Source organism: Coregonus lavaretus (assembly GCF_964263955.1).
Source record: "Coregonus lavaretus genome assembly, contig: HAP1_SCAFFOLD_820, whole genome shotgun sequence".
NCBI lineage: Eukaryota > Metazoa > Chordata > Actinopteri > Salmoniformes > Salmonidae > Coregonus > Coregonus lavaretus.
This window is the reverse complement of record NW_028164333.1, coordinates 1-72,089: the sequence shown is the minus strand read 5'-3', so window position 1 is coordinate 72,089 and position 72,089 is coordinate 1. Positions and strand designations below refer to the sequence as shown.

Below are 72,089 nucleotides of genomic sequence, written 5' to 3'. Positions count from 1 at the left end.
GCGTTCTCACGCACGGAGTCCCGATAGGAAAGGTGTCCTCTCACATCCCAGTATTCACGGATGCGTCCCTGACGGGATGGGGAGGGACATGTCAGACACAAGCGATAGGAGGTGTGTGGCCTCAATCAGGTCGTCACATCAACCTCCTGGAGTTGGAAACGGTTCGACTGGTTCTGACCCACTTCGCGTCTACCCTTCGGGGTCGCGATGTGCTGGATCCCCAGATGATGCAATCTCTATTGCACTCCACACTGCCCTTTCCCGCCTGGACAAGAGGCACACCTACGTGAGAATGCTATTCATTGACTACAGCTCAGCGTTCAACATCAACGATGAGACAGCCTATAGGGAGGAGGTCAGAGACCTGGCTGTGTGGTGCCAGGATAACAACTTCTCCCTCAACGTGATCAAGACAAAGGAGATGATTGTGGACTATTATATTATTACTACAGGAAAAAAAAGAGGACTGACCACACCCCCATTCTCATCGACGGGGCTGTAGTGGAACAGGTTGAGAGCTTCAAGTTCCTTGGTGTCCACATCACCAACAAACTATCATGGTCCAAACACACCAAGACAGTCGTGAAGAGGGCACGACAAAGCCTATTCCCCCTCAGGAGACTGAAAAGATTTGGCATGGGTCCTCAGATCCTCAAAAAGTTATACAGCTGCACCATCGAGAGCATCCTGACTGGTTGCATCACCACCTGGTATGGCAACTGCTCGGCCTCCGACCGCAAGGCACTACAGAGGGTAGTGCGTATGGCCCAGTACATCACTGGGGCCAAGCTTCCTGCCATCCAGGACCTCTATACCAGGCGGTGTCAGAGGAAGGCCCTAAAATTTGTCAAAGACTCCAGCCACCCTAGTCATAGACTGTTCTCTCTGCTATCGCACGGCAAGCGGTACCGGAGAGCCAAGTCTAGGTCCAAAAGGCTTCTTAACAGCTTCTACCCCCAAGCCATAAGACTCCTGAACAGCTAATCATGCCTACCCGGACTATTTGCATTGCCATCTGATGCAGCACTCCATCACTCTCCTTCTTGGTAAAATAGCCCTTACACATCTAAAATAAGCAAAGAGAAATGACAGTCCATCATTACTTTAAGACATGAAGGTCAGTCAATACGGAACATTTCAAGAACTTTGAACGTTTCTTCAAGTGCAGTCGCATAAACCATCAAGCGCTATGATGAAACTGGCTCTCATGAGGACCGTCAAGGCAAAGGATGGCTATTTAAAGAATCTCAAATATAAAATATATTTTGATTTGTTTAACACTTTTTGGGTTACTACATGATTCCATATGTGTTATTTCACAGTGTTGATGTCTTCACTGTTATTCGACAATGTAAAAAATAGTAAAAAATAAAGAAAAACCCTTGAATGAGGAGGTGTGTCCAAACCTTTGACTGGTAGTGTGTGTATATGATGGTGCGTATAGACATTATGGACAGTATATGAATAGAAAAGGTGTGTACAGCAGTAGTTATATAGAGTACCACAGTATGAGTCATAATACCCATACAACCTAGCGGTCAAACATGGAAATGGTTCCAATCGTTTTTCCATCATTCATTTTTCCCATAGGGGATTTTAGAAACACATAAAATAAGGGCTGTGTTTCGTGTAGGCTTACCCTGGCGTGACGTTTTGATTACCGTGTAAATCTCTCTCGGACAAGATTACTTTTATCAATATATTCGCCTGTATTTCATTAATTAGCTGCTAATGTGGCTATCATAAAGAACTACAAATGCCATGATGATCTGGACGAGACTGCCAAATCGAGGCAAATGTAAGAATCTCTGGATTAACTATTGATAGATTAATTATTAATGACTAATTATTACACCCTGAAACTGTGTATAATGTGTGAGTGTAGGACCAGTAAAGGCTATGGCATTGAGCCACTATTTAGCAATGTGAGTAAGAGTCAGGCCAGACAACAAAGACAACTGAGAAACTAAGATAAAGAGGCCTCCCAATTTAGGGAGGGGAGAAACTTATGAAAACATGGTGCAGAATATTGTGAGAACGGCAATAACTGAGTAAAGCAGGGAGTAGGATATGTGTGTGTGTGTGTGTATGTATGTGTGTATGCATGTGTGTATATGTGTGTGTGTGTGAACTGAAGGTCAGTAGAGCAGTTTTAGAGTGGAAAACTACAGCCCGCCTACAGAGGGAAGGGATTTCTTTTTGTATGACGTATGAGTATAAAAGATGGACTCTGAAATTGTGATGGCAGAATTCTCAATGAATAAATATCTCTGACGATGCAGACCGGGACTCTGGGCGTTACTTAAATCCCAAAAGACTTACAACCTTTTGGGAGACGCACAGAGACACTAAAATAGTTTGTTAAATAATTCACGTAACAACTATCTAATGTTAGCTAAATGTAGTAATTAATAAATTGGCTAAACATTTTTAAATTGACAATTCTGTGAACCGTCTTGTGCAAGTTTTAAATTGACACAATACCTGTTAGCAAAGGTGTCAGCTAGAGATAATGTGCAGGAGCTTGCAGGGATTTGTAGTTTTGCATGATGTCTACTTTGATGATAATTAGCAGTTTCGAATCTGAGTGTAAATTGAGCAGTATATATTGATATTAAGATAAGGCAAATCCCCGCCTTATCTTAGCTCATTGGTCACCATTGCAGCACCCACCCGTAGTCTGCGCTCCAGCAGGTATATCTCACTGGTCATTCCCAAAGCCAACACCTCCTTTGGCCGCCATTCCTTCCAGTTCTCTGCTGCCAATGACTGGAACGAATTGCAAAAATCTCTGAAGCTGGAGACTCTTATCTCCCTCAATAACTTTAAGCATCAGTTGTCAGAGCACCTTACCGATCACTGCACCTGTACACAGCCCATCTGAAATTAGCCCACCCAACTACCTCATCCCTATATTGTTATTTATTTTGCTCTTTTGCACCCCAGTATCTCTATTTGCACATAATCTCTTGCACATCTAGCATTCCAGTGTTAATACTATTGTAATTATTCTGCACTATAGCCTATTTATTGCCTTACCTCCATAACTTGCTACATTTGCACACACTGTATATATATTTTCTGTTGTATTTCTGACTTTATGTTTTTTACCCCATATGTAACTCTGTGTTGTTTTTATTGCACTACTTTGCTTTATCTTGGCCAGGTCGCAGTTGTAAATGAGAACCTGTTCTCAACTGGCTTACCTGGTTAAATAAAGGTGAAAAAAAAATATATATATATATTAGTCACCTTGTCCGAGAGAGATTTAGATGGTTATGAACACCTCACGCCAGGGTAAGCATTCAAGAAACACAGCCCTTATTTTATGTGTTTCTAAAATCCCTTATGGGAAAAATGAATGGTGGAAAAACGATTGGAACCATTTCCCTCTTTGACCACTAGGTTTTAAGGGTATAATCAAATCATCACATGTATTTGTCACATACACGTGTTTAGCAGATGTTATTGCGGGTGTAGCGAAATGCTTGTGCTTCTAGCTCCGACAGTGCAGTAATATCTAACAATTTCACAACATATACCCAATACACACAAATCTATGTAAGGAATGGAATTTAAGAATATATACATATATGGACAAGCAATGACACCTCCACTGTGGGGATCTATCGGATGAGCCTTGAATAGGATACCGTACAGTGGGGGAAAAAAGTATTTAGTCAGCCACCAATTGTGCAAGTTCTCCCACTTAAAAAGATGAGAGAGGCCTGTAATTTTCATCATAGGTACACGTCAACTATGACAGACAAAATGAGAAAAAGAAATCCAGAAAATCACATTGTAGGATTTTTTATGAATTTATTTGCAAATTATGGTGGAAAATAAGTATTTGGTCAATAACAAAAGTTTCTCAATACTTTGTTATATACCCTTTGTTGGCAATGACACAGGTCAAACATTTTCTGTAAGTCTTCACAAGGTTTTCACACACTGTTGCTGGTATTTTGGCCCATTCCTCCATGCAGATCTCCTCTAGAGCAGTGATGTTTTGGGGCTGTCGCTGGGCAATACAGACTTTCAACTCCCTCCAAAGATTTTCTATTGGGTTGAGATCTGAAGACTGGCTAGGCCACGCCAGGACCTTGAAATGCTTCTTACGAAGCCACTCCTTCGTTGCCCGGGCGGTGTGTTTGGGATCATTGTCATGCTGAAAGACCCAGCCACATTTAATCTTCAATGCCCTTGCTGATGGAAGGAGGTTTTCACTCAAAATCTCACGATACATGGCCCCATTCATTCTTTCCTTTACACGGATCAGTCGTCCTGGTCCCTTTGCAGAAAAACAGCCCCAAAGCATGATGTTGCCACCCCCATGCTTCACAGTAGGTATGGTGTTCTTTGGATGCAACTCAGCATTCTTTGTCCTCCAAACACGACGAGTTGAGTTTTTACCAAAAAGTTATATTTTGGTTTCATCTGACCATATGACATTCTCCCAATCCTCTTCTGGATCATCCAAATGCACTCTAGCAAACTTCAGACGGGCCTGGACATGTACTGGCTTTAGCAGGGGGACACGTCTGGCACTGCAGGATTTGAGTCTCTGGCGGCGTAGTGTGTTACTGATGGTAGGCCTTGTTACTTTGGTCCCAGCTCTCTGCAGGTCATTCACTAGGTCCCCCTGTGTGGTTCTGGGATTTTTGCTCACCGTTCTTGTGATCATTTTAACCCCACGGGGTGAGATCTTGCGTGGAGCCCCAGATCGAGTGAGATTATCAGTGGTCTTGTATGTCTTCCATTTCCTAATAATTGCTCCCACAGTTGATTTCTTCAAACCAAGCTGCTTACCTATTGCAGATTCAGTCTTCCCAGCCTGGTGCAGGTCTACAATTTTGTTTCTGGTGTCCTTTGACGGCTCTTTTGTCTTGGCCATAGTGGAGTTTGGAGTGTGACTGTTTGAGGTTGTGGACAGGTGTCTTTTATACTGATAACAAGTTCAAACAGGTGCCATTAATACAGGTAACGAGTGGAGGACAGAGGAGCCTCTTAAAGAAGAAGTTACAGGTCTGTGAGAGCCAGAAATCTTGCTTGTTTGTAGGTGACCAAATACTTATTTTCCACCATAATTTGCAAATAAATTCATTAAAATTCCTACAATGTGATTTTCTGGATTTTTTTTCTCAATTTGTCTGTCATAGTTGACGTGTTCCTATGATGAAAATTGCAGGCCTCTCTCATCTTTTTAAGTGGGAGAACTTGCACAATTGGTGGCTGACTAAATACTTTTTTCCCCCACTGTATATACATATTAAGTGGGTAAAACAGTATGTGAACCTTATTAAAGTGACCAGTGTTCAATGACTATGTACATAGGGCAGATATAATTCTACATGAGTTAGTTTTCATAAACTACATGAATTATGGTAAATTTTCATTGTGCCTAAATCGTTGTTACTTCAAATAATGATATTATTGAATTGTTTTTGGTTGGTGTAAACTAACGGATATGACGTTCAGTCTGGCGAACACGCTTTGCGCATCTAAACTTGTCGCGTTCACGTTCTAGTTGGAAGTAGGAAATTCAGAAATGTCCGACTTGATGACTGATTGAAAGCGGCACGTGTATATAACTACATTTACATTTAAGTCATTTAGCAGACGCTCTTATCCAGAGCGACTTACAGTTAGTGAATACATATTTTTTTATTTTTTATTTATTTTTTTATACTGGCCCCCCGTGGGAATTGAACCCACAACCCTGGCGTTGCAAACGCCATGCTCTATCAACTGAGCTACATCCCTGCCGGCCATTCCCTCCCCTACCCTGGACGACGCTGGGCCAATTGTGCGCCGCCCATGAGTCTCCCGGTCGCGGCCGGCTGCGACAGAGCCTGGATTCGAACCAGGATCTAGTGGCACAGTTAGCACTGCGATGCAGTGCCTTAGACCACTGCGCCACTCAGGAGTGAATGACCTGCAGAGAGCTGGGACCAAAGTAACAACTACAACCAGCACTTACATATAAAGTCGGACATTTCAGAGTTTTCTAGTTCTGACTAACACGTGAACGCGGCAACTCGAGCAGAAAAATACACGTGTCGTAGCTGTTATTATTATACCTCCGTGGTCGTAGCTAGACAAACATTTATACAAACGAATTGAACCGACACAACGTTGAAGAAGAGGCGCCACCTACATCATGAATGATTTTGGAAGCTACCCTCCGCCGAACTTTGGCTCTCCTCCAGGTTCGATGGTAAGACCGCCAACGTTCCATCCACCTCCTAGCAACTCCCAGCCCAGTATGTGGAACTGGTACGAGCCGCCATCCGAGCCGTGGAGCTACAACGGCCAGGGAGAAGACTGGAACGGCGGCCCCGAACCCGGTCGACCCAGAGGCTCATATGGTGAGTACTATACTAATACTAACAAGGAGAGTTATGGTACTAGTAGCGGCCTGTCTGAGAGCCCCTGGTGGACTACTGTTACCAAATCAGGTCTGTTGAAGGAAACTCCCATGACGCAATTTAGTGGGGTAGGGCCGACTAAGCGTGGCCCAGTATAATGGAGGTCTATAATTTGGGCTAGGTTGAACCAGTATCTGGGCAGAGGAGATGCTGGTTCAGGGCTAGGTCTGACTAAACTTGACTTGAAAGCACTTCTCCTGCATCATTATCAGAACAGAAGTGTCAGATTGGTGATGACTGAACTGAACCCAGCTGTAGGCTACATGTCATAATATTGTGGTATTGACCGTTGACCCACAGGCCGGAACTTCCATCGTGGACATGGAAGCGGAAGGCAGGACTATGGTCCTCCCAACAACCAGTGGAAAAAGGTAGTAAATCCACTATCAAACTAAAAGCCAGGTCTCTGATATATCTACAGGTAACTGCCAAAGTGATGGAAACACTGAGTGTACAAAACATTAACAACTCCTTTCTAATATTGAATTGCACCCCCTCTTTGCCCTCAGAACAGCCTCAATTTGTCAGGGCATGGACTCTACAAGGTGTCGAAAGCGCTCCACAGGGATGCTGGCCCATGCTGACTCAATGCTTCCCACAGTTGTCAAGTTGGATGGATGTTCTTTGGGTGGTGGACAATTCTTGATACACACAGGAAACTGTTGAGCGTGAAAAACCCAGCAGCGTTGCAGTTCTTGACACAAGCCTGGCACCGACTACCATACCCCGTTCAACTACAGTTAAATATTTTGTCTTGCTCATTCACCCTCTGAATGGCACACATACACAATCCATGTCTCAAGGCTTAAAAATCCTTATTTAACCTGTCTCCTCCCCTTAGTCTCCTCCCCTTAGTCTCCTCCCCTTAGTCTCCTCCCCTTAGTCTCCTCCCCTTAGTCTCCTCCCCTTAGTCTCCTCCCCTTAGTCTCCTCCCCTTAGTCTCCTCCCCTTCTACACCTTCATCAAAACATGGGCAACTTTGATGGGGATGGCAGCCACAAAAAAAGGAAGTCATCATGAGGGTCAAATCAAATCAAATCAAATTTTATTGGTCACATGCGCCGAATACAACAGGTGCAGACATTACAGTGAAATGCTTACTTACAGCCCTTAACCAACAGTGCATTTATTTTAAACAAAAAAGTAAGAATAAAACAACAACAACAAAAAGTGTTGAGAAAAAAAGAGCAGAAGTAAAATAAAGTGACAGTAGGGAGGCTATATATACAGTAAAATAAAATAACAGTAGGGAGGCTATATATACAGGGGGGTACCGTTGCAGAGTCAATGTGCGGGGGCACCGGCTAGTTGAGGTAGTTGAGGTAATATGTACATGTGGGTAGAGTTAAAGTGACTATGCATAAATACTTAACAGAGTAGCAGCAGCGTAAAAAGGATGGGGTGGGGGGGCAGTGCAAATAGTCCGGGTAGCCATGATTAGCTGTTCATGAGTCTTATGGCTTGGGGGTAGAAGCTGTTGAGAAGTCTTTTGGACCTAGACTTGGCACTCCAGTACCGCTTGCCGTGCGGTAGCAGAGAGAACAGTCTATGACTAGGGTGGCTGGAGTTTTTGACAATTTTGAGGGCCTTCCTCTGACACCGCCTGGTATAGAGGTCCTGGATGGCAGGAAGCTTTGCCCCAGTGATGTACTGGGCTGTAGGCACTACCCTCTGTAGTGCCTTGCGGTCAGAGGCCAAGCAGTTGCCATACCAGGCGGTGATGCAACCAGTCAGGATGCTCTCGATGGTGCAGCTGTAGAATTTCTTGAGGATCTGAGGACCCATGCCAAATCTTTTTAGTCTCCTGAGGGGGAATAGGCTTTGTCGTGCCCTCTTCACGACTGTCTTGGTGTGTTTGGACCATGATAGTTCGTTGGTGATGTGGACACCAAGGAACTTGAAGCTCTCAACCTGTTCCACTACAGCCCCGTCGATGAGAATGGGGGCGTGCTCAGTCCTCTTTTTTTTCCTGTAGTCCACAATCATCTCCTTTGTCTTGGTCACGTTGAGGTAGAGGTTGTTGTCCTGGCACCACACGGCCAGATCTCTGACCTCCTCCCTATAGGCTGTCTCATCGTTGTCGGTGATCAGGCCTACCACTGTTGTGTCGTCGGCAAACTTAATGATGGTGTTGGAGTCGTGCCTGGCCATGCAGTCATGGGTGAACAGAGAGTACAGGAGGGGACTGAGCACGCACCCCTGAGGGGCCCCCGTGTTGAGGATCAGTGTGGCAGATGTGTTGTTACCTACCCTTACCACCTGGGGGCGGCCCGTCAGGAAGTCCAGGATCCAGTTGCAGAGGGAGGTGTTTAGTCCCAGGATCCTTAGCTTAGTGATGAGCTTAGAGGGCAGTCCCAGTGGCTCGTGGGTCTTCGTACCCACATCCATTTTGTTTTCCATCAACAAAACACCAAACTATGGAGTTTCTCATGGAACAATGGTGTCGCCTCCCTCCAACAGAGTTCCAGACACTTGTAGAATCTGTCCCAAGGTGCCTTGAAGCAGTTCTGGCCGCTGGTGGCCCAACGCCCAATTAAAGGGAATGGAAAAATGTTACTTCATATTCATCATCTCCAGCACCACCCCAACACCAACAATGAGAAAATGGTGCGTTTTCTATGTTTTTTTAGTAAAACAGATTGAGGAAGATGGGTGTTTCCAATGACGACATCGGTGTACATCGTTTTGATTTTAACCAATTATGAGGCCTTGCCTACTAATTGTCTATTAATGATGATGTCATTGGAAACACTTATCTTCCTCTGTTTTACTACAAAACATAGAAATGCTCCATTTTCACATGTTGGGGTATTGCTGCAGATGATGAATATGAAGTGGTGACATTTCCCTTTAAGACATTGTATGTTGCTGTTTCCTTTATTTGGGCAGTTACCTGTACATACAACATAATAAATAAACAGGAAGATGGGGCGGCAGGAAGATGGGGCGGCAGGTACAGTGAGGGGAAAAAAGTAATTGATCCCCTGCTGATTTTGTACATTTGCCCACTGACAAAGACATGATCAGTCTATCATTTTAAATGTATGTTTATTTGAACAGTGAGAGACTGAATAACAACAAAAATCCAGAAAAATGCATGTAAAAAATGTTATACATTGATTTGCATTTTAATGAGGGAAATAAGTATTTGACCCCTCTGCAAAACATGACTTAGTACTTGGTGGCAAAACCCTTGTTGGCAATCAGAGGTCAGATGTTTCTTGTAGTTGGCCACCAGGTTTGCACACATCTCAGGAGGGATTTTGTCCCACTCCTCTTTGCAGATCTTCTCCAAGTCATTAAGGTTTCGAGCCTGATGTTTGGCAACTCGAACCTTCAGCTCCCTCCACAGATTTTCTATGGGATTAAGGTCTGGAGACTGGCTAGGCCACTCCAGGACCTTAATGTGCTTCTTCTTGAGCCACTCCTTTGTTGCCTTGGCCGTGTGTTTTGGGTCGTTGTCAGGCTGGAATACCCATCCACGACCCATTTTCAATGCCCTGGCTGAGGGAAGGAGGTTCTCACTCAAGATTTGATGGTAGGTGTCCCCGTCCATCGTCCCATTGATGCGGTGAAGTTGTCCTGTCCCCTTAGCAGAAAAACACCCCCAAAGCATAATGTTTCCACCTCCATGTTTGACGGCGGGGATGGTGTTCTTGGGGTCATAGGCAGCATTCCTCCTCCTCCAAACACGGTGAGTTGAGTTGATGCCAAAGAGCTCGATTTTGGTCTCATCTGAACACAACACTTTCACCCAGTTCTCCTCTGAATCATTCAGATGTTCATTGGCAAACTTCAGACGGGCCTGTATATGTGCTTTCTTGAGCAGGGGGACCTTGCGGGCGCTACAGGATTTCAGTCCTTCACGGCGTAGTGGGTTACCAATTGTTTTCTTGGTGACTATGGTCCCAGCTGCCTTGAGATCATTGACAAGATCCTCCTGTGTAGTTCTGGCCTGATTCCTCACCGTTCTCATGATCATTGCAACTCCACGAGGTGAGATCTTGCATGGAGCCCCAGGCCGAGGGAGATTGACAGGTCTTTTGTGTTTCTTCCATTTGTGAATAATCGCACCAACTGTTGTCACCGTCTCACCAAGCTGCTTGGCGATGGTCTTGTAGCCCATTCCAGCCTTGTATAGGTCTACAATCTTGTCCCTGACATCTTTGCAGAGCTCTTTGGTCTTGGCCATGGAGGAGAGTTTGGAATCTGATTGATTGATTGCTTCTGTGGACAGGTGTCTTTTATACAGGTAACAAACTGAGATTAGGAGCACTCCCTTTAAGAGTGTGCTCCTAATCTCAGCTCGTTAACTGTATAAAAGACACCTGGGAGCCAGGAGTCTTTCTGATTGAGAGGGGGTCAAATACTTATTTCCCTCATTAAAATGCGAATCAATTTATAACATTTTTGACATGCGTTTTTCTGAATTTTGTTGTTGTTATTCTGTCTCTCACTGTTCAAATAAACCTACCAATAAAATTATAGACTGATCATGTCTTTGTCAGTGGGCAAACGTACAAAATCAGCAGGGGATCAAATACTTTTTATCCTCACTGTAGCCTCGAGGTTAAACCCTAATTGCCCCAAGGGCACTCTAAAATGGCGACTCCCTGCAGGTCTCTCAGGGGGCGCTGGGATATGCAGAAAGACACAGTCCATTACACACTGTGACAGGACAGATATAAGCAACCCCCAAATAATAATAATAATAATCATGAAGATGGAAGGTCTTTTCTCTTAGATCAGGGATGGAGGGGCAACTGGCGGCCTGCTTGTAAAATGAATGTGGTTGTGCAAAAGCATCAATTAGCCCATGTGCATAAGCATCACTCAATTAGGCCATGTGCATAAGCATCACTCAATTAGGCCATGTGCATAAGCATCACTCAATTAGGCCATGTGCATAAGCGTCACTCAATTAGGCCATGTGCATAAGCGTCACTCAATTAGGCCATGTGCATAAGCGTCACTCAATTAGGCCATGTGCATAAGCGTCACTCAATTAGGCCATGTGCATAAGCATCACTCAATTAGGCCATGTGCATAAGCATCACTCAATTAGGCCATGTGCATAAGCATCACTCAATTAGGCCATGTGCATAAGCGTCACTCAATTAGGCCATGTGCATAAGCGTCACTCAATTAGGCCATGTGAATAAGCGTCACTCAATTAGGCCATGTGCATAAGCATCACTCAATTAGGCCATGTGCATAAGCATCACTCAATTAGGCCATGTGCATAAGCATCACTCAATTAGGCCATGTGCATAAGCATCACTCAATTAGGCCATGTGCATAAGCGTCACTCAATTAGGCCATGTGCATAAGCGTCACTCAATTAGGCCATGTGCATAAGCGTCACTCAATTAGGCCATGTGCATAAGCATCACTCAATTAGGCCATGTGCATAAGCATCACTCAATTAGGCCATGTGCATAAGCATCACTCAATTAGGCCATGTGCATAAGCATCACTCAATTAGGCCATGTGCATAAGCATCACTCAATTAGGCCATGTGCATAAGCATCACTCAATTAGGCCATGTGCATAAGCATCACTCAATTAGGCCATGTGCATAAGCATCACTCAATTAGGCCATGTGCATAAGCATCACTCAATTAGGCCATGTGCATAAGCGTCACTCAATTAGGCCATGTGCATAAGCGTCACTCAATTAGGCCATGTGCATAAGCATCACTCAATTAGGCCATGTGCATAAGCATCACTCAATTAGGCCATGTGCATAAGCATCACTCAATTAGGCCATGTGCATAAGCATCACTCAATTAGGCCATGTCAGCTACATGGTCAGTCTAGCGGCCAGCTATTTAAACTTGTAGTAAGCATGGTTGAATTTCCGACCAGGGTGGGGCCCATTGATCATCAGTTATCATATTAAAAACTGCAAGCATTCGCCTCCACCCTGTCATGGGCCTCTCACTCCACCGGGTTACCACCTTAATTTTCTTCCACTCTGCTCACCACTCTCTCTACTCAGCCTAACTAGCTCCACCTGTCCCTGCTCTGCTCTGCTCTAATTACTCTGCCAGCTGCGCTGCCCACTACCTCTCCCAGTATTTAAGGCCCTGTCTTTCAGCTCTCCGGTGTCAGATCGTCTGCAAAGCTCACACCCGGAACCTGTTTGCTCGCGCTTCTGGCTCACCCTGGTTTTGTGACCCCGGACCTGCCTGTTTTTTGGATACTCTTCTGCCTCAGGAGATCCAGACCTGCTTCTGCCATTACGACTCCTGACTACTCTTCAATCCCGGACTTCTGGACCACCCACCACCGGCTTCATAGGACGCATCGCTGCCACTGGGGGGGGCACAGACCCAGCGCATTGGACAGGATCCCTGTTACCCCTGGAGCCTTCATTCACTCCCTACTTCCCTTTTCCCTTAAGTTTAATAAACTTTCTGGTGTGACGCAATTGTGGTCCTCTGGTCGTCTGTCTGAACCGTGACACCACCCTATCGCAAAATGAATAGAATTGCATGAAATTAGTGAAAAATTGCAGAATTCTCTCCGCCCCAGGGCAAAATGTGCAGAATTGCAGGAAATGAACTTTAAAATGTAATTTTTTTTCTCCTGTCATGAGGGGGCCGCTAAAATGTTTTGCTCGCAAGGTGTGTGGGGGTGTATGGATGTAGCTACACAGACCCTCTATAGCCCCTCATGATGAGTTGTGTTTCTTTGTGGCCCCCGCTCCCATCAGTTGTCCAGCCCTGTCTTACAGTGTAACACTCCAATTGGGAGACTGATTTGACTGTAATGGTTCAAATGTTTTTGTTTCCAGCAGAAAAATAAAAAGAGGCTTCAAAAACCAAGACAAGTACGACGAACACGTCTCTCAACATGTCAAGGTAACATTCTCATGATCCAATGATTCTGAGGTGATGAACTGAACGTGATGACATCATACTAGGTCATCAGGGTTCCAAGTTTCCATTGTTAGTCTACCGTTAGGGTTAGGGTACAGGCTACCTTTAGTAAAACAGGCAAAGCATTGTGTTGGTCTACCTTTAGTAAAACAGGCAAAGCATTGTGTTGGTCTACCTTTAGTAAAACAGGCAAAGCATTGTTTTAGTCTACCTTTAGTAAAACAGGCAAAGCATTGTGTTGGTCTACCTTTCGTAAAATAGGCAAAGCATTGTGTTAGTCTACCTTTAGTAAAACAGGCAAAGCATTGTGTTGGTCTACCTTTAGTAAAACAGGCAAAGCATTGTGTTGGTCTACCTTTAGTAAAACAGGCAAAGCATTGTGTTGGTCTACCTTTAGTAAAACAGGCAAAGCATTGTTTTAGTCTACCTTTAGTAAAACAGGCAAAGCATTGTGTTAGTCTACCTTTAGTAAAACAGGCAAAGCATTGTGTTAGTCTACCTTTAGTAAAACAGGCAAAGCATTGTGTTGGTCTACCTTTAGTAAAACAGGCAAAGCATTGTTTTAGTCTACCTTTAGTAAAACAGGCAAAGCATTGTGTTGGTCTACCTTTAGTAAAACAGGCAAAGCATTGTGTTAGTCTACCTTTAGTAAAACAGGCAAAGCATTGTTTTAGTCTACCTTTAGTAAAACAGGCAAAGCATTGTGTTAGTCTACCTTTAGTAAAACAGGCAAAGCATTGTGTTAGTCTACCTTTAGTAAAACAGGCAAAGCATTGTGTTGGTCTACCTTTAGTAAAACAGGCAAAGCATTGTTTTAGTCTACCTTTAGTAAAACAGGCAAAGCATTGTGTTAGTCTACCTTTAGTAAAACAGGCAAAGCATTGTGTTAGTCTACCTTTAGTAAAACAGGCAAAGCATTGTGTTGGTCTACCTTTAGTAAAACAGGCAAAGCATTGTGTTAGTCTACCTTTAGTAAAACAGGCAAAGCATTGTGTTAGTCTACCTTTAGTAAAACAGGCAAAGCATTGTGTTGGTCTACCTTTAGTAAAACAGGCAAAGCATTGTGTTAGTCTACCTTTAGTAAAACAGGCAAAGCATTGTGTTAGTCTACCTTTAGTAAAACAGGCAAAGCATTGTGTTGGTCTACCTTTAGTAAAACAGGCAAAGCATTGTGTTGGTCTACCTTTAGTAAAACAGGCAAAGCATTGTGTTAGTCTACCTTTAGTAAAACAGGCAAAGCATTGTGTTGGTCTACCTTTAGTAAAACAGGCAAAGCATTATGTTGGTCTACCTTTAGTAAAACAGGCAAAGCATTGTGTTAGTCTACCTTTAGTAAAACAGGCAAAGCATTGTGTTGGTCTACCTTTAGTAAAACAGGCAAAGCATTGTGTTGGTCTACCTTTAGTAAAACAGGCAAAGCATTGTGTTAGTCTACCTTTAGTAAAACAGGCAAAGCATTGTGTTAGTCTACCTTTAGTAAAACAGGCAAAGCATTGTGTTAGTCTACCTTTAGTAAAACAGGAAAAGCATTGTGTTAGTCTACCTTTAGTAAAACAGGCAAAGCATTGTGTTGGTCTACCTTTAGTAGGACAGGCAAAGCATTGTGTTGGTCTACCTTTAGTAAAACAGGCAAAGCATTGTGTTGGTCTACCTTTAGTAAAACAGGCAAATCATTGTGTTGGTCTACCTTTAGTAGGACAGGCAAAGCATTGTGTTGGTCTACCTTTAGTAAAACAGGCAAAGCATTGTGTTAGTCTACCTTTAGTAAAACAGGCAAAGCATTGTGTTAGTCTACCTTTAGTAAAACAGGCAAAGCATTGTGTTAGTCTACCTTTAGTAAAACAGGCAAAGCCTTGTGTTTGTCTACCTTTAGTAAAACAGGCAAAGCATTGTGTTAGTCTACCTTTAGTAAAACAGGCAAAGCATTGTGTTAGTCTACCTTTAGTAAAACAGGCAAAGCATTGTGTTGGTCTACCTTTAGTAAAACAGGCAAAGCATTGTGTTAGTCTACCTTTAGTAAAACAGGCAAAGCATTGTGTTAGTCTACCTTTAGTAAAACAGGCAAAGCATTGTGTTGGTCTACCTTTAGTAGGACAGAACCTTTATTTGTATTTATTTATTTATTATTTATTAAGGATTCCCATTAGTTCCTGCTAAGGCAGCAGCTACTCTTCCTGGGGGTTTATTATGGATCCCCATTAGTTCCTGCCAAGGCAGCAGCTACTCTTCCTGGGGTTTATTATGGATCCCCATTAGTTCCTGCCAAGGCAGCAGCTACTCTTCCTGGGGTTTATTATGGATCCCCATTAGTTCCTGCCAAGGCAGCAGCTACTCTTCCTGGGGTTTATTAAGGATCCCCATTAGTTCCTGCCAAGGCAGCAGCTACTCTTCCTGGGGTTTATTATGGATCCCCATTAGTTCCTGCCAAGGCAGCAGCTACTCTTCCTGGGGTTTATTATGGATCCCCATTAGTTCCTGCCAAGGCAGCAGCTACTCTTCCTGGGGTTTATTAGGATCCCCATTAGTTCCTACCAAGGCAGCAGCTACTCTTCCTGGGGTTTATTAGGATCCCCATTAGTTCCTGCCAAGGCAGCAGCTACTCTTCCTGGGGTTTATTATGGATCCCCATTAGTTCCTGCCAAGGCAGCAGCTACTCTTCCTGGGGTTTATTATGGATCCCCATTAGTTCCTGCCAAGGCAGCAGCTACTCTTCCTGGGGTTTATTATGGATCCCCATTAGTTCCTGCCAAGGCAGCAGCTACTCTTCCTGGGGTTTATTATGGATCCCCATTAGTTCCTGCCAAGGCAGCAGCTACTCTTCCTGGGGTTTATTATGGATCTCCATTAGTTCCTGCCAAGGCAGCAGCTACTCTTCCTGGGGTTTATTATGGATCCCCATTAGTTCCTGCCAAGGCAGCAGCTACTCTTCCTGGGGTTTATTATGGATCTCCATTAGTTCCTGCCAAGGCAGCAGCTACTCTTCCTGGGGTTTATTATGGATCCCCATTAGTTCCTACCAAGGCAGCAGCTACTCTTCCTGGGGTCCAGCAACATTAAGGCAGTTATAATTTCAAATATTACATGACATTACATTTCATAACACTTTACCCAATACATTTAGTGTGTTCCCTCAGGCCACTACTCCACTATCACATATTTACAATACATCATCCATGTGTACTTGTGTGTAGAGTGCGTGTCTGTCTGTGTGTCTGTGCCTCTTCACAGTCTCCGCTGTTCCATAAGGTGTATTTCTATCTGTTTTTTAAAATCTGATTCTACTGCTTGCATCAGTTACCTGATGTGGAATAGAGTTCCATGTAGTCATGGCTCTATGTAGTACTGTGCGCCTCCCATAGTCTGTTCTGTACTTGGGGACTGTGAAGAGACCTCTGGTGGCATGTCTTGTGGGGTATGCATGGGTGTCCAAGCTGTGTGCTAGTAGTTTAAACAGACAGCTCGGTGCATTCAGCTTGCCAACACTTCTTACAAATACAATTAGTGATGAAGTCAATCTCTCTTCCACAGGCAAAGCATTGTTAGCTTACCTTTAGTTAAACAGGCAAAGCCTTCTGTTAGTTAAACAGGTAAAGCCTTCTGTTAGTTAAACAGGTAAAGCCTTCTGTTAGTTAAACAGGTAAAGCCTTCTGTTAGTTAAACAGGTAAAGCCTTCTGTTAGTTAAACAGGTAAAGCCTTCTGTTAGTTAAACAGGTAAAGCCTTCTGTTAGTTAAACAGGTAAAGCCTTCTTGTTAGTTAAACAGGTAAAGCCTTCTGTTAGTTAAACAGGTAAAGCCTTCTGTTAGTTAAACAGGTAAAGCCTTCTGTTAGTTAAACAGGTAAAGCCTTCTGTTAGTTAAACAGGTAAAGCCTTCTGTTAGTTAAACAGGTAAAGCCTTCTGTTAGTTAAACAGGTAAAGCCTTCTGTTAGTTAAACAGGTAAAGCCTTCTGTTAGTTAAACAGGTAAAGCCTTCTGTTAGTTAAACAGGCAAAGCCTTCTGTTAGTTAAACAGGCAAAGCCTTCTGTTAGTTAAACAGGTAAAGCCTTCTGTTAGTTAAACAGGTAAAGCCTTCTGTTAGTTAAACAGGTAAAGCCTTCTGTTAGTTAAACAGGTAAAGCCTTCTGTTAGTTAAACAGGTAAAGCCTTCTGTTAGTTAAACAGGTAAAGCCTAACCCTAACCCTCTAGTGCTCGGTTGAAGACTGCAGCTTCACTGCTCATGAGAAGCTGGTCAACATTCACTGGAAGAATGTAAGTAGTAACCCCCATTAACCCTAACCCCCATTAACCCTAACCCCCATTAACCCTAACCTGACCCCCTCTTCATCTGTATAGAGTCATAATGAACCTAGACCATAGACCCCCTCTTCATCTGTATAGAGTCATAATGAACCTAGACCATAGACCCCCTCTTCATCTGTATAGAGTCATAATGAACCTAGACCATAGACCCCCTCTTCATCTGTGTAGAGTCATAATGAACCTAGACCATAGACCCCCTCTTCATCTGTACAGAGTCATAATGAACCTAGACCATAGACCCCCTCTTCATCTGTATAGAGTCATAATGAACCTAGACCATAGACCCCCCTCTTCCTCCTGTATAAAACATACATTAACCTAACTCCTCCTGTATAGAAACATACATTACCCTGACTCCTCCTGTATAGAAACATACATTAACCTGACTCCTCCTGTATAAAACATACATTAACCTAACTCCTCCTGTATAGAAACATACATTACCCTGACTCCTCCACCTAACTCCTCCTGTATAAAACATACATTACCCTAACTCCTCCTGCACCATCTCCTATAGAACAATGCCCCAGGAGCAAAGAGAATCCAGCTGGACACTGAAGAGGAGATCTCTAAATGGAGAGAGGAGCGGCGCAGGTCAGTACTGTAGTTGATGTTTTTAAACATGGTGAAGCTTTGCTGTAAGATCCAGTCACTCATCTGGCAATGCTTTGGTTTCCTACATTTCTCTTGAAATGACTCCTTTTGGATTAGATCTGATTCTGTTCATATGAACCATGTTCTGTTACCACCAGGATCAGGGCCTAAAATTAACACCTGCCAAATGTGAGTAGATTTAGGCAATACTAAGTTGTCTGTTTTACCAGCCATGTTGGCGGGTGCTCGGGGCTCCACAGTATGGGGCTGGGCGGTATACCGTATTTTACCATATACCGGTATTGATGCACGGACCGGTTTGGGTTTTTACTTTACCTTCTAGAACGGTATTTGAATGTTTGGTTTGTTAAATGTGATACGCTGTGGGTAACATCCATTTTTATAGTTTACTTAGCTACTTGAGTCATCTCTCTCCATGCAGCTTCCACACAGACCTCGCCCCGCCCCCTGTCACTCAAGGTGCACATTTGTTGTTCAAATCAAATCAAATTGTATTGGCCACATCCGCCGAATACAACAGGTGCAGACATTACAGTGAAATGCTTACTTACAGCCCTTAACCAACAGTGCATTTATTTTTAATAAAAAAGTAGAATAAAACAACAAGAAAAGTGTTGAGAAAAAAAGAGCAGAAGTAAAATAAAGTGACAGTAGGGAGGCTATATATACAGGGGGGTACCGGTGCAGAGTCAATGTGCGGGGTCACCGGCTAGTTGAGGTAGTTGAAGTAATATGTACATGTGGGTAGAGTTAAAGTGACTATGCATAAATAATTAACAGAGTAGCAGCATAAAAAGAAGGGGTGGGGGGGCAGTGCAAATAGTCCGGGTAGGCATGATTAGCTGTTCAGGAGTCTTATGGCTTGGGGGTAGAAGCTGTTGAGAAGTCTTTTGGACCTAGACTTGGCACTCGGGTACCGCTTGCCGTGCGGTAGCAGAGAGAACAGTCTATGACTAGGGTGGCTGGAGTCTTTGACAATTTTGAGGGCCTTCCTTTGACACCGCCTAGTATAGAGGTCCTGGATGGCAGGAAGCTTGGCCCCAGTGATGTACTGGGCCATACGCACTACCCTCTGTAGTGCCTTGCGGTTGGAGGCCAAGCAGTTGCCATACCAGGCGGTGATGCAGCCAGTCAGGATGCTCTCGATGGTGCAGCTGTAGAATTCTTTGAGGATCTGAGGACCCATGCCAAATCTTTTCAGTCTCCTGAGGGGGAATAGGCTTTGTCGTGCCCTCTTCACGACTGTCTTGGTGTGTTTGGACCATGATAGTTTGTTGGTGATGTGGACACCAAGGAACTTGAAGCTCTCAACCTGTTCCACTACAGCCCCGTCGATGAGAATGGGGGCGTGCTCAGTCCTCTTTTTTTTCCTGTAGTCCATAATCATCTCCTTTGTCTTGGTCACGTTGAGGGAGAGGTTGTTATCCTGGCACCACACGGCCAGGTCTCTGACCTCCTCCCTATAGGCTGTCTCATCGTTGTCGGTGATCAGGCCTACCACTGTTGTGTCATCGGCAAACTTAATGATGGTGTTGGAGTCGTGCCTGGCCATGCAGTCATGGGTGAACAGGGAGTACAGGAGGGGACTGAGCACGCACCCCTGAGGGGCCCCCGTGTTGAGGATCAGTGTGGCAGATGTGTTGTTACCTACCCTTACCACCTGGGGGTGGCCCGTCAGGAAGTCCAGGATCCAGTTGCAGAGGAAGGTGTTTAGTCCCAGGATCCTTAGCTTAGTGATGAGCTTTGAGGGCACTATGGTGTTGAACGCTGAGCTGAATTCAATGAATAGCATTCTCACGTAGGTGTTCCTCTTGTCCAGGTGGGAAAGGGCAGTGTGGAGTGCAATAGAGATTGCATCATCTGTGGATCTGTTGGGGCGGTATGCAAATTGGAGTGGGTCTAGGGTTTCTGGGATAATGGTGTTGATGTGAGCCATGACCAGCCTTTCAAAGCACTTCATGGCTACAGACGTCAGTGCTACGGGTCGGTAGTCATTTAGGCAGGTTATCTTAGAGTCCTTGGGCACAGGGACTATGGTGGTCTGCTTGAAACTCTCTAGCATGAGACTTTTGCGTTCAGTCTCTGCATGGTCAATGCAGCACATGTGTTGTTTCATCTACCATGAGACTCTACATGGTCAATGCAGCACATGAAATAATGTTGATGACAACAATGTTGTTTTCACTTTGCTTCTTAATATAAATCCACTAGCGTTCTATAATTGGACTTCTTGTTTGTGGTTCTTACATCTGTAAACAGCTAGTTTGTCTTTTCTTAGTAAGTTGTGCCTAAATCTTGTTAGCCGCTAATGCTAATCGCTAACTAGCCAATACATGTACTGAGTCAGAGCCAATGTAACCAGCTATACAGCCAGATAATACCAGGGATGGTGTAGAACTACATCTGCACAGTATCTTCTAAATCAAAGAGGCAAACACAAAGCAAGAATATGTTGGCTACATGAAGTAGCTAAGAGAGAACATTCAATGTAGCCAAAGATTAGAGAGTCCCCTAGGAAACACTTATCAACACTTTGGTTCCTACCCTGGCACAATAACTCCTCCCTGGCATTTTCATTGGTTGTCATGTCAACGCTGTATTCAAAGTGCCCACTATTATATTCTGACTATAGAATTAGAATAATCATTATATTTCCATGATTCCAACAGTTCACCCAAGTGTTTTGCTCTAAATCACAAGTCAAATCGCAATTTCAACATTTGGTTAAAAATAAGGCCTAGATTGTTTGGCCATATCGTGCAGCCTTACGTGGCAGTGTGGAAATGATCTCAAATGAGTGCAGGAAATGCAGACATTGATGAAAAATGATTTTGGTTTGAATTGAACAGTATAAAACATTCAGAATAGAGAAAGACCCATTTGAAATCACTTAGAATGTACAGTATGTGTTGCCACGCTAGGGTCACGCACTACTCATAAAGCAAATGTTGAACTATTATTATTTAAAAATGTCAAGTTCCGTCTAATTTACAGTGATACACTTACATTTTAGTCATTTAGCAGACGCTCTTATCCAGAGCGACTTACAGGAGCAATTAGGGTTAAGTGCCTTGCTCAAGGGCACATCGACAGATTTTTCACCTAGTCGGCTCGGGGATTAGAACCAGCGACCTTTCGGTTACTGGCACAACGCTCTTAACCAGTAAGCTACCTGCCGCCCGATGTGGCCCAGAAGTTAATTGACAGCATGCCATTGCAGAGGTCTTGAAATTGAAGGGTCAACACTGCAAATATTGACTCTTTGCATAAACTTAATGTAATTGTCAATAAAAGCCTTTGACACTTATGGAATGCTTGTAATTATACTTCAGTATACCATAGTAACAGCTGAGAAAAATATCTAAAAACACTGAAGCAGCAGACTTCGTGAAGACCAATACTTGTGTCATTCTCAAAACCCCTGACCACGACTGTACATTAAATGGTCAAAAGAGCGCCGATGTTTTGGTTTCTATGTTTGCTAGCAAGCTACCGAGGAGGCTGATGAGTCTGTGTTGTTGTTGAAAAAGCTCTTGAAAGTCTCACATCGTCATCTGCTGACTGGAGTGGGTAACGCAGTTTGGGAAAATATTCACTATACTGTGTTCATTCTGCCAAATAATATCATGTCATTTCAAAATATGGTGAGCTGGATGGTAGACGGGGTTGATCATGGTGATGCTGAGTTGGCTGGTAGATGGGGTTGATCATGGTGATGCTGAGTTGGCTGGTAGATGGGGTTGATCATGGTGATGCTGAGTTGGCTGGTAGATGGGGTTGATCATGGTGAATTGGATGGTAGACAGGGTTCATCTTGGTGAGTTGGATGGTAGACAGGGTTGATCATGGTGAATTGGATGGTAGACAGGGTTCATCTTGGTGAGTTGGATGGTAGACAGGGTTGATTATGGTGATGCTGAGTTGCCTGGTAGTCAGGGTTCATCATGGTGAGTTGCCTGGTAGTCAGGGTTGATCATGGTGATGGTGAGTTGCCTGGTAGTCAGGGTTCATCATGGTGAGTTGCCTGGTAGTCAGGGTTGATCATGGTGATGGTGAGTTGCCTGGTAGTCAGGGTTCATCATGGTGAGTTGGATGGTAGACAGGGTTGATTATGGTGATGGTTAGTTGCCTGGTAGTCAGGGTTCATCACGGTGAGTTGGATGGTAGACAGGGTTGATCATGGTGAGTTGGATGGTAGACAGGGTTGATCATGATGATGGTGAGTTGCCTGGTAGTCAGGGTTGATCATGGTGAGTTGCCTGGTAGTCAGGGTTCATCACGGTGAGTTGGATGGTAGACAGGGTTGATCATGGTGAGTTGGATGGTAGACAGGGTTGATCATGGTGAGTTGCCTGGTAGTCAGGGTTCATCACGGTGAGTTGGATGGTAGACAGGGTTGATCATGGTGATGGTGAGTTGCCTGGTAGTCAGGGTTGATCATGGTGAGTTGCCTGGTAGTCAGGGTTGATCATGGTGATGGTGAGTTGCCTGGTAGTCAGGGTTCATCATGGTGAGTTGGCTGGTAGACAGGGTTGATCATGGTGAGTTGGATGGTAGTCAGGGTTGATCATGGTGATGGTGAGTTGCCTGGTAGTCAGGGTTCATCATGGTGAGTTGGCTGGTAGACAGGGTTGATCATGGTGATGGTGAGTTGCCTGGTAGTCAGGGTTCATCATGGTGAGTTGGATGGTAGACAGGGTTCATCATGGTGAGTTGGCTGGTAGACAGGGTTCATCATGGTGAGTTGGCTGGTAGACAGGGTTGATCATGGTGATGGTGAGTTGCCTGGTAGTCAGGGTTCATCACGGTGAGTTGGATGGTAGTCAGGGTTCATCATGGTGAGTTGGCTGGTAGACAGGGTTCATCATGGTGAGTTGGCTGGTAGACAGGGTTGATCATGGTGAGTTGGATGGTAGACAGGGTTGATCATGGTGATGGTGAATTGTCCTCAGACATTGTTATCAGTCTTCAGATCCCTCTAGCTTGCTCGCTAAACAAACCAAAGATATCTACCTGCCAACATCTCTGGTTAACAGACTTAACTGGTATCGTAGCATCTGTCAACAGACTGTGGGACGGCAGCGACTTAAGGGACTTTTCTGACCACATCCCAACTAGTCAACATGTTAAACGGACCCTTGCCTTAACCCTAACGATAGACTTGCAGAGAGAGGGGGAGGAGCTACCGCACTGCTTTCTCTGAGCTGACCAATCCTGTTGTTGGGAAATACTCACACCATTCTGTTGTTGGGGTACGTACGCCCACACCATTCAAACACAGACTATTTCACTCACATTGCAATTAATAGAAATCTGGAAATAATGGATAGTTAAAGTTTTCAGAGGGTGGACCCCTTGTTGACAGTACATCAAATTACACTTAGGAAGGCCACATTATGAACGCTTGAGGTGGCAAAACTCACACTGTAGGGCTTTTCTCTCACTAGTCTACCATTAACTGGATTGAGCTACCAACAGTGGAAAGGTTACCCAACAGTGTGGTGTATTCTCTTGTGTAAAGCCAGGTGTCCTGACTGAGTGAATATCTTCCCACACTGATCACAACCAAAAGGCTTCTCTCCTGTGTGTATTCTCATGTGTCCAACCAGGCTTCCTGACTGAGTGAATATCTTCCCACACTGATCACAACCAAAAGGCTTCTCTCCTGTGTGTATTCTCATGTGTCCAACCAGGCTTCCTGACTGAGTGAATCTCTTCCCACACTGATCACAACCAAAAGGCTTCTCTCCTGTGTGTATTCTCATGTGTCCAACCAGGCTTCCTGAATGAGTGAATCTCTTCCCACACTGATCACAACCAAAAGGCTTCTCTCCTGTGTGTATTCTCATGTGTCCAACCAGGCTTCCTGAATGAGTGAATCTCTTCCCACACTGATCACAACCAAAAGGCTTCTCTCCTGTGTGTATTCTCATGTGTCCAACCAGGCTTCCTGACTGAGTGAATCTCTTCCCACACTGATCACAACCAAAAGGCTTCTCTCCAGTATGTATTCTCAGTGTTTGAGATCAATTGACACTCTTTACCATGGTACTTTGAGATTTATTTTAAACTGCAAAACCCTTACGCACCACTGAACTTTGTATACCAGGGTTGGCTGGCCTTCTCTAGTCACTCGTAGGCTCAGTCACTGGTATACTTTTATTTACAAAGCCATTTTGGGTTTACTACCTTTTTATTTGGGCATTTTTATTGTTCAGAAATGTGGTGGGTACTCTCTTCGTTCACTGGACTTTATCCTGCTAACTGTTCCAAATGTCCGAACTGAATTTGGTAAAAGGTATTTTATGTACTCTGCGCCATCGTCTTGGAACACCTTACAAAATAATTTTAAACTGGAAGAACTTGTCCCGATTGGTGTTTTTAAATCTCTGATGAAGGATTTTGAGGCTGATTCCCTGACCTGTCAATGTTTTTAATTTGCTGTTTTTGATATTGTTATACTCTTGTGAATTCATGAATGGTTTTTACTAGATTACTTGTAGTTTTTCATGTTGTCTGTCTGTAATTTTTTGTAATGACTTGGTGCTGCCTATCTTGGCCAGGACGCTCTTGAAAAATAGATTTTAAATCTCAATGAGCCCTTCCTGGTTAAATAAAGGTTAAATAAAAAAAATAAAAAAATTCTCTGGTGTACTAGAAGTCCGTTTGAAGTGGTTGAGCTCATTCCACAGTCTGAGCAGTGGTAAGAATTCTCTCCTGTGTGTTTTCTCTTGTGTAAAGCCAGGCTTCCTGACTGAGTGAATCTCTTCCCACACTGATCACAACCAAAAGGCTTCTCTCCAGTGTGTATTCTCTTGTGTCCAGCCAGGTGTCCTGACTGAGTGAATCTCTTCCCACATTGATCACAGCTGTAAGGTTTCTCTCCTGTGTGTATTCTCTTGTGTCCAGCCAGGTGTCCTGACTGAGTGAATCTCTTCCCACATTGATCACAGCTATAAGATTTATCTCCAGTGTGTATTCTCTGGTGTATTACCAGCTGGTCTGATATAGAAAAACTCTTCCCACATTGATCACAGCTGTAATGCTTCTCTCCTGTGTGTATTCTCTTGTGTCCAGCCAGGTGTCCTGACTGAGTGAATCTCTTCCCACATTGATCACAGCTATAAGGTTTCTCTCCTGTGTGTATTCTCTTGATCATGATTTTTCTGATTGGACTGTAGAAGCTGGCTCAGGGATTTGTTGTGATTGTCAACATCCATATGTGCATATGCTGTGTGTCACTGACTGCAACTGACAAAGCAAGAAGGTCGCTAAAATCAGCCTTTTTAATCAGTTTAATATGCTCAATTGTATTATTAAATTCAGCCTACTCTAGTAATCAGTTAATGTTTAATGCTAAATATCATGTCATGTTATACTGAATACCAGTGCTAAATAATTCATGCTTTTTGGGATTGGTTTAACCCTTAACAGTGAAAACTTATTAGAAAAACAGGTTTTTCTCTGGTTTCTTTGCCCTTTTGGGAACCCTTACAAATTCAATCTAGGTAGTGGTATGTGGACAGGGATACTGGAGTGATGGAGGTAGATATGTATAGGGTTAAGGGGACAAGGATACTGGAGTGATGGAGGTAGATATGTATAGGGGTAAGGGGACAGGGATACTGGAGTGATGGAGGTAGATATGTATAGGGGTAAGGGGACAGAGATACTGGAGTGATGGAGGTAGATATAACAGATAGATTAACCCTATACATATCTACCTCCATCACTCCAGTATCTCTGTCACCTTACCCCTTGTGTCCAGCCAGGTGTCCTGACTGAGTGAATCTCTTCCCACATTGATCACAGCTATAAGGTTTCTCTCCTGTGTGTATTCTCTTGTGTCCAGCCAGGTGTCCTGACTGAGTGAATCTCTTCCCACATTGATCACAGCTATAAGATTTATCTCCAGTGTGTATTCTCTTGTGTTCAGCCAGGTGTCCTGACTGAGTGAATCTCTTCCCACATTGATCACAGCTACAAGGTTTCTCTCCTGTGTGTATTCTCTTGTGTCCAGCCAGGTGTCCTGACTGAGTGAATCTCTTCCCACATTGATCACAGCTATAAGATTTATCTCCAGTGTGTATTCTCTGGTGTATTACCAGCTGGTCTGATATAGAAAAACTCTTCCCACATTGATCACAGCTGTAATGCTTCTCTCCTGTGTGTATTCTCTTGTGTCCAGCCAGGTGTCCTGACTGAGTGAATCTCTTCCCACATTGATCACAGCTGTAATGCTTCTCTCCTGTGTGTATTCTCTTGTGTCCAGCCAGGTGTCCTGACTGAGTGAATCTCTTCCCACATTGATCACAGCTATAAGGTTTCTCTCCTGTGTGTATTCTCTTGTGTCCAGCCAGGTGTCCTGACTGAGTGAATCTCTTCCCACATTGATCACAGCTATAAGATTTATCTCCAGTGTGTATTCTCTGGTGTATTACCAGCTGGTCTGATATAGAAAAACTCTTCCCACATTGATCACAGCTGTAATGCTTCTCTCCTGTGTGTATTCTCTTGTGTCCAGCCAGGTGTCCTGACTGAGTGAATCTCTTCCCACATTGATCACAGCTATAAGGTTTCTCTCCTGTGTGTATTCTCTGGTGTGTTTTAAGTATTGCTGAAGAGGTGAAACTCTTTCCACAGTCAAAGCAGCGGTGAGGTTTCTTCCCTGTAAGTCTCTGCTGGTGTTTCTTGAGGTCTTCTGATCTGGAGAGACTCTTCTCTGCCTCATCAGCATCATGATGTTGGTTAGCCTCCCCAGATGATAAGCCCCTTCTACTGAGAGAGCGACGGTTAGGGCTGTCCCTCCGTCCCGGTGTTTTCCTGCAGTCGACCAGCAGCACAGACACCCTCTTCAGACCCATCAGTAAGTTACCAGGAGAGGCACGACCTGGGGACCCCAAGAGGGGGAGGGGGGAGGAGGGTTGGAGGGAGAGGGAGGAGGGGGGTGGGATAGGTGTTTCCTGATTCATTGTAGAAACGTGTGTTTATGGTCGATTGCAGAGTTCAGGCGAAGTTAACTAGATGTTTATCTCTAGTCTACGGACCTTCACTTCCGTTCGACTGAAAAATGGGACTTCCGCCAACATACAAATAATACAGCAGTAGTCTGCTTAGCTCATTTTCAAAAGTTACAGTCCGATATCATTTTAACATTCCTCCTTTGTTCAATCAGGTTGTCTGAACCTCTCCTCTCTGGGGAGGTTCCCATTGCTTGGAAGGCAGCCACGGTGCGTCCTTTATTTAAAGGGGGAGATCAAGCTGACCCAAACTGTTATAGGCCAATTTCTATTTTGCCCTGTTTATCAAAAGTGTTGGAAAAACTTGTCAATAATCAACTGATTGGCTTTCTTAATGTCTATAGTATTCTCTCTGGTATGCAATCTGGTTTCCGCTCAGGTTATGGATGTGTCACTGCAACCTTAAAGGTCTTAAATGATGTCACCATTGCCCTTGAGTCTAAGCAATGTTTTGCTGCTATTTTTATTGACTTGGCCAAAGCTTTTGATACGGTAGACCGTTCCATCCTTGTTGGCCGGCTAAGGAGTATTGGTGTCTCTGAGGGGTCTTTGGCCTGGTTTGCTAACTACCTCTCTCAAAGAGTGCAGTGTATAAAGTCAGAACATCTGCTGTCTCAGCCACTGCCTGTCACCAAGGGAGTACCCCAAGGCTCCATCCTAGGCCCCACGCTCTTCTCTATTTACATCAACATAGCTCAGTCACTGCCTGTCACCAAGGGAGAACCCCAAGGCTCCATCCTAGGCCCCACGCTCTTCTCACGGATTTACCACCAATGCTCCTTATAGGACACATCACTGCACTCTATACACCTCTGTAAACTGGTCATCTCTGTATACCCGTCGCAAGACCCACTGGTTGATGCTTATTTATAAAACCCTCTTAGGCCTCACTCCCCCCTATCTGACATACCTACTGCAGCCCTCATCCTCCACATACAACACCCGTTCTGCCAGTCACATTCTGTTAAAGGTCCCCAAAGCACACACATCCCTGGGTCGCTCCTCTTTTCAGTTTGCTGCAGCTAGCGACTGGAACGAGCTGCAAAAAACACTCAAACTGGACAGTTTTATCTCCATCTCTTCATTCAAAGACTCAATCATGGACACTCTTACTGCCAGTTGTGGCTGCTTGGCGTGATGTAGTGTTGTCTCTACCTTCTTGCCCTTTGTGCTGTTGTCTGTGCCCAATAATGTTTGTACCATGTCTAGTGCTGCTACCATGTTGTGCTGCTGCCATGTTGTGTTACTGCCATGCTATGTTGTTGTCTTAGGTCTCTCTTTATGTAGTGTTGTGGTGTCTCTCTTTATGTAGTGTTGTGGCATCTCTCTTTATGTAGTGTTGTGGTGTCTCTCTTTATGTAGTGTTGTGGCGTCTCTCTTTATGTAGTGTTGTGGCGTCTCTCTTTATGTAGTGTTGTGGCGTCTCTCTTTATGTAGTGTTGTGGCGTCTCTCTTTATGTAGTGTTGTGGCGTCTCTCTTTATGTAGTGTTGTGGTGTCTCTCTTTATGTAGTGTTGTGGCGTCTCTCTTTATGTAGTGTTGTGGCGTCTCTCTTTATGTAGTGTTGTGGTGTCTCTCTTTATGTAGTGTTGTGGCGTCTCTCTTTATGTAGTGTTGTGGAGTCTCTCTTTATGTAGTGTTGTGGTCTCTCTTTATGTAGTGTTGTGGTGTCTCTCTTTATGTAGTGTTGTGGCGTCTCTCTTTATGTAGTGTTGTGGTGTCTCTCTTTATGTAGTGTTGTCTTAGGTCTCTCTTTATGTAGTGTTGTGGTGTCTCTCTTTATGTAGTGTTGTGGTGTCTCTCTTTATGTAGTGTTGTCTTAGGTCTCTCTTTATGTAGTGTTGTGGTGTCTCTCTTTATGTAGTGTTGTGGCGTCTCTCTTTATGTAGTGTTGTGGTGTCTCTCTTTATGTAGTGTTGTCTTAGGTCTCTCTTTATGTAGTGTTGTGGTGTCTCTCTTTATGTAGTGTTGTGGCGTCTCTCTTTATGTAGTGTTGTGGCGTCTCTCTTTATGTAGTGTTGTGGCGTCTCTCTTTATGTAGTGTTGTGGTGTCTCTCTTTATGTAGTGTTGTGGTGTCTCTCTTTATGTAGTGTTGTCTTAGGTCTCTCTTTATGTAGTGTTGTGGCATCTCTCTTTATGTAGTGTTGTCTTAGGTCTCTCTTTATGTAGTGTTGTGGAGTCTCTCTTTATGTAGTGTTGTGGCATCTCTCTTTATGTAGTGTTGTCTTAGGTCTCTCTTTATGTAGTGTTGTGGCGTCTCTCTTTATGTAGTGTTGTGGTGTCTCTCTTTATGTAGTGTTGTGGTGTCTCTCTTTATGTAGTGTTGTGGCGTCTCTCTTTATGTAGTGTTGTGGCGTCTCTCTTTATGTAGTGTTGTGGTGTCTCTCTTTATGTAGTGTTGTGGCGTCTCTTTATGTAGTGTTGTGGTGTCTCTCTTTATGTAGTGTTGTGGCGTCTCTCTTTATGTAGTGTTGTGGTGTCTCTCTTTATGTAGTGTTGTGGTGTCTCTCTTTATGTAGTGTTGTGGTGTCTCTCTTTATGTAGTGTTGTGGCGTCTCTCTTTATGTAGTGTTGTGGCGTCTCTCTTTATGTAGTGTTGTGGTGTCTCTCTTTATGTAGTGTTGTGGCGTCTCTCTTTATGTAGTGTTGTGGAGTCTCTCTTTATGTAGTGTTGTTGTCTCTCTTTATGTAGTGTTGTGGTGTCTCTCTTTATGTAGTGTTGTGGCGTCTCTCTTTATGTAGTGTTGTGGCGTCTCTCTTTATGTAGTGTTGTGGCGTCTCTCTTTATGTAGTGTTGTGGCGTCTCTCTTTATGTAGTGTTGTGGCGTCTCTCTTTATGTAGTGTTGTGGCGTCTCTCTTTATGTAGTGTTGTGGCGTCTCTCTTTATGTAGTGTTGTGGCGTCTCTCTTTATGTAGTGTTGTGGCGTCTCTCTTTATGTAGTGTTGTCTTAGGTCTCTCTTTATGTAGTGTTGTGGCATCTCTCTTTATGTAGTGTTGTCTTAGGTCTCTCTTTATGTAGTGTTGTGGTGTCTCTCTTTATGTAGTGTTGTGGTGTCTCTCTTTATGTAGTGTTGTGGTGTGCTCTTTATGTAGTGTTGTGGCGTCTCTCTTTATGTAGTGTTGTGGTGTCTCTCTTTATGTAGTGTTGTGGTGTCTCGCTTGTCGTGATGTCTTAGGTCTCTCTTTATGTAGTGTTGTCTTAGGTCTCTCTTTATGTAGTGTTGTGGTGTCTCTCTTTATGTAGTGTTGTGGTGTCTCTCTTTATGTAGTGTTGTGGTGTCTCTCTTTATGTAGTGTTGTGGCGTCTCTCTTTATGTAGTGTTGTGGTGTCTCTCTTTATGTAGTGTTGTGGTGTCTCGCTTGTCGTGATGTCTTAGGTCTCTCTTTATGTAGTGTTGTGGAGTCTCTCTTTATGTAGTGTTGTGGAGTCTCTCTTTATGTAGTGTTGTGGTGTCTCTCTTTATGTAGTGTTGTGGTGTCTCTCTTTATGTAGTGTTGTGGTGTCTCGCTTGTCGTGATGTCTTAGGTCTCTCTTTATGTAGTGTTGTGGAGTCTCCCTTTATGTAGTGTTGTGGTGTCTCTCTTTATGTAGTGTTGTGGCGTCTCTCTTTATGTAGTGTTGTGGTGTCTCTCTTTATGTAGTGTTGTGGCGTCTCTCTTTATGTAGTGTTGTGGTGTCTCTCTCTATGTAGTGTTGTGGCGTCTCTCTTTATGTAGTGTTGTGGTGTCTCTCTTTATGTAGTGTTGTGGCGTCTCTCTTTATGTAGTGTTGTGGCGTCTCTCTTTATGTAGTGTTGTGGCGTCTCTCTTTATGTAGTGTTGTGGCGTGTCTCTTTATGTAGTGTTGTGGTGTCTCTCTTTATGTAGTGTTGTGGCGTCTCTCTTTATGTAGTGTTGTGGCGTCTCTCTTTATGTAGTGTTGTCTTAGGTCTCTCTTTATGTAGTGTTGTGGCATCTCTCTTTATGTAGTGTTGTCTTAGGTCTCTCTTTATGTAGTGTTGTGGTGTCTCTCTTTATGTAGTGTTGTGGCGTCTCTCTTTATGTAGTGTTGTGGCGTCTCTCTTTATGTAGTGTTGTGGCGTCTCTCTTTATGTAGTGTTGTGGCGTCTCTCTTTATGTAGTGTTGTCTTAGGTCTCTCTTTATGTAGTGTTGTGGCATCTCTCTTTATGTAGTGTTGTCTTAGGTCTCTCTTTATGTAGTGTTGTGGTGTCTCTCTTTATGTAGTGTTGTTGTCTCTCTTTATGTAGTGTTGTGGCGTCTCTCTTTATGTAGTGTTGTGGCGTCTCTCTTTATGTAGTGTTGTGGTGTCTCTCTTTATGTAGTGTTGTGGTGTCTCTCTTTATGTAGTGTTGTGGTGTCTCTCTTTATGTAGTGTTGTGGTGTCTCTCTTTATGTAGTGTTGTGGCGTCTCTCTTTATGTAGTGTTGTGGCGTCTCTCTTTATGTAGTGTTGTGGTGTCTCTCTTTATGTAGTGTTGTGGTGTCTCTCTTTATGTAGTGTTGTGGCGTCTCTCTTTATGTAGTGCTGTGGAGTCTCTCTTTATGTAGTGTTGTGGCGTCTCTCTTTATGTAGTGTTGTGGTGTCTCTCTTTATGTAGTGTTGTGGCGTCTCTCTTTATGTAGTGTTGTGGTGTCTCTCTTTATGTAGTGTTGTGGTGTCTCGCTTGTCGTGATGTCTTAGGTCTCTCTTTATGTAGTGTTGTGGAGTCTCTCTTTATGTAGTGTTGTGGAGTCTCTCTTTATGTAGTGTTGTGGTGTCTCTCTTTATGTAGTGTTGTGGTGTCTCTCTTTATGTAGTGTTGTGGTGTCTCGCTTGTCGTGATGTCTTAGGTCTCTCTTTATGTAGTGTTGTGGAGTCTCCCTTTATGTAGTGTTGTGGTGTCTCTCTTTATGTAGTGTTGTGGCGTCTCTCTTTATGTAGTGTTGTGGTGTCTCTCTTTATGTAGTGTTGTGGCGTCTCTCTTTATGTAGTTTTGTGGTGTCTCTCTCTATGTAGTGTTGTGGCGTCTCTCTTTATGTAGTGTTGTGGCGTCTCTCTTTATGTAGTGTTGTGGCGTCTCTCTTTATGTAGTGTTGTGGTGTCTCTCTTTATGTAGTGTTGTGGCGTCTCTCTTTATGTAGTGTTGTGGTGTCTCTCTTTATGTAGTGTTGTGGCGTCTCTCTTTATGTAGTGTTGTGGCGTCTCTCTTTATGTAGTGTTGTGGCGTCTCTCTTTATGTAGTGTTGTGGTCTCTCTTTATGTAGTGTTGTGGCGTCTCTCTTTATGTAGTGTTGTGGCGTCTCTCTTGTCGTGATGTGTGTTTTGTCCTATATTTTTATTTTTTACCCCCTGTCCCCGCAGGAGGCCTTTTGGTAGGCCGTCATTGTAAATAAGAATTTGTTCTTAACTGACTTGCCTAGTTAAATAAAGGTTAAATAAATATAAATAAATGTCACTGTTTAAGGTGTCACGTTATTTGACTTGCTTAATTGTTGATGCATCTAGCTTAATATAAATGTTTTCCATCTGCAGATGACGGGTTATTGGAGCGCAGTGTTGGAGTAGAACTCCTGTCTAAACGAGCTGAAGGTTCTATACCTTCTAGTGAGACAGATGATGATGTCATTGTGCCCAGTACCACTGTAACTAATGATGCTATATACCGCTGTAACTAATGATGCTGTATACTGCTGTAACTAATGATGCTGTATACTGCTGTAACTAATGATGCTGTATACTGCTGTAACTAATGATGCTGTATACTGCTGTAACTAATGATGCTGTATACTGCTGTAACTAATGATGCTGTATACTGCTGTAACTAATGATGCTGTATACTGCTGTAACTAATGATGCTGTATACTGCTGTAACTAATGATGCTGTATACTGCTGTAACTAATGATGCTGTATACTGCTGTAACTAATGATGCTGTATACTGCTGTAACTAATGATGCTGTATACTGCTGTAACTAATGATGCTGTATACTGCTGTAACTAATGATGCTGTATACTGCTGTAACTAATGATGCTGTATACTGCTGTAACTAATGATGCTGTATACTGCTGTAACTAATGATGCTGTATACTGCTGTAACTAATGATGCTGTATACTGCTGTAACTAATGATGCTGTATACTGCTGTAACTAATGATGCTGTATACTGCTGTAACTAATGATGCTGTATACTGCTGTAACTAATGATGCTGTATACTGCTGTAACTAATGATGCTGTATACTGCTGTAACTAATGATGCTGTATACTGCTGTAACTAATGATGCTGTATACTGCTGTAACTAATGATGCTGTATACTGCTGTAACTAATGATGCTGTATACTGCTGTAACTAATGATGCTGTATACTGCTGTAACTAATGATGCTGTATACTGCTGTAACTAATGATGCTGTATACTGCTGTAACTAATGATGCTGTATACTGCTGTAACTAATGATGCTGTATACTGCTGTAACTAATGATGCTGTATACTGCTGTAACTAATGATGCTGTATACTGCTGTAACTAATGATGCTGTATACTGCTGTAACTAATGATGCTGTATACTGCTGTAACTAATGATGCTATATACCGCTGTAACTAATGATGCTGTATACTGCTGTAACTAATGATGCTATATACCGCTGTAACTAATGATGCTGTATACTGCTGTAACTAATGATGCTTTATACTGCTGTAACTAATGATGCTGTATACTGCTGTAACTAATGATGCTGTATACTGCTGTAACTAATGATGCTTTATACTGCTGTAACTAATGATGCTGTATACTGCTGTAACTAATGATGCTTTATACTGCTGTAACTACTGATGCTGTATACTGCTGTAACTAATGATGCTGTAAACTGCTGTAATTAATGATGCTGTATACTGCTGTAACTAATGATGCTGTATATTGCTGTAACTAATGATGCTGTAACTGTTTTTTTTGTTTTTTGTTTGTTTTTTGTTGTTGTTTTTTTTCGAACAGAGTCAGAGTCAACACAGTAGCCATTGTGTGCCGGGTGTAGCACGAAGCTAGCTAGCTAGCCGTTCTTCAAACAAAGTCAACACAGTGGCCATTGCTAGCTACCCAACACGACCAGCGAACTGTACGGTAGTAGCTAATTACAATATACTTGTCCTAGCTAGCCAACGTTGAATCATTGCTGCGTCATGAAAGGAACTTGACACAGACACGAATGATCTGTTTAGTGTGTTATCACACTATTGGTGGTTTGCTGTGACCAAGTATTTGTGCTAAACTGTGTGTTACTGGATGCTAGCATGCTAGTTAGCTAGTTAACACACTATTGGTGGTTTGTTGTGACCAAGTATTGGTGCTTAACTGTGTGTTAAACTGTGTGTTATTGGATGCTAGCATGCTAGTCAGCTATGGTGTCATAGTTAGCTAGCTGAATAAAGTGGGTTGAGTCTATTCCTTTAAACATTGAACAACTGTGGTTCACAACAATTCTGATTTCTAAAGGTGGAAGTTGGGAGAGTTTTTGTTCGGGTGGTTCAGTGAAACAATTTTAGTTTCTGAGGTAGAAGTTTTTGGTGAGGGGGGCCCCCCTCTCTCCTCTCCCAGATGCTTAGCTCATTTCATTCCGATCTCCTCTGCATTTTTGTAGCCATTTGCTACAGCCTGTCAACTATGCCTCTGCCTATCCCTGTTCTCTCCTCTCTGCACAGGCTACACAAACAACGCACCACACCGCGCGGCTGCTGCCTCTCTAACCTGGTGGTCCCTGCACGCACCCCTCACCTGGAGTTCCAGGTCGCAGGCAGCCTCTGGAACTGCCGTTCTGCTGCCAACAAAGCTGACTTCATCCCAGCCTATGCCAACCTCCAGTCCCTCGACTTCCTGGCGCTGACGGAAACATGGATCACCACTGAAAACACGGCTACTCCTACTGCTCTCTCCTCGTCTGACCATGTGTTCTCGCATACCCCGAGAGCATCTGGTCAGAGGGGTGGTGGTACAGGAATCCTCATCTCTCCCAAGTGGACATTCTCAATTTTTCCCCTAACCCATCTGTCTATCTCCTCATTTGAATTCCATGCTGTCACAGTCACTAGCCCATTTAAGCTTAATATCCTTGTCATCCATCGCCCTCCAGGTTCCCTTGGAGAGTTCATCAACGAGCTTGACGCCTTGATAAGTTCCTTTCCTGAGGATGGCTCACCCCTCACAGTTTTGGGGGATTTCAACCTCCCTATGTCCACGTTTGACTCATTTCTCTCTGCCTCCTTCTTTCCACTCCTCTCCTCTTTTGACCTCACCCTCTCACCGTCCCCCCCTACTCACAAGGCAGGCAATACGCTTGACCTCATCTTCACTAGATGCTGCTCCTCTACTAATCTCACTGCAACTCCCCTCCAAGTCTCTGACCACTACTTTGTTTCCTTTTCTCTCTCGCTCTCCTCCCACACTACTCACTCTGCCCCTACACAGATGGTAATGCGCCGCCGCAACCTTCGCTCTCTCTCTCCCACTACTCTCTCCTCTTCCATCCTATCATCTCTTCCCTCTGCTCAATCCTTCTCCCTCCAATCTCCTGATTCTGCCTCCTCAACCCTCCTCTCCTCCCTTTCTGCATCCTTTGACTCTCTGTGTCCCCTATCCTCCCGGCCGGCTCGGTCCTCCCCTCCAGCTCCGTGGCTTGATGACTCACTGCGAGCTCACAGAACAGAGCTCCGGGCAGCGGAGCGGAAATGGAAGAAAACTAAACTCCCTACCGACCTGGCATCTTTTCACTCCCTCCTCTCTACATTTTCTTCATCTGTTTCTGCTGCTAAGGCCACCTTCTACCACTCTAAATTCCAAGCATCTGCCTCTAACCCTAGGAAGCTCTTTGCCACATTTTCCTCCCTCCTGAATCCCCCCCCCCCCCCCCCCCCCCCCCCCCCCCCCCCCCTCTCTCTCTGTGGATGACTTCGTCAACCACTTTGAAAAGAAGGTTGACGACATCCGATCCTCGTTTGTTAAGTCTAATGACACTGCTGGTCCTGCTCACACTGCCCTACCCTATGCTTTGACTTCTTTCTCCCCTCTCTCTCCAGATAAAATCCTGCGACTTGTGACTGCAGGCCGCCCAACAACCTGCCCGCTTGACCCCATCCCCTCCTCCCTTCTCCAGACCGTCTCCGGTGACCTTCTCCCCTACCTCACCTCGCTGATCAACTCATCCTTGACCGCCGGCCATGTCCCTTCCGTCTTCAAGAGAGCGAGAGTTGCTCCCCTTCTCAAAAAACCAACACTCGACCCCACTGATGTCAACAACTACAGACCAGTATCCCTTCTCTCTTTTCTTTCCAAAACTATTGAGCGTGCCGTCTTTAGCCAACTCTCTTGCTATCTCTCTCAGAATGACCTTCTTGATCCTAACCAATCAGGTTTCAGGACTGGTCATTCAACTGAGACTGCTCTTCTCTGTGTCACGGAGGCTCTCCGCACAGCTAAAGCTAACTCTCTCTCCTCTGCTCTTGTCCTTCTAGACCTGTCTGCTGCCTTTGATACTGTGAACCATCAGATCCTCCTCTCCACCCTCTCCGAGCTGGGCATCTCCGGCGCGGCTCACTCCTGGATTGCGTCCTACCTGACCGGTCGCTCCTACCAAGTGGCGTGGCGAGAAGCTGTCTCCGCACCACGTGCTCTCACCACTGGTGTCCCCCAAGGCTCAGTTCTAGGCCCTCTCCTTTTCTCCCTATACACCAAGTCACTTGGCTCTGTCATATCCTCACATGGTCTCTCCTATCATTGCTACGCTGACGATACACAACTAATCTTCTCCTTTCCCTCTTCTGATAACCAGGTGGCGAATCGCATCTCTGCATGTCTGGCAGACATATCAGTATGGATGACGGATCACCACCTCAAGCTGAACCCTGGCAAGACGGAGCTGCTCTTCCTCCCGGGGAAGGACTGCCCGTTCCATGATCTCGCCATCACGGTTGACAACTCCGCTGTGTCCTCCTCCCAGAGTGCGAAGAGCCTAGGCGTGACCCTGGACAACACCCTGTCGTTCTCCGCCAACATCAAGGCGGTGACCCGCTCCTGCAGGTTCATGCTCTACAACATTCGGAGAGTACGACCCTGCCTTACACAGGAAGCGGCACAGGTCCTAATCCAGGCACTTGTCATCTCCCGTCTGGACTACTGCAACTCGCTGTTGGCTGGCCTCCCTGCCTGTGCCATTAAACCCCTACAACTCATCCAGAATGCCGCAGCCCGTCTGGTGTTCAACCTTCCCAAGTTCTCTCACGTCACCCCGCTCCTCCGCACACTCCACTGGCTTCCAGTTGAAGCTCGCATCCGCTACAAGACCATGGTGCTTGCCTATGGAGCAGTGAGGGGAACGGCACCTCTGTACCTTCAGGCTCTGATCAGTCCCTACACCCAAACGAGGGCATTGCGCTCATCCACCTCTGGCCTGCTGGCTCCCCTTCCTCTGCGGAAGCATAGTTCCCGCTCAGCCCAGTCAAAACTGTTCGCTGCTCTGGCACCCCAATGGTGGAACAAGCTCCCTCACGACGCCAGGACAGCGGAGTCACTCACCACCTTCCGGAGACATTTGAAACCCCACCTCTTTAAGGAATACCTGGGATAGGATAAAGGAATCCTTCTACCCCCCCCCCCCCCCCCAATTGTAAAGTGGTTATCCCACTGGCTATAGGGTGAACGCACCAATTTGTGAGTCGCTCTGGCTAAGAGCGTCTGCTAAATGACGTTAATGTGCCCTTGAGCAAGGCACTTAACCCTAATTGCTCCTGTAAGTCGCTCTGGATAAGAGCGTCTGCTAAATGACTAAAATGTAAATGTAAATGTAAATGCTGTATACTGCTGTAACTAATGATGCTGTAACTAATGATGCTGTATACTGCTGTAACTAATGATGCTGTATACTGCTGTAACTACTGATGCTTTATACTGCTGTAACTAATGATGCTGTATACTGCTGTAACTAATGATGCTGCTGTAACTAATGATGCTGTATATTGCTGTAACTAATGATGCTGTATACAGCTGTAACTAATGATGCTGTATACTGCTGTAACTAATGATGCTGTATACTGCTGTAACTAATGATGCTGTATACTGCTGTAACTAATGATGCTGTATACTGCTGTAACTAATGATGCTGTATACAGCTGTAACTAATGATGCTGTATAATGCTGTAACTAATGATGCTCAATACTGCTGTAACTAATGATGCTGTATAATGCTGTAACTAATGATGCTCAATACTGCTGTAACTAATGATGCTGTATACTGCTGTAACTACTGATGCTGTATACTGCTGTAACTAATGATGCTGTATACTGCTGTAACTAATGATGCTGTATACTGCTGTAACTAATGATGCTGTATACTGCTGTAACTAATGATGCTGTATACTGCTGTAACTAATGATGCTGTATACTGCTGTAACTAATGATGCTGTATATTGCTGTAACTAATGATGCTGTATACTGCTGTAACTAATGATGCTCTATACTGCTGTAACTAATGATGCTGTATACTGCTGTAACTACTGATGCTGTATACCGCTGAAACTAAAGATGCTGTATACCGCCCCAGCCTGCAGTCATACTGTACACCACCCTGTTGTCTGGTATCGTCCCAGCCTGCAGTCCTACTGTACACCACCCTGTTGTCTGGTATCGTCCCAGCCTGCAGTCCTACTGTACATCACCCTGTTGTCTGGTATCGTCCCAGCCTGCAGTCATACTGTACACCACCCTGTTGTCTGGTATCGTCCCAGCCTGCAGTCATACTGTACACCACCCTGTTGTCTGGTATCGTCCCAGCCTGCAGTCATACTGTACACCACCCTGTTGTCTGGTATCGTCCCAGCCTGCAGTCATACTGTACACCACCCTGTTGTCTGGTATCGTCCCAGCCTGCAGTCCTACTGTACACCACCCTGTTGTCTGGTATCGTCCCAGCCTGCAGTCCTACTGTACACCACCCTGTTGTCTGGTATCGTCCCAGCCTGCAGTCATACTGTACACCACCCTGTTGTCTGGTATCGTCCCAGCCTGCAGTCATACTGTACACCACCCTGTTGTCTGGTATCGTCCCAGCCTGCAGTCATACTGTACACCACCCTGTTGTCTGGTATCGTCCCAGCCTGCAGTCATACTGTACACCACCCTGTTGTCTGGTATCGTCCCAGCCTGCAGTCCTACTGTACACCACCCTGTTGTCTGGTATCATCCCAGCCTGCAGTCATACTGTACACCACCCTGTTGTCTGGTATCGTCCCAGCCTGCAGTCATACTGTACACCACCCTGTTGTCTGGTATCGTCCCAGCCTGTAGTCCTACTGTACATCACCCTGTTGTCTGGTATCGTCCCAGCCTGCAGTCCTACTGTACATCACCCTGTTGTCTGGTATCGTCCCAGCCTGCAGTCATACTGTACAGGCTCTGGAGCAACGAACAGCCCTTGCTGTCTCTGCCAGGCCGGTTCCCCTCTCCACTGGGGTTCTCTGCCTCTAACCCTGTTGCAGGGGCTGAGTCACTGGCTTGCTGGTGCTCTTTCATGCCGTCCCTGGGAGGGGTGCGTCACTTGAGTGGGTTGAGTTACTGACGTGATCTTCCTGTCTGGGTTGGCGCCCCCCCTTGGTTTGTGCTGTGGTGGAGACCTCTGTGGGCTATACTCGGCCTTGTCTCAGGATTGTAAGTTGGTGGTTGAGGATATCCCTCTAGTGGTGCGGGGGCTGTGCTTTGGCAGAGTGGGTGGGGTTATATCCTTCCTGTTTGGCCCTGTCCGGGGGTTTCTTCGAATGGGGCCACAGTGTCTCCGGACCGCTCCTGTCTCAGCCTCCAGTATTTATGCTGCAGTAGTTTATGTGTCGGGGGGCTGGGGTTAGTTGGTTATACCTGGAGTACTTCTCCTGTCTTATCCAGTGTCCTGTGTGAATTTAAGTATGCTCTCTCTAATTCTCTCGTTCTCTCTTTCTCTCTGAGAACCTGAGCCCTAGGACCATACGTCAGGACTACCGGGCATGATGACACCTTGCTGTCCCCAGTCCGCCTGGCCTTGCTGCTATTCCAGTTTCAACTGTTCTGCCTGCGGTTACGAAACCCCTACCTGTCCCAGACCTGCTGTTTTCAACTCTTAATGATCGGCTATGAAAAGCCAACTGAGAGACCTGAGCCCTAGGACCATACGTCGGGACTACCGGCCGTGGTGACTCCTTGCTGTCCCCAGTCCGCCTGGCCTTGCTGCTATTCCAGTTTCAACTGTTCTGCCTGCGGTTATGGAACCCCTACCTGTCCCAGACCTGCTGTTTTCAACTCTTAATGATCGGCTATGAAAAGCCAACTGAGATTTATTCCTGATTATTATTTGACCATGCTTGTCACTTATGAACATTTTTGAACATCTTGGCATGGTTCTGTTATAATCTCCACCCGGCACAGCCAGAAGAGGACTGGCCACCCCTCATAGCCTGGTTCCTCTCTAGGTTTCTTCCTAGGTTTTGGCCTTTCTAGGGAGTTTTTCCTAGCCACCGTGCTTCTACACCTGCATTACTAGCTGTTTGGGGTTTTAGGCTGGGTTTCTGTACAGCACTTCGAGATATTAGCTGATATAAGAAGGGCTATATAAAATAAAATTGATTGATTGATTGATTGATTGTCTGGTATCGTCCCAGCCTGCAGTCATACTGTACACCACCCTGTTGTCTGGTATCTGTAGCTACAGTGCATTCAGAAAGTATTCAGACCCCTTGACTTTTTCCACATTTTGTCACGTTACAGCCTTATTCTGAAATGGATATGCAATCTACACACAATACCCCATAATGACAAAGTGAAAACTGGTTGTTAGTTCTAGTTATGAATCTGTCTGGTGCTTCCTGAGGGGGAAGACGCGTTGTCGTGCCCTTTTTCACGACTGTGTTTGTGTGTTTGGACCATGATAGTTTGTTCGTGATGTGGACACCAAGGAACTTGAAGCTCTCAACCAGCTCCAAAACAGCCCAGTCGATGTGAAAGGGGGGCGTGCTCGGCCCTCCGTTTCTTGTAGTCCACGATCAGCTCCTTTGTCTTGCTGACGTTGAGGGAGAAGTTGTAGTCCTTGCACCACACAGCCAGGTCTCTGACCTCTTCCCTATAGGCTGTCTCATCATTGTCGGTGATCAGGCCTACCACCATCGTGCCGTCGGCAAACTTAATGATGGTGTTGGAGTCATGCGCGGCCACGCAGTCGTGGGTGAACAGGGAGTACAGGAGGGGACTAAGCACACACCCCTGAGGGGCCCCCGTGTTGAGGATCAGCGTGGCAGATGTGTTGTTGCCTACCCTCACCACCTGGGGGCGGCCCGTCAGGAAGTCCAGGATCCATTTGCAGAGGGAGGTGTTTAGTTCCAGGGTCCTTAGCTTAGTGATGAGCATTGTGGGCACTATGGTAGTCAATGAACAGCATTCTCACGTAGGTGTTCCTTTTGTCCAGGTGGGAAAGGGCAGTGTGGAGTGCGATTGAGATTGCGTCATCGGTGGATCTGTTGGGGCGGTATGCGAATTGGAGTGGGTCCAGGGTGTCTGGGATGATGGTGCTGATGTGAGCCATGACCAGCCTTTCAAAGCGTTTCATGGCTATAGACGTGAGTGCTACGGGTCGGTAGTTATGGGCCTCCTGTATGTCAGTTGGTAGAGCATGGCGCTTGCAACGCTTGGGTTGTGGGTTCGCTTCCCACGGGGGGCCAGTATGACAAATGTATGCACTCACTAATTGGAAGTCGCTCTGGATAAGAGCGTCTGCTAAATGACTAAAATGTAAAAGAAAATGTAAATGTTACCTTGGTGTTATTGGGCACAGGGACTATGGTGGTCTGCTTGAAACGTAGGTATTACAGACTGGGTCAGAGGTTGAAAATGTCGGTGAAGACACTTGCCAGCTGGTCAGCGCATGCTCTGAGTACGCGTCCTGGTAATCCGTCTGGCCCTGCGGCCTTGTGAATGTTAACCTGGTCCGCTGGAAGTGGATGTAACATTTCAAGAACCCTCCCCCCACATGCCCGTTGCTTCTATGTGCTATGTTCGTCACTGTTTTCAGACCTGGTAGGACACATTCTGCAGAGAGTTATTCGATATGCTAGTTTGCAAAATTGCATAAAATGTAAGAAATACTGGAGGAAAAACTGCATTGTGTTCTGCCAAAAGTGTTCTCTTGACACTAAATCCACATATTCTGATGGGGTTTTAATCAGAGATTTCCCAGCCATCCTCACGCACTGTGCACCTACAACACTAATCTAGTGAGCGCCTTTGGAACTCCGCCCAAGAAAGCCATTTGATTGGTTTGACGTGTTGAGAGGCATTGCTGATTTACACCGGGTTCCCGGCCCTAGCCAGGCAGCCTAGCAGAGGCAAGAAGCAGGGCAACATCAAAGCAACAGCTCCAGCAGGCTAGAACCAGGCTACCAGCAGGCTAGAACCAATCTACCAGCAGGCTAGAACCAATCTACCAGCAGGCTAGAACCAAGCTACCAGCAGGCTAGAACCAAGCTACCAGCAGGCTAGCACCAGGCTACCAGCAGGCTAGAACCAGGGTACCAGCAGGTTAGAACCAGGCTACCAGCAGGTTAGAACCAGGCTACCAGCAGTCTAGAACCAGGCTACCAGTAGGCTAGATCCAGGCTACCAGCAGGCTAGAACCAGGCTACCAGCAGTCTAGAACCAGGCTAGAACTAGGCTACCAGCAGGCTAGATCCAGGCTACCAGCAGGCTAGAACCAGGCTACCAGCAGGCTAGAACCAGGCTACTAGCAGTCTAGAACCAGGCTACTAGCAGTCTAGAACCAGGCTACCAGCAGGCTAGAACCAGGGTACCAGCAGGCTAGATCCAGGCTACCAGCAGGCTAGAACCAGGCTACCAGCAGGCTAGAACCAGGCTACTAGCAGTCTAGAACCAGGCTACTAGCAGTCTAGAACTAGGCTACCAGCAGGCTAGAACCAGGGTACCAGCAGGCTAGAACTAGGCTACCAGCAGGCTAGAACTAGGCTACCAGCAGGCTAGAACCAGGGTACCAGCAGGCTAGAACTAGGCTACCAGCAGGCTAGAACCAGGCTACCAGCAGGCTAGAACCAGGCTACTAGCAGTCTAGAACCAGGCTATTAGCAGTCTAGAACCAGGCTACCAGCAGGCTAGAACCAGGGTACCAGCAGGCTAGATCCAGGCTACCAGCAGGCTAGAACCAAGCTACTAGCAGTCTAGAACCAGGCTACTAGCAGTCTAGAACTAGGCTACCAGCAGGCTAGAACCAGGGTACCAGCAGGCTAGAACCAGGGTACAAGCAGGCTAGAACCAGGGTACCAGCAGTATAGAACCAGGCTACCAGCAGGCTAGAACCAGGCTACCAGTAGGCTAGATCCAGGCTACCAGCATGCTAGATCCAAGCTAACAGCAGGCTGGAACCAGGCTAACAGCAGGCTATATCCAGGCTACCAGAAGGCTAGAACCAGGCTACCAGCAGTCTAGAACCAGGCTAACAGCAGGCTATATCCAGGCTACCAGAAGGCTAGATCCAGGCTACCAGCAGGGTAACAGCATGCTAGAACCAGGCTACCAGCAGGCTAGAACTAGGCTACCAGCAGGCTAGAACCAGGGTACCAGCAGGCTAGAACCAGGGTACCAGCAGTCTAGAACCAGGCTACCAGCAGGCTAGATCCAGGCTATCAGCAGGCTAGAACCAGGCTACCAGCAGTCTAGAACCAGGCTAGAACTAGGCTACCAGCAGGCTAGAACCAGGCTACCAGCAGTCTTGAACCAGGCTAACAGCAGTCTAGAACCAGGCTAACAGCAGTCTAGAACCAGACTATAAATAAATAAATAAATTGGTCATTTAGCAGACGCTCTTATCCAGAGCGACTTACAGGAGCAATTAGGGTTAAGTGCCTTGCTCAAGGGCACATCGACAGATTTTTCACCTAGTCGGCTTGGGGATTAGAACCAGCGACCTTTCGGTTACTGGTACAACGCTCTTAACCACTAAGCTACCTGCCGCCCGACTGCCGACTAGAACTAGGCTACCAGCAGGCTAGATCCAGGCTACCAGCAGGTTAGAACCAGGCTACCAGCAGGCTAGATACAGGCTACCAGCAGGCTAGAACCAGGCTACCAGCAGTCTAGAACCAGGCTAACAGCAGTCTAGAACCAGACTAGAACCAGGCTACCAGCAGGTTAGATCCAGGCTACCAGCAGGTTAGAACCAGGCTACCAGCAGGCTAGATACAGGCTACCAGCAGGCTAGAACCAGGGTACCAGCAGGCTAGAACCAGGGTACCAGCAGTCTAGAACCAGGCTACCAGCAGGCTAGATCCAGGCTACCAGCAGGCTAGAACCAGGCTACCAGCAGTTTAGAACCAGGCTAGAACTAGGCTACCAGCAGGCTAGAACCAGGCTACCAGCAGTCTTGAACCAGGCTAACAGCAGTCTAGATCCAGGCTAACAGCAGTCTAGAACCAGACTAGAACTAGGCTACCAGCAGGCTAGAACCAGGCTACCAGCAGTCTAGAACCAGGCTACCAGCAGGTTAGAACCAGGCTACCAGCAGGCTAGATACAGGCTACCAGCAGGCTAGAACCAGGCTACCAGCAGTCTAGAACCAGGCTAACAGCAGTCTAGAACCAGGCTAACAGCAGTCTAGAATCAGACTAGAACTAGGCTACCAGCAGGCTAGAACCAGGCTACCAGCAGTCTAGAACCAGGCTAACAGCAGTCTAGAACCAGACTAGAACCAGGCTACCAGCAGGTTAGAACCAGGCTACCAGCAGGCTAGATACAGGCTACCAGCAGGCTAGAACCAGGCTACCAGCAGTCTTGAACCAGGCTACCAGCAGTCTAGAACCAGGCTAATAGCAGTCTAGAACCAGACTAGAACTAGGCTACCAGCAGTCTTGAACCAGGCTACCAGCAGTCTTGAACCAGGCTACCAGCAGTCTAGAACCAGGCTAATAGCAGTCTAGAACCAGACTAGAACTAGGCTACCAGCAGTCTTGAACCAGGCTACCAGCAGTCTAGAACCAGGCTACCAGCAGTCTAGAACCAGGCTACCAGCAGGCTAGACCCAGGCTACCAGCAGGCTAGAAGCATGCTACCAGCAACTTAGAGAAACATCGGAGGAAACATGTCGACATAAATACAGCACCGTAGTGTCATCAGAAAAATAAGATTCAATCATGTTGTTTCAAATGCTTTTATTTCTATGTTTCAAAGTGATACAGAAAACCACATTGTGCTGAGAACCTGTGAGTTATTGTGAATAAGACTCTAAATACTGTGCTGATGATTTGAATGTACAGGACACTGGATAATGTGTCAGATGTATTGTAGACATCTTCACCAGACTCTCCTCCTATGACTTGATGTCTTCCTCTTAGCAGCCGTAGAGTCGGTTGATCCTCAGGATTTCAGTGGTGGACAGCCCCTGTCTCTGGCCGATGGACACGTTGGGGTCGGGGATGGGGGTGATGGAGTCCTTTCCATTGATGGAGAAGGCTGTTTTTCCATAGTGCATGACAGAGCTGTAGTCATAGGGAGTGTTCAGGTTGTTGGTGTTTTGTTTATCAAAGTTATAGGCCATGCTAGAATCGATATTACTCCAGTTGATCCTGACGTACTGGTCCCGGTCGCTCCTGGTTTGCTCGTGCTGGAAGCCCAGAGCGTGGAGGGTCTCGTGCTGAATGATGCCGAGAAAGATGCAGCCGACGCTGTTAACAGAGACCGTCTGTTTGCCTCCAATTCTCCCGAGAGAGGAGTAGCAGCCGTTCAAACTCTCATAGCTGATGTAGTCATTCTGGTTTCCACGTGGCACAAAGCGAATGCAGGACTTGCTGTGGAACGACTGGACGGCGTCCTTAATCTTCTGTCTGTCGGAGGGAGTGAATCTACTGTCTTCTATTATGTAGGGCACTTCAACATATCCGTTAGAGACTTTGTGCCACAGGCAGCTGTTTCCTCCATGCATGCACTGCATGGCGTTTCTGGTTCTTGGTACCACCAGGTCTCCCTCCATCAGCATCTCATCAGAGCCGTTATTAGCGGTCAGAATTCTCTCAGTGATGTCTACAGCCTCAAAGTGGTGTATCCAGATGGCTGGTCCACTGTGGCCCATTTGGGCCTGAGAGAGGCACAGTACCAGCAGCAGGATGGCTTTGCTCCATCTTCAGGGTGGAGATCCTCTAGATGGCTTCTTGGATCTGGCAGTGGAGATACTCCAGATGGCTTCTTGGATCTGGCAGTGGAGATACTCTAGATGGCTTCTTGGATCTGGCAGTGGAGATCCTCTAGATGGCTTCTTGGATCTGGCAGTGGAGATACTCTAGATGGCTTCTTGGATCTGGCAGTGGAGATACTCTAGATGGCTTCTTGGATCTGGCAGTGGAGATACTCTAGATGGCTTCTTGGATCTGGCAGTGGAGATACTCTAGATGGCTTCTTGGATCTGGCAGTGGAGATACTCTAGATGGCTTCTTGGATCTGGCAGTGGAGATCCTCTAGATGGCTTCTTGGATCTGGCAGTGGAGATACTCTAGATGGCTTCTTGGATCTGGCAGTGGAGATACTCTAGATGGCTTCTTGGATCTGGCAGTGGAGATACTCTAGATGGCTTCTTGGATCTGGCAGTGGAGATCCTCTAGATGGCTTCTTGGATCTGGCAGTGGAGATCCTCTAGATGGCTTCTTGGATCTGGCAGTGGAGATCCTCTAGATGGCTTCTTGGATCTGGCAGTGGAGATACTCTAGATGGCTTCTTGGATCTGGCAGTGGAGATCCTCTAGATGGCTTCTTGGATCTGGCAGTGGAGATCCTCTAGATGGCTTCTTGGATCTGGCAGTGGAGATCCTCTAGATGGCTTCTTGGATCTGGCAGTGGAGATACTCTAGATGGCTTCTTGGATCTGGCAGTGGAGATACTCTAGATGGCTTCTTGGATCTGGCAGTGGAGATCCTCTAGATGGCTTCTTGGATCTGGCAGTGGAGATACTCTAGATGGCTTCTTGGATCTGGCAGTGGAGATACTCTAGATGGCTTCTTGGATCTGGCAGTGGAGATCCTCTAGATGGCTTCTTGGTCCTAGAGATGCTTTGGAGAGGCTCCTTGGCACTGAGTCTTGATGTGTGATTCTGTCTGGTCAGTCCTGGGCTTTTATACAGTCCTCTACAGGTGTGTCTGCAGGAGGGTTAAGGGTTGGGGTCCATGTTGTTAGTTCTAAATAAACTTCTGAAGGGAGGACTCCACCTACAAATGACACAAGGACTCATTTACTAGGCTGGACTCATTTACTAGGCTGGAGTCCATTAGGACTACTGGAAAGACACACACAGAGGGCCGGCTCCAGGCATAAGCAACATAAGCGGTCGCTTAGGGTCCTGGGCGCTAGGGGGGCCCGACCCAAAACATGTAATCATATATACAAACTTTTGAAGGTAGTGTGTGTATATATATATATATATATATATATATATATATATATATATATATATATATATATATATATATATATATATATATATACAGTGGGGGAAAAAAGTATTTAGTCAGCCACCAATTGTGCAAGTTCTCCCACTTAAAAAGATGAGAGAGGCCTGTAATTTTCATCATAGGTACACGTCAACTATGACAGACAAAATGAGGAAAAAAAATTCAGAAAATCACATTGTAGGATTTTTTATGAATTTATTTGCAAATTATGGTGGAAAATAAGTATTTGGTCAATAACAAAAGTTTCTCAATACTTTGTTATATACCCTTTGTTGGCAATGACACAGGTCAAACGTTTTCTGTAAGTCTTCACAAGGTTTTCACACACTATTTTGGCCCATTCCTCCACGCAGATCTCCTCTAGAGCAGTGATGTTTTGGTGCTGTCGCTGGGCAACACGGACTTTCAACTCCCTCAAATATTTTCTATGGGGTTGAGATCTGGAGACTGGCTAGGCCACTCCAGGACCTTGAAATGCTTCTTACGAAGCCACTCCTTCGTTGCCCGGGCAGTGTGTTTGGGATCATTGTCATGCTGAAAGACCCAGTCACGTTTCATCTTCAATGCCCTTGCTGATGGAAGGAGGTTTTCACTCAAAATCTCACGATACATGGCCCCATTCATTCTTTCCTTTACACGGATCAGTCGTCCTGGTCCCTTTGCAGAAAAACAGCCCCAAAGCATGATGTTTCCACCCCCATGCTTCACAGTAAGTATGGTGTTCTTTGGATGCAACTCAGCATTCTTTGTCCTCCAAACACGACGAGTTGAGTTTTTACCAAAAAGTTATATTTTGGTTTCATCTGACCATATGACATTCTCCCAATCCTCTTCTGGATCATCCAAATGCACTCTAGCAAACTTCAGACGGGCCTGGACATGTACTGGCTTAAGCAGGGGGACATGTCTTGCACTGCAGGATTTGAGTCCCTGGTGGCGTAGTGTGTTACTGATGGTAGGCTTTGTTACTTTGGTCCCAGCTCTCTGCAGGTCATTCACTAGGTCCCCCCGTGTGGTTCTGGGATTTTTGCTCACCGTTCTTGTGATCATTTTGACCCCACGGGGTGAGATCTTGCGTGGAGCCCCAGATCGAGGGAGATTATCAGTGGTCTTGTATGTCTTCCATTTCCTAATAATTGCTCCCACAGTTGATTTCTTCAAACCAAGCTGCTTACCTATTGCAGATTCAGTCTTCCCAGCCTGGTGCAGGTCTACAATTTTGTTTCTGGTGTCCTTTGACAGCTCTTTGGTCTTGACCATAGTGGAGTTTGGAGTGTGACTGTTTGAGGTTGTGGACAGGTGTCTTTTATACTGATAACAAGTTCAAACAGGTGCCATTAATACAGGTAACGAGTGGAGGACAGAGGAGCCTCTTAAAGAAGAAGTTACAGGTCTGCGAGAGCCAGATATCTTGCTTTTTTGTAGGTGACCAAATACTTATTTTCCACCATAATTTGCAAATATATTCATTAAAAATCCTATAATGTGATTTTCTGGATTTTTTTTTCTCAATTTGTCTGTCATAGTTGACGTGTACCTATGATGAAAATTACAGGCCTCTCTCATCTTTTTAAGTGGGAGAACTTGGTGGCTGACTAAATACTTTTTTCCCCCACTGTATGTAGGATAGACTATTGCGCAACACCCAACGGTATTCCTATGAATTATTCTGGATATAATGACAACAAATTACATAGCCTAGTGGGCTTATTCACAATATGACCTGGTAATGAAATAACATGACAAATACATTTTGTTTTCCATGTTACACCTGCAATTTTAAACAATACAAGGGGCTTGAAGTAGCCTACTTGAATTTGAATTTGGAGCTCAGAAATTCAAGTACTCAAATAGGTCTACCTTGAAAATCTGACATTTCCTCAATTTGGTGCTTGAAAAGTCATTTTAATTATTGTAGCCAATTTATAAGTTCTCTTGCTGAGATTCAAATGGTGAGATTAATGCTACCACTATTCATGGATTTATTAAGTGTGTCTGCGTCGGCCACATAGGTACAGAGAAATCGCCATGCATGCATCCAATCTATTTAGTCAGGCAATGTCCACATTATTCTCACCTATTTTAGAATGTAATAATATTTGGCATATCAATGCATTGGCAAAGGCATTTTTGTTTTTAATTCTTAGTGGTAATGGCCGACTTTTAACACTTTTTGCATGCTTTTTAGGGTGTGTGGGGTTCTATATTAGACCCTATATGTATAATTATATAAATTGTGACCCACCTCCTGGATTCGGTCCTATGTAGCAACATTGGAAATTGTGTTTTTTACATCGGATAAAAGTAGAGAGCTAGAAAATTGTATATTATACACTGTAGTTGAGGAACAATGGGAAAGTAATTCTGATTTGAAAGTTGATAAACTTGTAACCCCACTTTTGAGAAAATGGTCCGTGAATGTTTTGGTACACCTACTGGGGAGCTGTTCTTTGTGTACACCCATTCAGCATCGTTCACACCCTCTTAAGCCCACCCATCTCTTTAAGGATTCACAGTGTAGTAAACAACCAAAGATTTCAAGACTAAAAGTGGTGAAAGTAGAAGCAAAAAGTAGTAAAAATACATTTGATCTAGTCTGACTTTGATGCAGGTCATGTTGTTCTTCATATTACCATCTCTGGTAAACACACACTACATCAAATACAATCAAAGTTTATTTGTCACATGCACAGGACACAGAAGGTGTAAACGGTACAGTGAAATGGTTACTTGCATAGTGTCTTTTGTTTAGACATGTAGCTAGCTAGCTAGCTAAACAATGAACCATAATCCCAACTCTAATGCTGTGTTAAAAACAACTGGGAACTCTGAATAAAATTAGCTCAGACTGGGAAAAATCGATTTGAACAGTCATCCAACTTGAATTCCAACTCAGGAACTCTGGCCTCTTTCTAGAGCTACGACTTTCCGACGTGAAGATCACTGACGTCATGATTTGACCTCGTATTTTTCCGACGTCCCAGTTGTTTTGAACGCAGCAATATCTGCACAAACAATAGTACTCAAGTATAAACACCATGGGACCACACAGCTGTCATACCGCTCAGGAAGGAAACGCATTCTGTCTCCTAGAGATGAACGTACTTTGGTGCGAAAAGTGCGAATCAATCCCAGAGCAACAGGAAAGGACCTTGTGAAGATGCTGGAGGAAACAGCTACAAAAGTCTCCCAGAGCAGCCATGGACAAGGTTCAGAGTAGTTATCTTGGCTCGCTGCAGGAGCTGGGAGATCTACTGAGGAAGAGAGCTGATTCGCTGAAGAGCCTCAAGATCTGACCCGCCATCACCATCACCCTTCAATCAACATTGTCATACCTAACTATCACTATTATACTGGATCACCCCATCATCTACTCAGGTGAGACCATGGCCAGTATGTTACCAACCATGAAATTATTGATGGCGAATTGATGGTTCAATTCATAAACGGTGCGTACATTCTATAATTTACTCATATTCATTTACATTTTAGTCATTTAGCAGACGCTCTTATCCAGAGCGACTTACAGTTAGTAGGTGCATACATTATTATTATTAAATTTTTTTATACTGGCCCCCCGTGGGAATCGAACCCACAACCTTGGCGTTGCAAACGCCATGCTCTACCAACTGAGCTACATCCCTGCCGGCCATTCCCTCCCCTACCCTGGACGACGCTGGGTCAATTGTGCGCCGCCCCATGGGTCTCCCGGCTGCAGCCGGCTACGACAGAGCCTGGATTCCATCAATATTATGTTATCAAATCAAAATCAAAGTTTATTTGGCATATATACAGGATACAGTGTGGTGTATATGGGAATATGACATTGCATTTTACCATGTACTATTGAAGTAACAATTTGTTTTATGTTTTCCCACACAGTTCTAACAACTCCCACAGACGTGGCCTCGTCCCTCCTGTCCCACTACCAACCAAGCAAGAGTTTCTCCAGGAGTGTAAAGGGCTTGGAAGGAAACTTTTGTTCATACAGAATGGCAGACATTACACTCGTTACAAGTATGTTCCCTTTTCCTGCAGAAACCACTTGAAGTCGGGATGTCCCTCCTACCATTTCATTCGGTCTTTCGTTTATCCATCAACTCCTGGCTGAACTCTACGTCACAGGCTTTTCTAGTGTTAACTATGGAATGCCGTTTGGGTCTTTGCGTGTCAAAAAAAGATACACGTCAAATAACACTATTTGACGAGTCAAATTAGCTTTTAATTTGACACTTCAAATAATACAATTCTATTATAGAATATTGTGTGTTGTGAATTTGCATGTGCAAGCCAAGCGCCACCACTACGATCAGTAGCACTGTCAAAGCTGGACAAAAAAAAAGAAGTCTGCAAACAAGCACACACCGGCCACCAACGATGTGTTTACGTTGGTAATAATGCATTATTTGTTCGACCGAATGGGAAAATGTCTGTGTGAGCATTTGAAATAAGATCAGGATCAAACGCGCAGAATCAGAAATGTTTGCAAATATCTTTGATACAGATGTTATTAGCAACTTCTGGGGTAGCTAGCTAGCTTTAGCTTGGTAACGTTACCTAGCCAGCACCAATGCAACTAATGTTAGCCTGAAAACAATGACCAATAGAAACTGCAGTCATTTTCAATATTCTTAGCAATGATTTAGGAATCCATGTGAGTAAGTATTAGCTAGGTAGCCACTTGAACTTGAAATTTAACTTAAGTTCATGAAAATAACTAGCTAGCCAGCTACTTAACACTGTTGCCCAAAGCTAATGTTATAAGCAGCCAGTAAACTTCATCTGGCTGGTGAGGCTTGTCACCGGCAGTGTTGCCAACTCCTCAGTAAGGAAAGTAGCTATTGGCTGTCCTAAAAGTCGCTAAATGACGTCATCACCTAATTTGCATGATTGGCCATGTGCATGTAATTGTGATGGACGCTGTAGGAGAGACAAAAAGTGAGTAAACAGCTGCGCGAGGACTGGGCCGCCAGTGAGTGCTTTGGGACGGGGGTGGGGCCCGCAGCACCCGCTGCTCGTTGAGAAGAGTAAGAACGATACGTGCTTTCATGTCAGAGTCTCCAATAACACCAGAAAAAGTTGCTAGATTTGACGCTAGTCGCTTTATTTAAAATGTGTCGCTAGATGGGTCTGAATACTGGCTAAATATAGTGACAAAGTCGCTAAGTTGGCAACACTGGTCACCGGCAGTATTGCCAACTCCTCAGTAAGGAAAGTAGCTATTGGTGGTCCTAAAAGTCGCTAAATGCCGTCATCATCTAATTTGCATAATTGGCCATGTGCATGTAATTGTGATGGACGCTGTAGGAGAGAGGAATAATGTCGTGGGAGAGACAAAAAGTCAGTAAAAAACACCCTAAATATGTTTTGAACTACAAATTAACTTTCTTCTGTCGATTCTTGTTTTTTTTTATGTCACAATTCCAACCCTCCTCCTTTATCCGGGCTTGGGACCGGAAAAAGTGACCCAAAATACACACTCTGGCGGAGTTACTTCGTTTTTTATTTTATTTTGTTTTTTAGTTTAGTTTGGTTTGGTTTTTAACCTTATGGTCCACTTAGGCAAGTGATCTGAAAACACTTATTTTGGAAGGTGGATTTTTTTAGTATTTATAGCCACAGTTATTAATTGTACTGCGCAAGAAGTCCAAGATGCTGGACATCATTATATCTGCAGCTGAGAAGTTTTTGGGCCTCCAAGACTTCACGGCAGAAGCCCTGCAAGGTCTACTGTTGCCAGAAAATGTTCCGCCCTCACAGGATCCTTCTGAGCCTGTGAATGGACCTGATTAGAACAGACAAGCTGATTTAGTTCAATTTTAATTTAGTTATTGATAGTTTGTATGATTTTTTAGAAATACTGTTTACACTGAACAACCATATAAACGCAACATGTCAAGTGTTGGTCCCATGTTTCTTGAGGTGAAATAAAAGATCCCAGAAATGTTCCAGACACAAACTTATTTCTAAAATGTTGTGCACAAATTTGTTTACATCCCTGTTAGTGAGCATTTCTCCTTTGCCAAGATAATCCATCCACCTGACAGGTGTGGCATATCATGAAGCTGATTAAATAGCATGATCATCATTACACAGGTGCACCTTGTGCTGGGGACAAGAGTAGCTGAGGAGGTGCTTGGCAGCATCTAATGGGGATCCCTAACAAATACAAAAATGCCACTCTAAAATGTGCAGTTTTTTCACACAACACAATGCCACAGATGTCTCAAGTTTTGAGGGAGCATGCAATTGGCATGCTGACTGCAGGAATGTCCACCAGAGCTGTTGCCAGAGAATGTTAGGTTAATTTCTCAACCATTAGCTGCCTCCAATGTTGTTTTAGAGAATTTTGCAGTATGCCCATCCAGCCTCACAGCTGCTGACCACCGTGTATGGTGTTGTGTGGGTGTGCGGTTTGCTGATGTCAATGTTGTGAACAGAGTGCCCCATGGTGGTTATGGAATGGGATGGCATAAGCTACAGACAACTAACACGATTGCTTTTTATCGATGGCAGTTTGAATGCACAGAGATGCAATGACAAGATCCTGAGGCCCATTGTCCTGCCATTAATCCACCTCCATCACCTCGTGTTTCAGCATGTCGCAAGGATCTGTACACAATTGAACATCCTGAAAATGTCCCAATTCTTCCATGGCCTGCATACTCACAAGACATGTCACCCTTTGAGCATGTTTGGGATGGTCTGGATTGACGTGTACCACAGCTTGTTCCAGTTCCCACAAATATCCAGGAATTTTGCACAGCCATTGAAGAGGAGTGGGACAACATTCCACAGTCCACAATCAACAGCCTGATTAACTTTATGCAAAGGAGAAGTGTCCCGGAGGAGGCAGCAGCAGCTACCCACTTCTCCAGTGCTTCATTTGTAAATTGGGCGGTGCCGGAACCAAAAGTGAGCCCGAGAGGAGGGTGACCTGGGGGGCTCTGAGGTACCAGAACGGATAAAAACATCCTTTATAACAAAGCATTGCATGCATTATCAATGGCTTTCGCGTACGGGCATAGAGCAGTGGTGTGGAGCCGCTTGCAGAAGTTACACACATGGAGTACATTTTTTGTAGCCTAGAGTCCGTGAAAAATGTGTTATTTTTATAAATGGATTTCATGCAATTCTACATCATTTTAGATGACGAGCCTTTTGAAAAATACTTTTTGATTTGCACTTTTCGCACTAAAGTACGTTCATCTCTAGGAGACAGAACGCGTCTCCTTCCTGAGCGGTATGATGGCTGTGTGGTCCCATGGTGTATATACTTGCGTATTATTGTTTGTACAGATGAACGTGGTACCTTTCAGGCGTTTGGAAATTGCTCCCAAGGATGAACCAGACTTGTAGAGGTCTACCATTTTTCTTCCGAGGTCTTGGCTGATTTCTTTTGATTTTCCCATGATGTCAAGCAAAGAGGCACTGAGTTTGAAGGAAGGTCTTGAAATACATCCACAGGTACACCTCCAATTGACTCAAATGATGTCAATTAGCTTATCAGAAGCTTCTAAAGCATTACATACTTTTCTGGAATTTTCCAAGTTGTTTAAAGGAGAGAGATAGCAGGAGAGTTGGCTAGAGACGGCATGCTCAAGAGTTTTGAAAAGAAAAGAAAGAAGGGATACTGGTCTGTAGTTGTTGACATCGGAGGGATCGAGTGTAGGTTTTTTGAGGAGGGGTGCAACTCTCGCTCTCTTGAAGACGGAAGGGACATGGCCAGCGGTCAAGGATGAGTTGATGAGCGAGGTGAGGTAAGGGAGAAGGTCTCCGGAAATGGTCTGGAGAAGAGAGGAGGGGATAGGGTCAAGCGGGCAGGTTGCAAGATTTCATCTGGAGAGAGAGGGGAGAAAGAAGTCAAAGCATAGGGTAGGTTTAGTGTGATTAGGACTAGTGGTGTCATTTGACTTAATAAATGAGGATTAGATGTCGTCAACCTTCTTTTCAAAATGGTTGACGAAGTCATCCACAGAGAGGGAGAAGGGAGGGGGAGGAGGAGGAGAATTAAGCAGGGAGGAGAAGGTGGCAAAGAGCTTCCTAGGGTTAGAGGCAGAGGCTTGAAATTTAGAGTGGTAGAAAGTGGCTTTAGCATCGGAAACAGAGGAAGAGACTGTAGAGCGTAGGGAGTGAAAAGATGACAGGTCCGCAGGGAGTCTACTTTTCCTCCATTTCCGCTCGGCTGCCCGGAGCCCTCTTCTGTGAGCTCGCAATGAGTCGTCAAGCCACGGAGCAGGAGGGGAGAACCGAGCCGGCTGGGAGGATAGGGGACATAGAGAGTCAAAAGATGCAGAAAGGGAGGAGAGGAGGGTTGAGGAGGCAGAATCAGGAGATCGGAGGGAGAAGGATTTAGCAGCGGGAAGAGATGATAGGATGGAAGAGGAGAGAGTAGCGGGAGAGAGAGAGCGAAGGTTGCGACAGCACATTACCATCTGAGTAGGGGCAGAGTGAGTAGTGTTGGAGGAGAGCGAGAGAGAAAAGGATACAGTGTAGTGGTCGGAGACTTGGAGGGGAGTTGCAGTGAGGTTAGTAGAAGAACAGCATCTAGTAAAGATGAGGTCAAGCGTATTGCCTGCCTTGTGAGTAGGGGGGGACGGTGAGAGGGTGAGGTCAAAAGAGGAAAGGAGTGGAAAGAAGGAGGCAGAGAGAAATGAGTCAAAGGCAGACGTAGGGAGGTTAAAGTCACCCAGAACTGTGAGTGGTGAGCCATCCTCAGGAAAGGAACTTATCAAGGCGTCAAGCTCATTGATGAACTCTCCAAGGGAACCTGGAGGGCGATAAATGACAAGGATGTTAAGCTTGAATGGGCTAGTGACTGTGACAGCATGGAATTCAAATGAGGAGATGGGTCAGGGGAAAAAGAGAGAATGTCCACTTGGGAGGGATGAGGATTCCTGTGCCACCGCGGCGCTGACCAGATGCTCTCGGGGTATGCGAGAACACATGATCAGACGAGGAAAGAGCAGTAGGAGTAGCAGTGTTTTCTGTGGTAATCCATGTTTCCGTCAGCGCCAAGAAGTCGAGGGACTGGAGGGTAGCATAGGCTGAGATGAACTCTGCCTTGTTGGCCGCAGAACGGCAGTTCCAGAGGCTGCCGGAGACCTGGAACTCCACGTGGGTCGTGCCAGGGACCACCAGATTAGAGTGGCAGCAGCCACGCGGTGTGAAGCGTTTGTACGGCCTGTGCAGAGAGGAGAGAACAGGGATAGACAGACACATAGTTGACAGGCTACAGAAAAGGCTACAATAATGCAAATGATATCGGAATGAAATTAACTAAACATTACATTTACATTTACATTTTAGTCATTTAGCAGACGCTCTTATCCAGAGCGACTTACAGGAGCAATTAGGGTTAAGTGCCTTGCTCAAGGGCACATTTACGTCATTTAGCAGACGCTCTTAAACAGAGCGACTCACAAATTGGTGCATTCACCCTATAGGCAGTGGGATAACCACTTTACAATTTTTTTTTTTTGGGGGGGGGGGTAGAAGGATTACTTTATCCTATCCCAGGTATTCCTTAAAGAGGTGGGGTTTCAAATGTCTCCGGAAGGTGGTGAGTGACTCCGCTGTCCTGGCGTCGTGAGGGAGCTTGTTCCACCATTGGGGTGCCAGAGCAGCGAACAGTTTTGACTGGGCTGAGCGGGAACTATGCTTCCGCAGAGGAAGGGGAGCCAGCAGGCCAGAGGTGGATGAACGCAATGCCCTCGTTTGGGTGTAGGGACTGATCAAAGCCTGAAGGTACAGAGGTGCCGTTCCCCTCACTGCTCCATAGGCAAGCACCATGGTCTTGTAGCGGATGCGAGCTTCAACTGGAAGCCAGTGGAGTGTGTGGAGGAGGGGGGTGACGTGAGAAAACTTGGGAAGGTTGAACACCAGACGGGCTGCGGCATTCATCTGGGACATCTGGGAAACATCTGGGAAACATCTGGGAAAGCGAGAGAGCGGGGCCTCCCTCACTTACGTTTCACTGAAACACTCAAATATAACTCTCCCAACTTCCACTTTAGAAATTATAATTGTTGTAAACTACAGTGGTTCAATGTTTTCTAGGAATAGACTCTAACTTAGTTTATTCAGCTAGCTAACTTGGTACAGTATTCTTCCGTGAAAACCACCCAGGCACCGTATCCTATGACGCCATAGCTAACTAGCATGCTAGTTTCCAATAACACTGTTTAGCACCAATACTCGGTTACAACAAACTACCAATAGTGTGTTAACACGCTAAATGCTAAACACTGTTTGTGAGCATGACTGGGCATGGGGCAGGTCAATGGCCAGTGATCTTGACCCTTGACCTTGACGGTATGGCCAAGGCTCCCCTGGGAGTCCTCAATCGATTGGAGGTCAACAAACAGACATCGTGAAGGCAACCACCCAAAGGTCAAGGGTCACATTCTACAACCCCTATGAACAGAAATACAGATCATACAGGTTGATGAGTGTGCTCCAAGGGAGCTCCAGGTAGTTAAGGTTTCATTTCCCATGACTGCTCTTGCTATTACAGTTCCCCTAGCCTGTACATAATCCCATTCATATCTGGTAGTGTAATAGTACAATCAATATAATTCATATGTTGAAGCATAAAAATGAATACAATCTAAAATATTAATATCAGTCTAAAGACATTTGATAGCAAGCTAATTATTTTGAATCAAATAAATATTAATATTATGGAAAGATTATCAATATATCATCCAAAGATGATCAAGAACATGTGAACTCAACAAGGCCTATGCGTAACAGCAATTGCGCTGTGTTCCACACACTCCTTTAACTGTTAGAAATACATTTGCATGTTTTATTTTTGCCAGAAATCACAGCGTGTGTGTGTGTGTGTGTTCACACAGCCTCCCCTGTTAACGATGGCAGCACCTGACTGATTCCAGGCTGGGGTTCTGATCTTTCCTCTTTTAAGCAGCGACACACTGAGTTACAGACATTCAGGCAGAGAAACCCTTTCTAGAAGTGAAGTCTCTCTTCATAGATGATCTAATATTTCCAGGGGCAGTGAAGTGTCACTCTCTCTCTCTCTCTCTGTCTCTCTCTCTCTCTCTCTCTCTCTCTCTCTCTCATTTGTCCTTTATTCTTCTGAGCGACAGCTACAAACAGGCATCATCTCGTCGGGTTATCAAGCCACGCTTCTTCCCTTCAGTTCGGGATGCGATCCACACTACTTATGAGACACTTGTCCCGATTTGAACCTTGTCGCCTTTCAAATATGGCGGCCGCTGTGATCAAAGTCACCCTCTCCCCGCCTCTTTAAAACAGCAGAACACTCTGAGAAACAAAAGATGCGGTGGCGCGTTGAGAAAATAGGCTTTTGGTGTCTCGTCGTCGTACTAATTAAACTTTTTGAAGGGAAAAGAACAGCAGAAGCTCAGCAAACAAGTTTCACTCAGCAGGACATATAGACCTGTAGACGCTGAGGTCACTACAGAGAAATTAGGATGTATCAGCTAATGTCCACCCACTCTACCACCACCATCACTATCTCAATCTCTCTGACATGCATTTTATACTGTTTATTTCACTTTTGTTTATTATCTATTTCACTTGCTTTGGCAATGGAAACATGTTTCCCATGCCAATAAAGCCCTTTGAATTGAAAGAGAGAGAGAGAGAGAGAGAGAGAGAGAGAGAGAGAGAGAGAGAGAGAGAGAGAGAGAGAGAGAGAGAGAGAGAGAGAGAGAGAGAGAGAGAGAGAGAGAGAGAGAGAGAGAGAGAGAGAGAGAGAGAGAGAGAGAGAGAGAGGAGGGTGTTAGAGGAGGGAGGAGCTTCAACTAAGGAAGACAGATCATTTCAGAAACACCCTGCTGTCAAACGAGTAGCTGACAGACAAGCTGTTGTGGACCTGTGCTAGCTGGTAGTATAGTCAAGTAACTTTAACAGTATAGTAATGAAGATACTCTATGTTATCTCCTGCTGTCTCCTCTCAGGTGAGTTCTGTCTGTCTGCCTGTCTGCCTTCCTGTCTGTCTGTATCAGTTTCTATACTACTGTCTGGATCATATAGTACAGAAGGTATAAGATATGTATTTGTCTGTAAGGAGCAAGAAAGATTTACAGTTCTGAGTAGGGTTGAAGTAAGATTTGTGCAGGGTTAAAGTAAGAAAGGCAGGGTTAAAGGAAGATGTGTTAAAGTATGATTTGCACGGTTAAAGTATGATTTGTAGATGGTTTAAGTAAGATTTGTGCTTGGTTAAAGTATGATTTCTGCAGGGTTAAAGTAAGATTTATGCGGGGTTAAAGTAAGATTTTAGCAGGTTAATGTATATCTCACAGGTCATCAGTTGTGACTGTACTGTGTGTTTCTGTTTGACAGCTCTGTGTGTTGTGGAGTCAGCTGTCATTAATGTGAAGGATGTGGTGGGAGGACAAGTCACTGTGGGCTGCTCATTCACATTGGCAGGGAACACCATCAAACGCTTCTGCAAGGGGACATGTTCTGATGAAGACATTCTGGTTCAAACTAATGGGAGAAAGAATGTATCTCAAGGTAGATACAGTATAGAAGACAACAGAGATGGAGTCTTCTATGTGACCATCAAGAACCTGAAGATGTCAGACTCTGGGACCTACTGGTGTGGAGTGGACAGATTTATAAAGGACACATACCAAGAGGTGCATCTCATAGTTACAGATGGTAAGTTAACAAGAGTTAACACTCTGTGGTATTTCACCCTGTAGATATGGGAGTTTATCAAAATTGGATTTGTTTTCGAAGTCTTTGTGGGTGTGTGTAATCTGAGGGAAACATGTGTCTCTGTCATAATGTGAGGTGTAGGTGGGGTTGAAGTCAGGCGCAGGACACCGAGGCTTAGTCCAAAATGTTTACTAAAGTCCAAAAATTGAACAAAGTACAAACACTATGCACGGCCACAAAACAAACAAGGTGGCGACTAAGCGCAATTACGCACACACAAGCGTAATTAAAAAAATACACAAAACACGACACGAAACACAAGACGACTGGCGAAAACAACACACAACTAATCCATACAAACACAGGGAACTTATAGGACAAGTAATCAATGCAACGGACAGACAAAAGCAATCGCACATGAAACATCCAACGGTGGCAGCTAGTACTCCGGGGACGGCGAACGCCTTTGCCTGCCCGAACCAGGAGGAGGAGCAGTCTCGGCCGAAACCGTGACAGTCTCTAATATGGTCATACATTTGGCAGGAGGTTAGGAAGTGCAGCTCAGTTTCATCCTCATTTTGTGGGCAGTGTGCACATAGCCTGTCTTCTCTTGAGAGCCAGGTCTGGCTATGGTGTCCTTTCTCAATAGCAAGGCTACAGTGGTTCCTCATTTATATGTTGCGTCATAAATCAGTATAGCGTGCTGTTCTAATTCTACTTTGCATGCATTATTTGGTGTTTTATGTTGTACACAGAGGATGTTTTTGCAAAATTCTGCATGCAGAGTCTCAATGTGTTGTTTGTCCCATTTTGTGAATTCTTGGTTGGTGAGCGGACCCCAGACCTCACAACCATAAAGGTGAGATTAGTAGAAGAACAGCATCTAGTAAAGATGAGGTCATGCGCATTGCCTGCCTTGTGAGTAGGGGGGGACGGTGTGAGGGTGAGGTCAAAAGAGGAAAGGAGTGGAAAGAAGGAGGCAGAGAGAAATGAGTCAAAGGCAGACGTAGGGAGGTTAAAGACACCTAGAACTGTGAAGATTTTTTCTTCAACGAGGCGGTCGCGATGGATATCCTACAGACACCCGACAAGGCCCAGATCCCCGTCATTCGCGTGAGGAAGAGACGGAGATATCGCGGACGCAGATCCAGGTGCCTTGTAAGGATCCGACGGCGAGCGAGTAAACTGCCTCTCCCATCAATCCTATTAGCCAACGTTCAAGCTTTTGAGAATAAAATGGACGATTTAAGATTACGGTTATCCTACCAACGAGACATTAAAAACTGTAATATCTTATGTTTCACGGAGTCGTGGCTGAAAGACAACAATGATAACATTCAGCTAGCAGGCTATACGCTACATCGGCAGGACAGAACGTCTGACTCTGGTAAGACAAGGGGTGGCGGTCTCTGTATATTTGTAAACAACAGCTGGTGCACAAAATCAAATACTAAGGAAGTCTCGAGGTTTTGCTCGCCTGAGGTAGAGTATCTTATGATAAGCTGTAGACCACACTATTTACCAAGAGAGTTTTCATCTATATTTTTCATAGCTGTCTATTTACCACCACAAACCAATGCTGGCATTAAGATTGCACTGAATGAGTTGTACAAGGCCATTAATCAACAGGAAAACGCTCATCCAGATGCAGCGCTCCTAGTGGCCGGGGACTTTAATGCAGGGAAACTTAAATCCGTTCTACCTAATTTCTACCAGCATGTTAAATGTGCAAGCAGAGGGAAAAAAACTCTAGACCACCTTTACTCCACACACAGAGACGCATACAAAGCTCTCCAAGAATCCCAGAAAAGTGCTAAAAATAGCCCACATTAAAATATGTAGACTAAGAAACAAGGTTCATGAAATCGATAACTTGCTAGTAACAGATAACATTCATATACTGACTATCTCTGAAACTCACTTAGATGATACAGTGGTAGCAATACATGGTTTCAACATCTTCAGAAAAGACAGGAATTCCAATGGTGGAGGTGTTGCCATTTATGTTCAGATTCATGTTCCTGTAAAGCTTAGAGAGGATATCATGTCAAATGCTGTTGAAGTAATATGGCTACAGATTCACCTGCCTCACCTAAAGCCCATTCTTGTGGGAAGCTGCTGTAGACCACCAAGTGCTAACAGTCAGTATCTGGATGATTTGTGTGAAATGCTTGATAATGTATGTGATATCAACAGAGAGGTACATTTTCTGGGAGACTTAAATATTGACTGGCTTTCATCAAGCTGTCCACTTTAGAAAAAGCTTCAAACTCTAACCAGTACCTGCAACCTGGTTCAGGTTATCAGTCAACCTACCAGGGTATTCACAAACAGCCCTAAATAAGATCTGGTGCAACCAATTCTTCAAATGGCAAACCTGATCATCTTTCAAAGAAACTTGAAACTGCATGGTTTCAGTTTGTCGGCTTCAAATGTATTCCTTTTGTTACTCATTCCAATTCAGCAGTTTTCACTACCACTTTAACAAAACGTTTAAAATGTTGCTAAATATCCCCTCACAAAACCCTGTTGTTGCTAGGTTGCGTGCTGGTCCCATAACACATTAGATGAATGTTGGATGAATGTAAAATGGATATTGGTTGGGTGTATAATAGAGTTACTGTCAGAAATCAATGTGTAGTATTTTATTACTGCAATGGATATGTATTTATAGATATAAAGATCGGTTTCAAAATAAGATTATCTTCCTCAGCCTACTCCATGTGACCTTGAAGTCAGCATCAAGAGATCAGGATGGTAAGAGACAGCATAAACAGATCAGCATGGTAAGAGACAGCATCTAGAGATCAGGACGGTAAGAGACAGCATCTAGATATCAAGACAGTAAGAGACAGCATCTAGAGATCAGGACGGTAAGAGACAGCATCTAGAGATCAGGACGGTAAGACACAGCATCAAGAGATCAGGACGGTAAGAGACAGCATCTAGAGATCATGACGGTAAGAGACAGCATCAAGAGATCAGGACATAAGAGACAGCATCAGGAGATCAGGATGGTAAGAGACAGCATCACGAGATCAGGACGGTAAGAGACAGCATCAAGAGATCAGGACAGTAAGAGACAGCATCTAGAGATCAGGACGGTAAGAGACAGCATCAACAGATCAGGACGGTAAGAGACAGCATCAAGAGATCAGGACAGTAAGAGACAGCATCTAGAGATCAGGACGGTAAGAGACAGCATCAACAGATCAGGACGGTAAGAGACAGCATCTAGAGGTCAGGACGGTAAGAGACAGCATCTAGAGATCAAGACGGTAAAAGACAGCATCAACAGATCAGGACGGTAAGAGACAGCATCTAGACATCAGGACGGTAAGAGACAGCATCTAGAGATCAGGATGGTAAGAGACCTCATCTAGAGAGCAGGACAGTGAGAGACAGCATCAAGAGATCAGGACGGTAAGAGACAGCATCAACAGATCAGGACGGTAAGAGACAGCATCTAGACATCAGGACGGTAAGAGACAGCATCTAGAGATCAGGATGGTAAGAGACCTCATCTAGAGAGCAGGACAGTGAGAGACAGCATCAAGAGATCAGGACGGTAAGAGACAGCATCAACAGATCAGGACGGTAAGAGACAGCATCTAGACATCAGGACGGTAAGAGACAGCATCAAGAGATCAGGACGGTAAGAGACAGCATCAACAGATCAGGATGGTAAGAGACAGCATCTAGAGATAAGAACGGTAAGAGACAGCATCTAGAGATCAAGGCGGTAAGAGACAGCATCAACAGATCAGGATGGTAAGAGACAGCATCTAGCGATCAGGACAGTAAGAGACAGCATCTAGAGATCAAGGCGGTAAGAGACAGCATCAACAGATCAGGATGGTAAGAGACAGCATCAACAGATCAGGACGGTAAGAGACAGCATCAGTAGATCAGAACGCTAGCTCTGCTGACGGGGCGAGAACCAGTAAGTCGTCTAGGTAGGCTAGTAGCCTTATTCCCTGACGAAGCAACGGTTCTATTGCCGCCTCCACACATTTGGAAAACGTGCGAGGTGCCAGGGCGTACCTGAATGGCATCCTCGCGAACTCGTACGCCACCCCTTGAAAGGCGAAACGCAGAAACTTCCTGTGACGCGGCTGCACCGGCACATGAAAGACGCGCCCTTTATGTCTATGCTTGTACAAAAGTCTCCCGTCTGGACACATTCCAGTATACGTTTTGTCGATAGCATTCGGAAGGGCCGTTTGGCTACGCTCTCGTTGAGAACGCGTAGATCCAATATTGGCCTCATTCCCCCCGTCTTTTTGGGCACCAGGAAAATAGGGCGAATATAACCCCCTGTTCCTTTGCTCCCGGGGAACTACTGTGACCAAAAGTTCCGTAATCTCTGTAACGAGAGCGGCGACTTTTTCCGGCGTTTTCATCACGGTCCGATGAAATTGGATGGCATAACCCTTCTCCAGCGTCTGGTCTACCCAGCGGGAGAGGGTACAGCTTCGTCGCCACTCCCAATAATGCTGAGAAAACGGAAGAGCGCGAAGCTGTGGTGCATTCAGTAGGAAGGACCTGACATTCAATACCGACTTGCACACTCTTGCCTGCATCTAGCTTATCTAGGGTGTAATCATTAGTCCAACGAGAGTTTAAATTGGACAAATTCAGGTATTTTTATCCCTGTTTCGTTTGCTTCCGTTTAACATTTTTCAACAGAATCGGCGGAATGAATTCACCCCTCATCACGTGTAAACACAGTCAGTGTTGCCATGTTCGCGGTTTTCCTGTGAAATTGGGCTACTTTGAAAACAATGTTGCGGGTGAAAATGTATTGGTTGCGGGTTGCGGGTTTGTGTAGCCTACCTGGAGCTGGCAAATCAACGTAATAAATAGCCTATAACTTCTGTTTATTGTTGTAGCCTTGTGTTATTATGAACACATTAGATTGGCGGTAACAGTAGTCAGATTAGGCTACAGGTAAAACAAATTCAAAAAAATAAACACTGGCTGTTGTTGACAAGCATATTCAGTTCAAATACAGTGGGGAAAAAACGTTTTTAGTCAGCCACCAATTGTGCATGTTCTCCCACTGAAAAAGATGAGAGAGGCCTGTAATTTTCATCATAGGTACACGTCAACTATGACAGACAAAATGAGGAGTCTGTAAGTCTTCACAAGGTTTTCACACACTGTTGCTGGTATTTTGGCCCATTCCTCCATGCAGATCTCCTCTAGAGCAGTGATGTTTTGGGGCTGTCGCTGGGCAACACGGACTTTCAACTCCCTCCAAAGAATTTCTATGGGGTTGAGATCTGGAGACTGGCTAGGCCACTCCAGGACCTTGAAATGCTTCTTACGGCTTTAAGGAGTAACCGTCAAGCCAATTGTGCCTCTCTGACCACTTCACAACATCAGACAGTTCTGGGGTTCAAATTGTATTTGTTTACTTTCAAATACTTTAAGTGTTTGGGTGAGATGGGTGAGGTTTGCACTTTTGGGACTATAACATTGGTTCCATTGCACCAGGCAAGCTTAATAAGTAGGCAAGCATAGTTTACGTTTTTGATATATGGCAGTACAAGCACGTCCCATGGTTCTGGAATACAGAATCATTTCAGAATCATTGAAATTACACTGACAGACAGCAACACAAGGACCCCTATGGGTTTAGAAGGATGGGAAGTACACGGAAGCAATTGTCACTGTTTACTGCCTCCAACTAGTTATTTTTTGTGAAATAATTCTGTTTATTATTCAATAACAAAGGAGAAACAACAAAGAACAACAGCAACAAAGTGAAATGTTCAACTGAGCTACATATTCGTCGCCAAACCCACTGGCTCCAGGTCATCTATAAATCACTGCTAGGCAAATCCCCGCCTTATCGTAGCTCTTTGGTCAACATAGCAACACCCACCCGTAGTCTGCGCTCCAGCAGGTATATCTCACTGGTCATGCCCAAAGCCAACACCTCCTTTGGCCGCCATTCCTTCCAGTTCTCTGCTGCCAATAACTGGAACGAACTGCAAAAATCTCTGAAGCTGGAGACTCTTATCTCCCTCACTAACTTTAAGCATCAGTTGTCAGAGCAGCTTACTGATCACTGCACCTGTACACAGCCCAATCTGTAATTAGCCCACCCAACTACCTCATCCCCATATTGTTATATATTTTGCTCATTTGCACCCCCGTATCTCTATTTGCACATCATTTTATGCACATCTATCACTCCAGTGTTAATACTAAATTGTAATTATTTTGCACTATGGCCTATTTATTGCCTTACCTCCATAACTTATTACATTTGTAAACACTGTATATAGATTTTCTATTGTGTTATTGACTTTTGGGGTGTTTTGTTTACCCCATATGTAACTCTGTGTTGTTGTTGTTTTTATCGCACTGCTTTGCTTTATCTTGGCCAGGTCGCAGTTGTAAATGAGAACTTGTTCTCAACTGGCCTACCTGGTTAAATAATGGTGAAAAAAAAAAATATATATATATACATATAAACAAACTCAACCTCATCACACTACTCAACCTCCCCATTGACTCATTTAGCCTACTTGGGGAACAGTGCATACAGTGCAATGAAATAGATGCATAATACACGATTCAAAGGTATTTTCCAGATTTCTTACCACTTTCTTTCCCTCTGGCCTCCATTGGTTTAGTCACCGTAATGCTTTAGTCACCGTAATGCTTTAGTCACCGTAATGCTTTAGTCAACGCAATGCTTTAGTCACCGTAATTCTTTAGTCACCGTAATGCTTTAGTCACCGTAATGCTGCCATCCTACAAGGGGTTTTCCCACTGGCTATAAGGTGAATGCACCAATTTGTAAGTCGCTCTGGATAAGAGCGTCTGCTAAATGACGTAAATGTAAATGTAAAACCCCTTTAGTCTTTAGTCACAAGCCTCTAGGAATTAGCCTCAATCCACTGGATTCATTGTATTCTAAATTACTCTGTATAAAAGTGTATGCTAAGTAGCATACCTCTCCTCTCCACTCTTTTGCACTTTAATGTAGAACAAGCAACCATATACATTTTAAATGACCCAGGTTGAGGTGACCAGGGTCCTCTGTGAGATTGGGGAAGAGGTGGAGAGAGGAGTACAGGATGCATTGGTATGCAGCGCAAGTGTGGCGTACATGACAATGTCAAAGTCAACGTCAACACATTTAAATGAGAGAGATAGAGAAAAGGGTTCGGCAGCTCGCTGACAAATGGGACAATAAACTAAGTCTATTTATTAATAAGTAATGTGACATGAGCCCTGACCTCTCGTGATCCTCATTGCTGCTGTTGTCATGATCTGAGTCGCTGTCCCCCTCTGCCCCAGCTTCCTGTGAAGGCCCTGCCTCTTCCTCCTCTGGCTGGGACGTCACAGGCTCCTCTTGGGCCTTTCCCTTCTTCCCCTTGGCTGGAGACACAATAGATATCATCCTGACTAACTTACCCTCTAAATACACCTCAGCTGTCTTCAACCAGGATCTCAGCGATCACTGCCTTATTGCCTGCGTCCGTAACGGGTCCGTGGTCAAACGACCACCCCTCATCACTGTCAAACGCTCCCTAAAACACTTTAGCGAGCAGGCCTCCCTAATTGACCTGGCCCAGGTATCCTGGATGGATATAGATCTCATTCCGTCAGTAGAGGATGCCTGGTTGTTCCTTAAAAGTAATTTCCTCTCAATCTTAAATAAACATGCCCCATTCAAAAAATACAGAACTAAGAACAGATATAGCTATAAACTGTGGAGGAGTGAAGTCTGCGACAGCCAAAAGTCGGACACTGACGTGATTTTCCTACAGCAAGGCTCAGATCAACATTTCAGTTCTAATCTTTAGGAACAATGGCTTCTTTATAATGTGGAAATAAACATGTATCTAACCCCCATATCACACACTGAAATCATAATCTAATATTATGTGTGTACATCGTATAATTACTATAATAAGACCATCCTCTATAGAAGAGGCTATAATAAGACCATCCTCTATAGAAGAGGCTATAAGACCATCCTCTATAGAAGAGACTATAATAAGACCATTCTCTATAGAAGAGACTATAATAAGACCATCCTCTATAGAAGAACCTATAATAAGACCATCCTCTATAGAAGAGACTATAATAAGACCATCCTCTATAGAAGAGACTATAATAAGACCATCCTCTATAGAAGAGACTATAATAAGACCATGCTCTATAGAAGAGGCTATAATAAGACCATTCTCTATAGAAGAGACTATAATAAGACCATTCTCTATAGAAGAGACTATAATAAGACCATCCTCTATAGAAGAGACTATAATAAGACCATTCTCTATAGAAGAGACTATAATAAGACCATCCTCTATAGAAGAGACTATAATAAGACCATGCTCTATAGAAGAGGCTATAATAAGACCATTCTCTATAGAAGAGACTATAATAAGACCATTCTCTATAGAAGAGACTATAATAAGACCATCCTCTATAGAAGAGACTATAATAAGACCATTCTCTATAGAAGAGGCTATAAGACCATCCTCTATAGAAGAGACTATAATAAGACCATTCTCTATAGAATAGACTATAATAAGACCATCCTCTATAGAAGAGGCTATAAGACCATTCTCTATAGAAGAGGCTATAATAAGACCATCCTCTATAGAAGAGACTATAATAAAACCATTCTCTATAGAAGAGACTATAATAAGACCATTCTCTATAGAAGAGGCTATAAGACCATTCTCTATAGAAGAGACTATAATAAGACCATCCTCTATAGAAGAGGCTATAATAAGACCATCCTCTATAGAAGAGGCTATAAGACCATTCTCTATAGAATAGACTATAATAAGACCATTCTCTATAGAATAGACTATAATAAGACCATCCTCTATAGAAGAGACTATAATAAGACCATTCTCTATAGAAGAGGCTATACAGTGCCTTTGGAAAAGTATTCAGAACCCTTTACCTTTTCCACATTTTGTTATGTTACTGCCTTATTCTAAAATCGATTAAATAAACAGAAAATCCTCATCAATCTACACACAATAACCCATAATGACAAAGTGAAAACATGTTTTTAGATATGTTTGTACATTTATTCAACCTAAAAAACAGAAATACCTTATTTCCATAAGTATTCAGATCCTTTGCTATGAGACTCGAAATTGAGTTCAGGTGCATCCTGTTTCCATTGATCATCCTTGAGATGTTTCTACAACTTGATTGGAGTCCACCTGTGGTAAATTCAATTGATTGGACATGATTTGGAAAGGCAAACACCTGTCTATATAAGTCCCACAGTTGACAGTGCATGTCAGAGCAAAAACCAAGCCAGGAGGTTGAAGGAATTGTCTGTAGAGCTCCGAGACAGGATTGTGTCGAGGCACAGATCTGGGGAAGGGTACCAAAACATTTCTGCAGCATTGAAGGTCCCCAAGAATACAGTGGCCTACATCATTCTTAAATGGAAGAAGTTTGGAACCACCAAGACTCTTCCTAGAGCTGGCCGCCCGGCCAAACTGAGCAATCGGGGGAGAAGGGCCTTGGTCAGGGAGGTGACCAAGAACCCGATGGTCACTCTGACAGAGCTCTAGAGTTCCTGTGTAGAGATGGGAGAACCTTCCAGAAGGACAACCATCTCTACAGCACTCCACCAATCAGGCCTTTATGGTAGAGTGGCCAGACGAAAACACTCCTCAGTAAAAGGAACATGACAGCCCGCTTGGAGTTTTCCAAAAGGCACATAAAGACTCTCAGACCATGAGAAACAAGATTCTCTGGTCTGATGAAACCAATATTGAACTCTTTGGCCTGAATGCCAAGCGTCTCATCTGGAGGAAACCTGGCACCATCCCTACAGTGAAGCATGGTGGTAGCAGAATCATGCTGTGGGGATGTTTTTCAGCGGCAGGGACTGGGAGACTAGTCAGGATCGAGGGAAAGATGAACGGAGCAAAGTACAGAGAGATCCTTGATGAAATCTGCTCCAGAGCGCTCAGGACTTCAGACTGGGACGAAGGTTCACCTTCCAACAGGACAACAACCCTAAGCACATAGCCAAGACAACACAGGAGTGGCTTCGGGACAAGTCTCTGAATGTCCTTGAGTGGCCCAGCCAGAGCCCGGACTTGAACTAGATCGAACATCTCTGGAGAGACCTGAAAATAGCTGTGCAGCAACGTTCCCCATCCAACCTGACAGAGCTTGAGAGGATCTGCAGAGAAGAATGGGAGAAACTCCCCAAATACAGGTGTGCCAAGCTTGTAGCGTCATATCCAAGAAGACTCTAGGCTGTAATCGCTGCCAAAGGTGCTTCAACAAAGTAGTGATTAAAGGGTCTCAATACTTATCTAAATGTAATATTTCAGTAATTGTATTTTTAATGAATTAGCAAACATTTCTAAAAACCTGTTTTTGCTTTGTCATGAATGGATATTGTGTGTAGATTGATGAGGGTAAAAAAAACGATTTGATCAACTTTAGAATATGGCTGTAACGTAACATAATGTGGAAAAAGTCAAGGGGTCTGAATACTTTCCGAAGGCACTGTAAGACCATCCTCTATAGAAGAGGCTATAAGACCATTCTCTATAGAAGAGGCTATAATAAGACCATCCTCTATAGAAGAGGCTATAAGACCATCCTCTATAGAAGAGACTATAATAAGACCATTCTCTATAGAAGAGGCTATAATAAGACCATTATCTATAGAAGAGACTATAATAAGACCATTCTCTATAGAAGAGACTATAATAAGACCATTCTCTATAGAAGAGGCTATAATAAGACCATCCTCTATAGAAGAGACTATAATAAGACCATCCTCTATAGAAGAGACTATAAGACCATTCTCTATAGAATAGACTATAATAAGACCATTCTCTATAGAAGAGGCTATAATAAGACCATCCTCTATAGAAGAGACTATAATAAGACCATCCTCTATAGAAGAGGCTATAATAAAACAATCCTCTATAGAAGAGACTATAATAAGACCATCCTCTATAGAAGAGGCTATAAGACCATTCTCTATAGAATAGACTATAATAAGACCATCCTCTATAGAAGAGACTATAATAAGACCATTCTCTATAGAAGAGACTATAATAAGACCATCCTCTATAGAAGAGACTATAATAAGACCATTCTCTATAGAAGAGGCTATAATAAGACCATTCTCTATAGAAGAGACTATAATAAGACCATCCTCTATAGAAGAGGCTATAATAAGACCATCCTCTATAGAAGAGACTATAATAAGACCATCCTCTATAGAAGAGGCTATAATAAGACCATCCTCTATAGAAGAGACTATAATAAGATCATTCTCTATAGAAGAGGCTATAATAAGACCATTCTCTATAGAAGAGACTATAATAAGACCATCCTCTATAGAAGAGGCTATAATAAGACCATTCTCTATAGAAGAGGCTATAAGACCATTCTCTATAGAAGAGACTATAATAAGACCATCCTCTATATAAGAGGCTATAATAAGACCATCCTCTATAGAAGAGACTATAAGACAATTCTCTATAGAAGAGACTATAATAAGACCATTCTCTATAGAAGAGACTATAATAAGACCATTCTCTATAGAAGAGGCTATAATAAGACCATCCTCTATAGAAAAGACTATAATAAAAACCATTCTCTATAGAAGAGACTATAATAAGACCATTCTCTACATCTACTCAATCTCAATACAGCTCCTAGTACCATTCCTTTCCATTA

General features: G+C 44.5%; 1 protein-coding gene across 1 annotated transcript; it reads right to left on the bottom strand.

Annotated features, from left to right (window-relative positions):
* Positions 1–45,620: 45,620 nt before the first annotated feature.
* On the bottom strand, positions 45,621–67,800 carry LOC311117136 (hatching enzyme 1.2-like; the record flags this gene model as incomplete). The annotated part of the gene is made up of 2 exons (XM_084192120.1): positions 45,621–46,407; positions 67,637–67,800. The coding sequence occupies 2 exons, from the start codon at positions 67,798–67,800 to the stop codon at positions 45,621–45,623; spliced, it is 951 nt and encodes a 316-aa protein (XP_084048246.1).
* Between the last annotated feature and the right edge of the window lie 4,289 nt (positions 67,801–72,089).